Raw genomic sequence first — 72,089 nt, 5'->3', positions numbered from 1 at the left:
TTGTTCCGGAGAATGGAGTCTTAGTCATCTTGCCCATGAGGCATGGTTCGCAAGCATCAACTAATTCATAATCAAGTGATTCTAAAAGCCTATCAGAATGGAGTTTCTTCATGCGCTTTATACCAATATGACCTAAACGGCAGTGCCACAAATAAGTTGCACTATCATTATTAACTTTGCATCTTTTGGCTGCAATATTATGAATATGTGTATCACTACAATCGAGATTCAACAAAATTAGACCACTCATCAAGGGTGCATGACCATAAAAGATATTACTCATATAAATAGAACAACCATTATTCTCTGATTAAAATGAATAACCGTCTCGCATCAAACAAGATCCAGATATAATGTTCATGCTCAACGCTCGCACCAAATAACAGTTATTTAGGTCCAAAACTAATCCCGACGGTAGATGTAGAGGTAGCGTGACAACGACGATCACATCGCCTTTGGAACCATTTCCCACGCGCACCGTCACCTCATCCTTAGCCAATCTTCGTTTAATCCGTAGACCCTGTTTCGAGTTGCAAATATGAGCAACAGAACCAGTATCAAATACCCATGCGCTACTACAAGCATTAGTAAGGTACACATCAATAACATGTATATCAAATATACCTTTCACTTTGCCATCCTTCTTATCCGCCAAATAATTGGGGCAGTTCCGCTTCCAGTGACCAGTCCCTTTGCAATAGAAGCACTCGGTCTCAGGCTTAGGTCCAGACTTGAGTTTCTCCCCTTGAGCAGCAACTAGCCTGTTGTTCTTCTTGAAGTTCCCCTTCTTCCCTTTGTCCTTTTTCTAGAAACCGGTGATCTTGTTCACCATCAACACTTGATGCTCCTTCTTGATTTCTACCTCCCAGCCTTTAGCATTGCGAAGAGCTCGGGAATTGTCTTTTCCATCCCTTGCATATGATAGTTCATCACAAAGCCTTTATAGCTTGGTGGCAGTGATTGAAGAACTATGTCAATGATACTATCGTCAAGAAGATTAACTCCTAGCTGAGTCAAGTGGTTATGGTACCCAGACATTCTGAGTATGTGTTCACTGACAAAACTATTCTCCTCCATTTTGTAGCTATAGAACTTGTTGGAGACTTCATATCTCTCAACTAGGACATTTGCTTGAAATATTAACTTCAACTCCTGGAATATCTCATATGCTCCATGACGTTCAAAACGTCTTTGAAGTCTAGATTCTAAGCCGTAAAGCATGGCACACTGAACAATCGGGTAGTCATCAGCTTTGCTCTGCCAGACGTTCATAACGTCCGGAGTAGCTCCTGCAGCGGGTCTTGCACCTAGCGGTGCTTCCAGGATGTAATTCTTCTGTGCAGCAATGAGGATAATCCTCAAGTTATGGACCCAGTCCGTGTAGTTGCTACCATCATCTTTCAACTTAGCTTTCTCTAGGAACGCATTAAAATTCAAAGGAATGGTAGCACGGGCCATTGACCTATAACAACATAGACATGCAAAAACTATCAAGTACTAAGTTCATGATAAATTAAAGTTCAATTAATCATATTACTTAAGAACTCCCACTTAGATAGACATCCCTCTAGTCATCTAAATGATCACGTGATCCATATCAACTAAACCATGTCCGATCATCACATGAGATGAAGTAGTTTTCAATGGTGAACATCACTATGTTGATCATATCTACTATATGATTCATGTTCGACCTTTCGGTCTCAGCGTTCCGAGGCCATATCTGCATTTGCTATGCTCGTCAAGTTTAACCCAAGTATTCTGCACGTGCAAAACTGGCTTGCACCCATTGTATGTGAACGTAGAGCTTATCACACCCGATCATCACGTGGTGTGTCGGCACGACGAACTGTAGCAACGGTGCATACTCGGGGAGAACACTTATACCTTGAAATTTAGTGAGGGATCATCTTATAATGCTACCGCCGTACTAAGCAAAATAAGATGCATAAAGGATAAACATCACATGGAATCAAAATATGTGACATGATATGGCCATCATCTTGTGCCTTTGATCTCCATCTCCAAAGCACCATCATGATCTCCATCGTCACCGTCTTGACACCTTGATCTCCATCGTAGCATCATTGTCGTCTCGCTAATTATTGCTTCTACGACTATCGCTACCGCTTAGTGATAAAGTAAAACAATTACATGGCGATTGCATTTCATCCAATAAAGCGACAACCATAAGGCTCCTGCCAGTTGCCGATAACTTCTACAAAACATGATCATATCATACAACAATTTATATCTCATCATGTCTTGACCATATCACATCACAACATGCCCTACAAAAATAAGTTAGACATCCTCTGCTTTGTTGTTGCAAGTTTTACGTGGCTGCTAAGAACCGTTCTTACCTACGCATCAAAACCACAATGATTTTTTGTCAAGTGTGTTGTTTAACCTTCAACAAGGACCGGCCGTAGTCAAACTCGATTCAACTAAATTTGGAGAAATAGACACCCGCCAGCCACCTGTGTGCGAAGCACGTCGGTAGAAGCAGTCTCATGAACGCGGTCATGTAATGTCGGTCCAGGCCGCTTCATCCAACAATACCGCCGAATCAAAGTAAGACGTTGGTGGTAAGCAGTATGACTATTATCGCCCACAACTCATTGTGTTCTACTCGTGCATATATCATCTATGCATAGACCTGGCTCTGATACCACTGTTGGGGAATGTAGTAATTCAAAAAAATTCCTACGACCACGCAAGATCTATCTTGGAGAAGCATAGAAACAAGACGGGAGAGTGTGTCCACGTACCCTCGTAGACCAAAAGCGGAAGTGTTTAGTAATGTGGTTGATGTAGTCGAACGTCTTCATGATCCAACCGATCCAAGTACCGAACGTACGACACCTCCATGTTCAGCACACGTTTAGCATAATGACGTCCCTCGAGCTCTTGATCCAGTAGAGGGACGAGGGAGAGTTCCATCAGCACGACGGTGTGGCGACGGTGATGATGAAGTTACCGGCGCAGGGCTTTGCCTAAGCACTACGACGATATGACTGAGGTGTTAAACAATGGAGGGGGGCACTGGACATGGCTAAGAGATTTGTCTGTTGTGCTTTGGGGTGCCCCCTGCCCACGTATATAGAGGAGGGGGAGGATGAGGCCGGCCAAGGGGGAGGCGCGCCAAGGGGGGAGTCCTACTAGGAATCCAAACCTAGTAGGATTCGCCCCCCGTTCCTTCCAACGGAGAGGGGGAAAGGGGAAAGGACGGAGAGGGAGAAGGAAAGAGGGGGGCCGCCCCCTCCCCTTGTCCAATTTGGATTAGGGCACGGGGGGCGCGCCCCACCTATTGTGGCCTACCTCCTCTCCTCCACTATGGCCCATTAGGCCCAATAACTTTCCCGGGGGGTTCCAGTAGCCTCCCGGTACTGCGAAAAATCCCCGAACCTTATCGGGACCATTCCAGTGTCCGTATATAACCTTCTGATGTATCAATCTTTACCTCTCGACCATTTTGAGACTCCTCGTCATGTCTGTGATCTCATCCGGCACTCCGAACAAACTTCGGTCATCAAATCACATAACTCATAATACAAATCTTCATCGAATGTTAAGCGTGCAGACCCTACGGGTTCGAGAACTATGTAGACATGACCGAGACACATCTCCGGTCAATAACCAATAGCGGAACCTGGATGCTCATATTGGCTCCTACATATTCTACAAAGATCTTTATCGGTCAAACCACATAACAACATACGCAATTCCCTTTGTCATCGGTATGTTACTTGCCCGAGATTCGATTGTCGGTATCTTCATACCTAATTCAATCTCGTTACTGGCAAGTCTATTTACTCGTTCCGTAATGCATCATTAGTCACATTTCTTGCAAGGCTTATAGTGATGTGCATTACCGAGAGGGCCCAGAGATACCTCTCCGATACTCAGAGTGATAAATCGTAATAGTATGGTACCATGCATTGCCCTTTCTCACATCAAGATGTGGTGCAAACTTCGTAGGTGCATCCTAATCCCGTGATATGATACTCTCTATCACACATAAGCCTTATTATATCTTCCTCAAAATAGCCACCATACCTACCTATTATGGCTTTTCCATGGCATTACGAGATATATTGCCACGCAACTTCCATGCTTCCGTTTGATGACTTGAGCATTCATTGTCATATTGCTTTGCATGATCATATAGCTGACATACTAGTTGTGGCTCAGCCACCGTTCATCATTTTTTATACATGTTATGCTAGATCATTGCACATCCTAGTACATTGCCAGAGGCATTCATATAGAGTCATACTTTGTCATAGGTGTTGAGTTGTAATTGTTGTTTCTTTTGAGTTATAAGTAAATAGAAGTGTGATGATCATCATTATTCATTTTTAGAGCAGTGCCCCAGTGAGAAAAGGATGATGGAGACTATGATTCCCCCACAAGTCGGGATGAGACTCCGGACAATGAGAGAAAAAGAAAAAAAAGAAAAAAAAGAAAGAGAAAAAAGAAAAAAAGAGAGAGAAGGGGCATTGTTAGTATCCTTTACCACATTTGTGCTTCAAAATGCAATAAAATTTTACGGAGAATTATTTTGGAATATATGTGATTTTTGGGAGTTGGAATCACCGCAAACGGAGGCCCACACAGGGCACAAGACACCAGCCACCACCCCTGAGCCAGGCGCATGGTGGTGGGTTGTGCTCACCTCGTACATCGGTTGGAGCTCTACTTCGGGTGCAAGTAAGCTTATATCCGGAAAAAAATTGTGGTAAAATCTCAGTGCAATCAGAGTTACGGATCCCCTGGAATATAAGAAACAGTTTTCGGCCAGATCTGGGGAACGCGAAACAAAAGAGAACAGAGTGGGAGATCCAATCTCGGAGGGGCTCCCGCCCCTCCGCAGCCATAGGAGATCATGGACCAGAGGGGGAATTCTCCTCCCCATCTAGGGGGGAGGCCAAGGAAGAAGAAGAAGTAGGGGGACTCTCTCCCCCTCGCTCCCGGTGGCGCCGGAGTGCCGCCGGGGCAACGATCGAGACGGGGATCTACATCAACAATCTTGCTACCATCAATACCAACTCTCTCCCCCTCTATGCAGCGGTGTAACACCTCTTATCCCCGCTGTAATCTCTACTTAAACATGGTGCTGAACTCCATATATTATTTCCCAATGATCTATGGTTATCCTATGATGTTTGAGTAGATATGTTTTGTCCTGTGGGTTAATCGTGATCTTGGTTGGTATGATTGTATATTTTTATTTATGGTGCTGTCCTACGGTGCCCTCCGTTCTCGCGCAAATGTGAGGGCCCCCATTGTAGGGTGTTTCAATATGTTCACGGTTCGTTTATGGTGGGTTGCGAGAGTGACAGAAGCTTAAACCCGAGTAGGTGGGCTATGGTGTATGGGATAAAGAGGACTTGATACTTAATGCTATGGTTGGGTTTCACAACCTTAATGATCTTCAGTAGTTGCGGATGCTTGCTAGAGTTCCAGTCCTAAGTGCATATGATCCAAGTAGAGAAAGTATGTTAGCTCATGCCTCTCCCTCATGTAGAATTGCAAGAATGATTACCGGTACTTGTTATCGATTGCCTAGGGACAAATAACTTTCTTGTTGACACAAACCCTTTTTCGAAACACCTAACTTTTACTATCTTGCAAAGTACTTCTAGTTTTATTCTTGCAAAATAGTTCTAGCAACACTTCTATAAAATAGTTTCATACCTGTTCTAGGTAAAGCAAACGATAAAGTGTGCATAGAGTTGTATCGGTGGTCGATAGAACTTGAGGGAATATTTGTTATGCGTTTAGGTCCTCATTGGGTTTGACACTCTTATATATCGAATAAGGCTACAAACGATCCCCTATACTTGTGGGTTATCAAAGATACGCCGAACAAACCCCTCAAAGGATTGTTTTCCATAGTAGCAAGTGACAACAAATTTCAGCAAACTATAAAATTGTTTCCTTATCGAATTCCATTTACCAAAGGCGCTTCACTCCCCGACAACGGCGCCAGAAAATAGCCTTGATGACCCACAAGTATAGGGGATCAATTGTAGCTCTTTTCGATAAGTAAGAGTGTTGAACCCAACGAGTAGCAGAAGGAAATGACAAGTGGTTTTGACCAAGGTAATGTCTGCAAGTGCTGAAATTGTAAGTAGCAGGGTAGTTTGATAGCAATGTAATTTGTAACGAGCATGTAACGATAATTGTAGAAAAAGTGCAACAAGGTAGCCCAATCCTTTTGAGGCAAAGGACAGGCCAAAACGGTCTCTTATAATTAGCAAAGCGTTCTTGAGGGTACACGGGAATTTCAACTAGTCACTTTCATCATGTTGGTTTGATTTGTGTTCGCTACTTTGATAATTTGATATGTGGGTGGACCGGTGCTTAGGTGTTGTTCTTACTTGAACAAACCTCCTACTTATGATTAACCCTCCTGCAAGCATCCAGAACTACGAGAATAGTATTAATAATAAATTCTAACCATAGCATTAAACTTTTGGATCCAATCGGTCCCTTACGGAATAGTGCATAAACAGGGGTTTAAGCTTCTGTCACTCTCGCAATCCATCATCTAATTGCTACTCCAAATGCATTCCCTTAGGCCCAAATATGGTGAAGTGTCATGTAGTCGATGTTCACATGACACCGCTAAGGGAATCACAACATACATACTATCAAAATATCGAACACATATCAATTTCACATGATTACTTGCAACATGATTTCTCCCGTGACCTCAAGAACAAAAGTAACTATTCACAAGTGATAAACCTGCTCAAGATCAGAGGGGTATTAAATAGCATAATGGATTTTAACATATAATCTTCCACCAAATAAACCATATAGTAATCAACTACAAGATGTAATCAACACTACTAGTCACCCACAAGCACCAATCTATAGTTCCGGTAACAAGATTGAACACAAGAGATGAACTAGGGTTTGAGGTGAGATGGTGTTGTTGAAGATGTTTATGGAGATAGCCCTCCCCAAGATGGGAGAGTTGTTGGTGATGATGACGACGATATGATTTCCCCCTCCGGAAGGGAAGTTCTCCCGGCGGAATCGCTCCGTCGGAGGGAAAAAGTGGTCCTGCCCAAGTTCCGCCTCGAGACTTATATACCAGAAGATGGGCACCGGAGGTGGGCCTGGGTGAGCACAACCCACCAGGGCGCGCCTGCGCTCCCTAGCGCGCCCAGGTGGGTTGTGCCCACCTGGTGGGCCTCCTCTGGTACTTATTTTCTCCAATATTCATCATATATTCCATAAAAATTCTTCGTGAAGTTTCAGCTTGTTTGGAGTTGTGCAGAATAGGTAGCCTGACATAGCTTTTCCAGGTCCAGATTTCCAGCTGCCGGAATTATCCCTCTTTGTGTGTACCTTGCAAATTATGAGAGAAAAGGCATTAGAATTACTCCAAAAAGCATTATTATGCATAAAAACATCATAAATAACAGTAGGAAAACCTGATGCAAAATGGACGTATTAGGGGGTTATTAATCATACACTTTTATGTATTGGAAACTGTCAGCTATTAAGTTCACACACGGATTTTGCTGTCGAAATCGTGTGCCATTTAAACTATAGTACTCATAAATTCCGGCGACCGGCATGTGTACTGTTTCCATCGATCTAGATTCTGGCCACCAATAAATACTACCTTGCTCATGTCGTCCCGCCTACATTCTCATCTACATCCTCCCCTCGCTCGCCCTCTCCCTCTCTCTCAAATCTCTGTCATGGCGCCGCTGGTCTGCCCACGCACCGACGAGGAGTCGCCACCCCCCGAGGACACTTAGTCGAAGAGCAGCAATGAGGAGGACCCCTACGCGCCGCCGGACGTGGTTGCGTTCGACCCCCTAATGTTTACTACAAAAAAAAGACACATCCGTGACATTTTGGGATGAACAAATTTTTTTCTGTCATACTTATGACACTTCTATGACAAAACCCGGTATCATCATAGACGTGGTGGGCTCCTACTTCTATGACAAAAAATCATAACAGAAAATGGGCTTTTCATCCTGGGCGGGCCGGAGACGCAGCTGCATGACATTCTTTGGGCCGTCCATGACGGAAAAAACTGTGGTAGAAGCGAGGGCGAGGAAAATATCGGGGTGTTCCCGGTTACGGTGGGTGGTCGGGGCCGAGCGATGCGCGTTTCTCTCGTACACGCACGCGCGTGGGTGCGAGGCGTTGAGCTCTAACTGGACCCGAGCGAGGCGTTCGCCTACTAAACCTGAGTGATTGCACTGCAGGCTACGCGTTACTGAACCCGAGCGATCGATCGATGGCTGTTAACTGAACCCGATCGAGTGATTCCTTCGCTACTGCTGCTAATTGAAGCCGATCGATGCTGCCTCTGGATGAACAGTGAGTGTTGCTAGGGGGTTTGGATGAACAGTTCCCGGTGGGGGTGGATGAACAGGACCTCGTGTTGTTGCCTATGGATGAACAGGACCCCGATCGATCGAGCTGGTTGGGGCTGGATGAACAGGACCCCATGGAGGGCTGGATGAACAGGACCACCCCGTGGAGGGCTGGATGAACAGTAGATGGTGGAGGGCTGGATGAACAATAGCCCATGGAGGGGTGGCTGAACAGGAGCCCGTGGAGAGGGCTGATTGAACAGTAGCCGGTGGAGTACCGCGCGGTGGAGGCTGGATGAATAGGAGCCCGTGGATGAACAGTCATAGGTGGAGGCTGGAGGAGGTCGACGGTGGATGAACAGTAGCCAGTGGAGGCTGGAGGGGGTCGACGATGGAGATGAACAGTATCCCGTGGAGTCCCGTTTTGCGGTACGCCACACCCCTCCCGATGAATAGGACCCCCGTTTCGACCGTAGGAGGTCCGTGTCCTCCATTTTGCAGTACGCGAGACCCCTCCCGATGAACAGGATCCCGTTTCGACCATGGCCGGTCGAACACAAGGCCGTTTCCTCCATTCTGCGGTATGCCAGGCCTCATTTCCATCGGCTGTTCCATCCAAGCCCTCCTGATGAACACGACGACGCATTCCGTTCTGACCCAGCCGGTTGGCTCCCAATGAACACGACGACGACGTTGTTTCTCCGTTCCGGCCCAGCCATGTACACGAGCCCTGGGCGTACGTATGCGCGAGTAGGCGTTCGAGACCCCGCCCGTATGTATGTACGTGTCCGTATTTTATTTCTTGCACACTGGCCGCTGTACATACGTGTACATGCTACATGCGCGCCTCTACTATGACACGTGCGCGCTCTACATCGACCAGTATGTACGTACACGTTCGCGACCAGAATGACAATGCTACGTACGCTTCGACCAGGTGGGTCCCGACTGTCAGGCACTTCCTTGCGTGCGAAGATATAGCTGGTGGGTCCCAGCAGTCAGGGGGCGAATCGTTTTTTGGCCGGGACGCACTTCCTTGCGTGCGAAGATGTAGCTGCTGGGTCCAAGCAGCCAGGGGGAAATGGTTTTTTCGCGAAATACGGTGGCCCGTCCTGTGGGTCCCCAATGTCAGGTGCAGGAATAATTATTTTTTGCGTAATAAGGAGGCACTTCCTTGCGGCTGCCGTGGACCCAACTGTCAGCCTCTCTGAGGGAGTCCTGGATTAGGGGGTCTCCGGACAGCCGGACTATCTCCATTGGCCAGACTGTTAGACTATGAAGATACAAGATTGAAGACTTCGTCTCGTGTCCGGATGGGACTCTACTTGGCGTGGAAGGCAAGCTAGGCAATACGAATATGTATATCTCCTCCTTTGTAACCGACCTTGTGTAACCCTAATCCTCTCCGGTGTCTATATAAACTGAAGGGTTTTAGTTCGTAGGACAACAATCACAGCATACAATCATACCATAGGCTAGCTTCTAGGGTTTAGCCTCTCTGATCTCGTGGTAGATCCACTCTTGTACTACCCATATCATCAATATTAATCAAGCAGGAGATAGGGTTTTACCTCCATCAAGAGGGCCCGAACCTGGGTAAAACATCGTGTCCCCTGCCTCCTGTTACCATCCGGCCTAGACGCACAGTTCGGGACCCCCTACCCGAGATCCGCCGGTTTTGACACCAATATTGGTGCTTTCATTGAGAGTTCCTCTGTGTCGTCACCGTTGGGCTTGATGGCTCCTACTATCATCGATAGCGATGCGGTCCAGGGTGAGACTTTTCTCCCCGGACAGATCTTCGTATTCGGCGGCTTTGCACTGCGGGCCAATTCGCTTGGCCATCTGGAGCAGATTGAAAGCTACGCCCATGGCCATCAGGTCAGATTTGGAAGTTTGAACTACACGGCCTACATCCGCGGAGTCTTGATCTTCGACGGATTCGAGCCACAGCCGGGCGCGCCGCACTGTCGCGATGGGTATGACCTAGCTCTACCGCCGAACAGTACCCCAGAAGCCGCGCCCGCATCACCTCTGACCCTTAGTTCGGAGCCAACTGCGCCAATCGAGGACGGTGGTTAGACACCGCCTCAGGGGCTGCAGTCTCAACGGCGATCGAGCCAAACACCAGCATAATCCTCTGCGCAGCCCATGACTCCAAGGTGCCGGACTCTTTTTCTGACTCCGAACCGCCCGCGCCCCTGCCAATCGAATCCTATTGGGCGCCGATCATGGAATTCACCGCCGCGGATATCTTTCAGCACTCGCCCTTCGGCGACATTCTGAATTCACTAAGGTCTCTCTCTTTGTCAGGAGAGCCCTGGTCGGATTATGGCCAACATGATTGGGATGCGAACGACAAATAAATTCGACGCCCACCCACCACCCACTTAATAGCCCCTGTTGATGACTCAACCGACATGCTCGACTTCGATTCCGAAGACATCGACGGTATGGACGACGATGCGGGAGGCGAAGAGGAACCACCGCCCACAGGGCGCTGGACGTCCACTTCATCATATGACGTATACATGGTGGACACACCAAAAGAAGACGACGACGAGGAACGGAAGGATGCACCGAAGGCTTGTTCCCTCGAGAAGCAGTCAAAGCGGCGGCGCAAGCACCGCACCAAATCCCGCCTCGGCAGAAATAACGATCATACAGACCCAGCGTTGGAGCAGGGCGAACCACTGCCGGACCACAGAAATACGGAGAATCATACCGAACAAACCAATTATGTCAAAGATAATAGTCCGAACGACATAACGCCGGACAGGCACCCGGAGCAGCAGAATGCCCGTCAAAGGCTTGTTGCCACCGCGAGGAGTCTGAAAAAGCAGAAGCAAAGGCTCAAGGCTGCGGAAGACACACTCCAAATCAGATGGAGTAAAGTACTCAACACAGCAGCGAGGTACGGTGACAATCGCCCCACCAAGAGCTACCCAAAGCGGAAGTTGCTACCTGAATTCGATGAGGAGGCCTCAGACCCCCCACAACCAAAAATCAAAACAGCCACCTGGCCGGATAGACGACCTCACGGCCAACATCGAGCGGCAAACAACGCCACTCACAAGCCAATACGTGATCCACGCGAGGGCTCGCACCAAAAGGACGGCGCAACCAAATCCATCTATGGACCACGCAAGCGCGCCCTAGCATATGATGTAACACAACAAACATCCGAACAATGTGGTACACCCAGATACAGGGGTGCCGCACACCCCCTATGTTTCACCGACGAGGTGCTGGACCATGAATTTCCAGAGGGATTCAAACCCGTAAACATAGAGGCATACGACGGAACAACAGACCCTGGGGTCTGGATCGAGGACTATATCCTCCATATCCATATGGCTCGAGGAGATGATCTCCATGCCATCAAGTACTTACCCCTCAAGCTCAAAGGGCCAGCTCGTCACTGGCTCAAAAGCCTCCCTGAAAACTCCATTGGAAGTTGGGAAGAGCTCGAAGACGCTTTTCTGGCAAATTTTCAAGGTACTTATGTCCGACCTCCGGACGCGGACGATTTGAGTCATATAACACAACAGCCCGGAGAGTCAGCCCGAAAACTTTGTAACAGGTTTCTTACTAAAAAGAACCAAATTGTCGACTGTCCGGACGCCGAAGCCTTGGCAGCTTTTAAGCATGGCGTCCGTGATGAATGGCTCGCCAGACACCTCAGGCAAGAAAAGCCGAGAACAATGGCAGCATTAACAAGCCTCATGACCCGCGTTTGCGTGGGTGAAGACAGCTGGCTAGCCAGATGCAGCACCAGCGACCCCAGTACATCTGAAGTTAGAGATGGAAACGGGAAATCATAGTGCAACAGCAATAACAAACGCCGGAATAAAGAAGACAACACGAAGAGCACGATAGTAAACGCCGGATTCAAAAGCTCTCAGCCAGGTGAGCAAAAGCCGCCCTCTAAAGGCGCCAGAGACGAACTGTCCAGCCTAGACAAAATTCTGGACCAAATATGTCAGATCCATAGCACCCCTGGTAAACCCGCTAATCATACCCACAGAGAATGTTGGGTCTTCAAGCAGTCCGGCAAGCTCAACGCCGTACACAAGGGGGAGGATACACCAAGCGAAGACGAGGATGAGCCTCTCAAGCAAGACACTGGGGAACAAAAGAAATTTCCACCAGAAGTCAAAACAGTAAACGTGTTACACGTGATCAAGAGAAGAAACAAAACGGCACTCCCAGAAAAATATGCCCAAGGGCCTATCACCGCGGAGTCCTGCCACTGGTCGTCTCAACCGATCTCTTTCGTCCATCGTAATTACTCATCAAGTATCCGGCGTGCAGCATGGGCTGCCTTGGTATTAGACCCAATAATTGACGGATACCACTTCGCACAAGTCCTGATGGACGGTGACAGCAGTCTAAACCAGATATACCAGGACACAATCCGCGAAATGGGGATAGACCCAACAAAAATTTGCCAAAGCAATACTACCTTTAAAGGAGTAACGCCAGGCCCAGGGGCTCATTGCACGGGCTCCCTGCTACTAAAGGTTATATTCGGCTTCCCCGATAACTTCCGTAGCGAACATTTAACCTTCCACATCGCTCCGTTCCAAAGTGGCTATCAAGCACTACTCGGACGCGAAGCTTTCATTCGCTTTAACGCAATACCGCACTACGCTTCCCTCACACTCAAGATGCCCGGCCCACGTGGCATCATTACAGTGAACGAAAGTATTAAGCGATCTTTGCACGCCGAAGAGAGCGCGGCTGCCTTGGCAGCCGCACACTAAAAATGGTCTCACCAACCAAAGCATTTAACAGGTCATCAAGACCTCGGACACGGTTAGACGAGTCCGGCGCAGCTATATGTAATTCATACCGGATCAATGGTCACACCCCTATTACAAATACAAGGGGCTCAACGCGCGCAGACAAGTGGCAATTTTTACTTATCTTGAATTATACATGGTTTCTTTAAAAACTATCTTCTTGCACGACAACTTTTTCACCTAAGTTCCTCTCTTTTACAGATGATCATCGTGCTACACCCGTCCAGGATACGGCACAACAGAGACAAATGCGCAGACGTGCAGCAGGGACCCGCTCCAAGGATTCTTTTTAGATTAAGACCCTGCGTAAACCTTCTTTACTATCTCTTGTCGATACATATCCACCGAATTCTCAGCATAGTTGAGAAGGATGCTGACGTCTTGGCATGTGGCCACGTCAGAATAATGCACGTACCTGGACACAAGGGGCTTCTTACAAAGGGCACTATTTAGGCCCGGTTTATACCATAAAGACCGAATACCTTAGGGAGTGTTCGGCATCGCGAGTTTGGCCTTATATGCATCAGCTCCGAATCATTGTCTTTGGTCAAATGTTGGGTTTGCCCGGCTCCTGTGTTTTGGTGCGTTACGTTCCGCTTTATCGGCTAAGGTAACACCAGGAGAACTACTGCGATTGTTCCCTGGTTCATCCGGACGAGCACCTCAGTAGAGAAAGCTGAAAACTGACTGTCATGATATAGCGTGAGACTGGTCAACCACTCGATGACCTATCAGAATGTTAGAATTCCTCCGCCTTAATGAAGGGCCGTTTTCCGGCCAGGCATGTACGCACCCCGCGATCGGGAGAGTGCGGAGCCACCAGGGGCTATCTAGTAGCCCCACTGTCAAACTCCTATGGCTAAGTGAAAGTGTTAAAGCATTATAGTCGGGTTGCCTCGCTCGCTGCGCTATCACCTCCTTAATAGGACCAAGACGTTGGGTTAAGTGTGAACACGCATTTTTTGCGAGCACCTCCGCATTATATGCGTGAGGGTTGATGCCGATGGCTGCAATCTTTCAGGTTATACACATGTATACATAAACGGCCGCACAGGAGGCATCATACTACTTTCAGGCACAAGTATAAACATAGCCTTATAAAAACTTCATAAAAGCATTGTGTTTACAATGAGAATACATATCACTCAAACATAATATTCTTCAAGCACTGGCCCTCTATCAAACGAGCACCCTCGAGAACCTCCTCGAAATAATGCTCGGCAGCCACTCGGCCTATGGCCGAACCCTGCGCCGCAACAGTGGTAGCGTCCATCTCCACCCAGTATGCTTTAACACGGGAAAGGGCCATCCGCGAGCCTTCTATGCACGCCGACCTCTTCATCGCATTAATGCGCGTCACCGCACCAAGGAACTGCTGCACTAAGCTAAAATAGCTGTTCGGCTTTGGCTTTTCCGGCCATAGCTGATCCACAACAGACCTCATGGCGAGTCCGGACAACCTATTTAGTTCGGCCCATTTGGCTAACTGGTTAGTCAATGAAAGCGGACGCTCTGGAACGTGGAATTGCGACCAGAACATCTTGTCCACTTCACGATCTGTCTGACCTTGGAAGTACTTGGCCGCATCGGCAGCGCTCGCCGCCAAATCCATATACGCATCTGCCGAACTCCACAGCCGATCCAAAGGGGCATACTGTGGATCTCCGAACTTCCTCCGTAACATGAAGGGTTTCCCAGCCGCAATATCCCCGGCTTCCCGCAGTCCTCCTTCTTCGCTCTCATAGCAGAACGGGTGTCTTTGTTCGCCGCCGTGGCCTTCTCAAGGTCCGTTGCCTTCGCTCGGTTTTCCTTTTCAAGGACCCGGCAATGGTCGGTAGTGTCTTTTAATTCTACGGCCATCTTGGCCATCTTCTCTTGGCTCTCGCAATGTGCGGCCTTCTCGGCTTTCAACTCTTCGGCCGCCTTCAAAGCAGCCGCATTACTAATCCTCGCTTGTTCCTTGGCTCGGGCAAGTTCTGCCCGCAAGGTTTCCACGGTGGCAGCTCCATCTGCAGTCACAACATATTAAAGATACTGGCATCATGCTGCTCTTACTATGTGGCGTTCACCAGATAATAACACTTACCCTGTGCCTCGTCAAGCCTCTTGTTAACAAGCTCGATGTGGGCGTCTGCCGCATCCAGTTGCCGTTTTAATTTGGCAAACTCACTAGTCCGGCTAGCCACCGGAGCTTCCACCACTTGCACATAGGGGCAGTCTGGTTATTGCCTAGGAATATGATCCTCTGTTCGCCGCCGTTCTCGACGACAACCAGAGTCTCAGGGGCTACTATCTACACAGGGCACACCTAACATGTGCAGTACTCTCACATATTATCGCACATACCTCAAAGCCTGTCAGTAGACTCATAAAGGCTTCATGTAATCCGCTTTCGGCAGACGAGATTCTCTCCATCACCGTACTCATCAGCATACGGTGTTCTTCTGAGATGGCCGCTCGCCCCACCAACTCCCTCAGAACGTCCGACCGCACACCAGACGGTGCCGGACTCTTTTGTCTCCTCTCTTCAGGAGCCGAATGCTGGGGACTTCGGGGGTCTATGGGATTATCTTCTGGCCTCACCGGATTCGGAGAGGCCCTCCGTGACGACACTTCGGGGTCGCCCGCTTCTTGAGCGGAGGAGTCCGGGGGAGGTGTTTCGCTCTCCCTCATCTCTGGAAGAAGATCCCCCGAAGACGAGCTCATCTGAGAGGGGCTAAGGCCCGAACTGCAAGATATATGCGGTGGTTATTTTCTCAGAAAAAAGGATAGCATACCTTTACTATTAAAGTATTTTGGATCATATACGACTCGTTGGAGGGCTGATCCCCCCGCGGACTTTGTGCGACAAAAGCACCCCTCGAGGCAAGACCCTCTGTGGGAGACTTCTTCTCCCGTTTGGAGGCTTCGGCTTCCGGATCCTCGGAAGCAGTCCTTTTCCTCCCCCTGTTGTCCTCCTTCATGGAGACGTTCATTCCCTCGGTTGGAACGGGCAGCGATGGGGGCCCGCGTCCGCCCGTATTATCCCGTCGGTATCTTCCTTTGAGGGCTCCGGGCAAGGTGCGACCTCGAGCATCTTTTCCAATACCGGATTTTCCAAACCCTCAGGGAGGGGGGCCAAACACCGAATCATCTTCGCCTTTGTTAGCCAGTCCTGGTCAAAAAGCAAACTCTCAGAATAACTTCGTGAGGAATAAAAGGCGGTGTGTTTGGCCAGAGGATTTCTTACTTGTTCGGCGGCACAGTTACTGCTCAGGCCCACGTCCTCGGTAATATCCGGACACTCTACTTGAGGTCCGAAGAATGACTTGTACATCTCCTCGTGCATCAGGCCAAGGAAACTTTGAATGGCACGCGGTCCCTCTGGGTTGAACACCCATAAGCGAAGGGGCCGGCGTCTGCAAGGTTGGACTTGACGAACCAGCATAACTTGTATTACCATAGCCAAATTAAAATCTCCCTCGAAGAGATCTCGGATGCGGCTTTGCAGTATAGGCACGTCCTTGGCTGGACCCCAGCTCAGACCTCTGCTAATCCATGACAGCAGTTGTGGTGGGGGGCCCGGGCAGAAAGCGGGGGCAGCCACCCACTTGGCACTTCTAGGAGCCGTGACGTAAAACCACTCCCATTGCCATAATTTGGACACCTCTGGAAAGGAACCTTTCGGCCATGGAGCTCCTTCCATCTTGCCTATTGATGCACCTCCGCACGCTGCATGTTGCCCCTCGATCATCTTCGGCTTTACTTCAAAGGTCTTGAGCCACAGGCCGAAGTGAGGGGTAACGCGGAGGAAGTCCTCACACACGACAATAAATGTCGAGATGTGGAGAAAGGAGTCCGGAGCTAGATCATGGAAATCTAGCCCGTAATAGAACATCAAACCCCCGACGAAAGGATCCAGAGTGAGGCCTAGACCTCGGATGAAGTGGGAGACGAACACGACGTTCTCGTTGGGTTCAGGAGTAGGGACGATCTGCCCTCGAGTAGGCAGCCGATGCGAAACCTCGGCGGTCAGGTATCTGACCTCCCTCAACTTCTTAATGTCCTCTTCCGTAATGGAGGAGGGCATCCATCGGCCTTGAAGGCTGGATCCGAACATGATTGAAGATCCGGAGCACCTAACCTGGGCTTTAGGTGTTAGAGCTCGAGGCGGGGGAAGGGTTCGATTGAGCACGAGAGGGAAAAGGCGAAAACCTTGTCCCCTTATAAAGAGGGTGAATATCAAGCGTCCTCTCCGTAGCCGTTTGGGACTTGCCTATAATCTAGGAGTCCTAGACACGTTTGGGTTACCCACGACCGCATTAATGAGAATCCCGTAATTGGGGGAACACGATCTCCGCTTCGGCAAGACGTGTCAAGAAACCGCCTCGCGTTATGTGTGGAGCTGGTTAAAAGAAACGGTTCGAATAATCACCGGGCCATGACATAACGTCATGCTGCCAAAACAAGCTAGCAAATTAGATCTGCGAAAATATTATTCTCTCTATGGTGGAATGTGGAACTTATTTTGCAGGGTCGGACACTATCCTCATATTCAAATTCTTCTGCGGTATATTCGGAGAAGGAACCCGCCTTGCAATGCCGAAGACAATACTGCGCGCCGGACTCATCGTCATTGAAGCCTGGTTCAGGGGCTACTGAGGGAGTCCTGGATTAGGGGGTCTCCGGACAGCCAGACTATCTCCATTGGCCGGACTGTTAGACTATGAAGATACAAGATTGAAGACTTCGTCTCGTGTCCGGATGGGACTCTACTTGGCGTGGAAGGCAAGCTAGGCAATACGAATATGGATATCTCCTCCTTTGTAACCGACCTTGTGTAACCCTAACCCTCTCCGGTGTCTATATAAACCGAAGGGTTTTAGTTCGTAGGACAACAATCACAACATACAATCATACCATAGGCTAGCTTCTAGGGTTTAGCCTCTCTGATCTCGTGGTAGATCCACTCTTGTACTACCCATATCATCAATATTAATCAAGCAGGACGTAGGGTTTTACCTCCATCAAGAGGGCCCGAACCTGGGTAAAACATCGTGTCCCCTGCCTCCTGTTACCATCCGGCCTAGACGCACAGTTCGGGACCCCCTACCCGAGATCCGCCGATCTTCCTGGCTCCGAAGCCTGGTTCACCTACAGTACTCTTCCGATGGAAGTTGGTCGTTGACCACATTGACCACGCCGCGCCGAGAGCACCAAGGCGGTGGACGACGGCGAGGCCTAGGAAGGGGACGATGCAGAGCCAGGGAAGACGCGGCAGTGGATGCCCACGCGGAGAGGAGTACGAGGGTTCACTGGTTCGGCTGCGGTGTGAGGCTGACGTCACCGCAGAATAGCAGGGGGTGTGGGTGAGTAGAGAGATGGCCTGGCCAGTGGTGGGTATAGTAGGGGGTGGTGAGGCCTCCGCGGCATCATAGCCGACCATGAGAGGCAGGAGCACGCGGCACGACCGGCGCTGGTTTGGGCGGCTGGAGCAAGAAGACCAGAGGTTGAAGAAGCACTACGACTGTTGGATGGACATTGTATGGTCACTGGAACTAGAATCGTTCATATATTGACTAAGTTCACAAAGCCCTTCGTCCCTGTCAACTTAGTAGGCCCACAAGTCAGCCTCCCACTATGGTGGGTCCCAGCTGGCAGGGGGTATTCATTTTTTGTGCGCAATAAGAAGGCACTTCCTTGCACGCAAAGATATAGTTGGTGGGTCCGACCTGTCAGTGGAGGGAACGTTTTTTCACAAAATACAGAGGCCCTTCCAGTGGGTCCCAGATGTCAGGTGGAGGAATCATTATTTTGCGCGTAATAAGGAGGCATTTCCTTGTGTGCGGCCGTGGACCCAGCTGTCAGCCTCTCCACGTACAGTCCACTTCCGATGGATGTCGTTCGTTGACCACGCCACGCCGAGAGCACCAGGGCAGTGGACGATGACGAGGCCTACGAAGGGAACGACACGGAGACGGGGAAGACATGGCAGTGGTTGTCCATGTGGTGGAGAGTACGAGGGTTTACTGGTTCGGCTGGCGTCGCCGGAAAATAACAGGAGGTGTGGGTGAATAGAGGGATAGACAGGCCAGGGATGCGAGTATATGATGGGGCCGTGAGGCCTGCCTGGCAGCACAGCAGGCCACGGGAGGCGGGAGTAGGCGGTTCCGACTGCGCTGGTTTGGGCGGCTGGGGCAGGAAGATCAAAGACTGAAGAAGCACGATTGCCGTTAGATTGACATCTAACGGCCTCACGCTGGTAGAGTGGATTGTTGACTAAGTTTGTTTTTTGAGAAACCTTGTGTACGCATGAACTTAGTAGGCCCACAAGTCAGCCTCCAAATCTGTGGCAGACAACATAGAGCCCATTTGCTATTTTTTAATAATTTGCAGCCCATTTGCTAATTCTTAAGTAATTTATTATAGCCCATTTTCTGCCCAGGACCACGGTCAAAAAGTTCAACCTTATTTTGCATATTTCGGTGGAGTCCAAACTTTTGTAATCCCAAAATGATAAACATTTTTTAACAACTTATTGATTTGCCAAAAACTCATTTTGTTTTTGTAAGCAAATAAGACGTGGCACAATTGAGTTGGTTTAAGGGAAAACCGGTGGTAAAAAAATCAGCGTTGGGAGGGAAAACAACAACAACAATAAGGATGTAAATATGAAAAGGGAATTTTATGTATTTTCAATATAATGATACGTGTATATGAACTAGTAAAACTATAAGTAGAGATTAGAAAACGGATGTAGGACATGCGTTTCAAGAGGAAAATAGAACAGGGTTGTGTGTTTGATTCAGTAAAAAAACTGCATGTGGATGTTGTGAGACAAAATATAACTAACGCTGGCGGGCCAGAGGCCAGTAGATACCTGCTGGATCTTTGTGCCCCGTTGTCGTCATGGGCTGGGCCTGTTGAAAACAAAACCAAGCCTGGGCAGTCTACAACCCAGTTGAAACTTGCTCGACCTAAAAAAACAATATACGTGCTCAATAAACGAGAGAATTCTGCAAGTACAGACTGATAACTGGGATGCAGCAGTGATATTGTTTTTTCATCGTGATAATAAGTGCATGCACTTGTTTCGAAAAATTTGGAGAACTGGGAATTCGAACTGCAGGTGCTTATTCTACCCATTAAATAAAAATCAGGTGCCTGAAAATTCATTTCGAAACAAATGTGTAACATCCCAAATTTTCAATTTGGAATGTTATACATTAGATCATCACTGCATATCATATTTTAATTGCTTTTGGCCTGATCCAGAAATTCTACGCAACTCAAGGACCCACGGAGAGAGTTGGGGGTTTCGTTATTTTCATATTTGAGTTTTCTCAAATTTTGAAGATAGGATCATTTGATTTTATTTATTTTATCTTCAATTATTTCCATTATAGAAATATGAGAGAGGGAATAAAATGACTTTCCCAAAATAAAGAAATATCGAGGATTTAATAAAAAAATCAAATAAGATTTTATTTCGGAGTTTTGGCTAGTTTTATTTGAATTTAGGAAAAAATGCACATTTTTCAAAACTGCATTTCAGGGCCAAGAAAATGTTCATGTCGTTCTAAATATTTTATTTAGGCGGTGAAAATTTATTTTGGCATTTTTAGAATTTTATTTTATTTTCTAGAATTTTTCTCAGTTTCGGCGGAATTGTTTTTAAAAAAACTGTTCGCGCGCCCGACTGGGCCGAAGGCCCATCCGAGCCGGGCCAAGCCCGCGCCGCCGGCGTCTCCTGCACCGGCTCGGGACCGGAGTCCCGAGCGAAGCCGCCGCCGCCCGAGTCCGGGAGGAGCACACCTCCTGAGACGGCCCCTTCCCCAAGCCACCTCGCCCCCCTCTCATAAATACCCGCCGCCGCCACCTCACCCCGCCACCTCGCCCTGCCCCTCCTCCCGCAGCCGCCGCTCGCCGCTGCAGCCGCCGCTCGCCGCCACCGCCGACGCCCACGCCGCCCGCCGCCGACGCCGCCCCGCCCTGCCGGAGCCGCGAGCCGCCGGAGTCCGACGAGGTAGCCGCGCCGTTCGCCGCCGGTTTTCCGGAGAAAACCGATCCGATTTTTCCTTAAAAACACTTGGTTTTTTTTATTTTTTTAGATCGGTTTTATCGGTTCTTTTATCTAGCGAGCATTCGCTCGTTCGTTCGTTTTAACGGACGAGTTCACCGTTTAGTTTCAGATAACGAACTTTCGTTCGTTAATCTGTTCGTCAGTTTTTCTTTTTCTCGTATTTTCCGTGATTATTTTTGATCGTGATTTTTGATCCGATTTTCGTTTTAGTTTAACTTTTCGCTCGTTTATCGGAATCAGGCGATTCAAGCGCCTAGAGTTTTGTCTGGAAACCCTCTTTCCGTTTAACCAACTCAAACAAGTTTTTGCTTTTGTAAAATTTGACTTAGGTCTAGATTAGTAATTGAAGCTTGTTTTCTTTCGACGTTTGACTTTCGTTGCTTCATTCGATTTGTTTCTTTTGCAAACCGGAGTTCTTAAGTTGAACCTTCTGGTTAGATCTCTTATTTGAGTTTTACCTGTGCATTAGATGAGTACTTATAGTATGCTTGTTTGTTTGTTTGCGATTGAGTACCCGGAGTGCGCCGCTTGCTACTTCGAATCTCTAGGTTTCGCGGATCATCAGCAAGGCAAGTAACACTTTGATCATACCTTTTACTACCCAGTTTTATTGCATTAGATCAACCCTCAAGCCATTGCATGAATAGGATCTGATTTAATATGTGGGTTTTGGGAAGTAGATGAGGTATTACCTATTACCTATTTTATTATCAAACCCTGGGAGTTACTTCTACGTTTGCTTATGCCATGCTATGCTTGTAGACGTGGATTGGGTTTGAGTGTATCCATGACAGATGTGAGAATGTTAATTAATGGTTCAACTTAAGGTGGCAACTTTAACACACATCTGGGTGGATTGAGGCACCTGGGTATTCTAGCGATTGCCTGTTGTTTTTCTTTATGGACCGCCACCCAGGCTCCAAGGGATCATGAGATTATTCATACTAGAAACTTCCGTGTGCAGCCACAAGCTACTATGGGCTCTAGCATAGTTGATTAAGTCGTGCGAACTCTTACAGTGGTAGACTAGCAGATGTAGGGGAAAGTAGGTGTAACGGTCTACCCGATCGTAAGGTGCTAGCACTTCTGTAAGACTATGTCTCGGTCATCCGTTTCTCAAACACCATGTAGTGCGAGAATCCCAACGGAGGAGATCAAGTCATGTGGGGAAAAGTGCACAAACCTCTACAGAGTGTATAAACTAATCATGGTTAGCCGTGTCCCCGGTTATGGACGTCTTGAGTATCTAGTACTTGGATTATCATGTGAATGTCATCATGTGACTTTAATTAATTTTGTTGGGTTTTAATGATGATGTTTAGTTGGGATTGAGAGGGTGTCTATGCTCTCAATGTTTAACAACCACCATGATAGTTAAATAAAATTTATTCCTTTGCAGTAGGGAAAAACTGGCTTTACACAAAACTGTAACCATAGAGCTTTCCACCAGCCATATATGCATGTAGTATAGCCTATTTCTGTTCACTACTCTCTATGTGTTACTTTGCTAGCATATTCCATGTGCTGACCCGTTTTTGGGCTGCAATGTTCATGTTGCAGACTTTTCAGACGACGAGTAAGGAGCCTTAGGTCGTGGTTCTATACTCAGTGATGCCGTTGGAGTTGATGGACTCACTTATCTTCCAAGCCTTCCGTTGTTATCGTTATTAGATGGCCTTAAGCCATATTATTTTGTAATAAGTTCCCTTTTGAGACATTCGATGTAATAAGTGTGTGATTGCTACTCTGTTATAAATCCTTCAAGTACTATGCGTGTCAGCATTACTGATCCAGGGATGACACTGATGCATAGAGATCGGACCGTTTGAGGTCTGGTCGCTACAAGATGGTATCAGAGCACACGCTGACTGTAGGACACGGCCACTAAGATAAAGACCTAGATCACTATTCTCTTCTCATTTCTGACTTCTCATCTTTTCTACTCTTTTAGGATGGTGGATGCAAGGAACAAGTTCACACAACCGGATGAAGATACACCCTTTGGACGCCACCTGAAGGAAGTCACTAAGTACCTGAACATCGGAGTACCAAGCTTCACCGGGACCTACAACGCCACTTTACTCAAAGAGGAGCACTGGATGATACAAGTTCAAGTCCTAGGAAGGACGTTCGCGCCAGTCACCGAGCCCCTAGAGTTTTCCTTTGATGCACCAACCTAGAGTCTAGGAAAGAGCATGGCAGCCCACATCTCCATGGGACGTATTGGAGAAGTTTACCGCAATGATCTCAAGGATACTATCTACCAGATTTGTGGGCTCCGAGATGAGCAATGGGAGATGATCAGCACCAGGAAGGATAGATCAATCGCAGCTTTTATCAGGAGTTAAACCAGCACATTCGACGTCAGGAGAACCAGATGTGCGCAGGAATGATAGATCTGAAGAAGGCGATGACAAGAATCACGGAGCTAGAGGAAGAACTCAAGGCTACACGTGAAGATTATGAGGGGGAAATCGTCGTACTAGTGGAGAAGAATGACGACCTGATTAAGAAGATTGGAATATTCATGGGAGACCCCACACTAGTAGAAGAAGATAAAGAACCCAAGGAGATTCGCCTGGAAGACTACATCATCATCGACGACACCGACTCTGACCTGAGCGATGATGACTATGAAGATGAAGCTGGAGCAGATATCATGGAGTCTGCAACCGAGGAATATTTCTAGTAGACCACCACATCAGTAGTAGTATTACACCATGTAAATAGAGCAGTCCGAGCACTTTTGCGATAGTTAGACTGATTGTATGACTTGATTGATGGATTGGGTGAAACGTTTGTGTTTGTCTCATGTGCATATGGGTAGTGTTTTCTCATTAGACCTCATTATATTCTAATCTCTCCCCTCTAAACCCATCAGATGCCTCCGAGACGTGACAATGGATTTGCATTTCCACCGGAGCTCACTCAGTTGATCTAGCAGCAGGATGCGTTGATGCATTTGCTAGTCCAGAATCAGAATCAGGGGAACGACAACAACAACCCACCACCACCACCACCTGTTGATCACTTAACCCGTTTCCTTAGACTGAATCCGCCGGTGTTCTCTAGTAGCACTGAGCCTATTGTAGCAGATGGTTGGCTCCGCAAGATTGGAAGGGAGTTAACCACTACAGGATGTACTGACGCTGACTAGGTGCGTTTTGCCGCACATCAGTTGGATGGACCAGCAGCATCATGGTGGGAGAATTACACTATCACCTACCCTATAGCCACGGTGACATGGGACCAATTTTAGCAGGCTTTCCGTACAGCCCATGTTTCAGCAGGAGCTATAGCCATGAAGAAGCGTGAGTTTCGCAACCTACGCCAAGGAGGATGGACAGTTGGCCAATACGTGGATGACTTTAGTAAGTTAGCACATTATGCCCCGGATGACGTTGCTACGGATGCAGCTAAGCAGGAAAAGTTTCTGGAAGGACTGAATGATGAGTTGAGTATGCAGTTGATGGTAGCAACTTTCAACAACTACCAGGAGTTGGTAGATCGTGCTCTTATGATTGAAGGGAAGCATCAACAGATTGAAAACCGCAAGAGGAAGTATGGACAAGGGAAATACAATTCAGGAGCTCAGCAGAAGCCACGTTTTACCCTGAAAACGGGAGGACATTTTCAGCATACCCATGGAGGAGGGAGTTCCCATAATTATAATGGCCACAAGAATGGTAATGGGAATGGGAGGAGCAATGGTCAAAATCGTACCAACCCATCAACCCCAGCCAAGAGAGACCTAAGCCAAGTCACTTGTTATAAGTGTCAGAAGACCAGACATTATGCCAATGAATGTCCTGAAGCCATGAATGGAAATGGCAATGGAAGCTCTGGGAAGAAGCCGAACCCTTTCAACAGGGGACAGGTGAACCACGTTAACGTGGAGGAGGTTGAAGCCCAGCCAGATACAGTAATAGATAAGTTTTTGGTTAAGTCATTTACTGCAATCGTTCTTTTTGATACTAGTGCATCGCATTCATACATACCAAGGGGATTCGTGGATAAGTATAAACTGCCCACCAAGGTTCTTAGAACACCTATGTTAGTAAGCTCACTAGGAGCGGAGTATATGGCCAGTAAAGGATGTTTTCAAGTGCCATTGAGTATAGGTAGGCATGTGTTTCCCTCGGATTTAATCATTTTGGAATCACAAGGTTTGGATGTAATTCTGGGTATGGATTGGCTATCGATGTATGGAGGAAACATCGATTATGCCAGTAAGTAGATTTTGCTTACCACCCCAGAGGGAAGAAGGATCAAGTATGTATCATGTCATGTGCCGAATAGGACTCACATAAATTCCTTATCAGGAGTTGTACAGGAGGAGGTACTGGTGGTAAAGGATTTTCCGGATGTATTTCCAGAAGAGTTTGCAGGCATGCCACCGGATAGAGACATTGAGTTTTTGATTGAGCTTTTGCCAGGCACAGGACCAATATCTAAGAGACCGTATAGAATGCCTGCAAAGGATTTGGAGGAGATTAAGAAGCAGATTAAGGAGTTACTGGATAAGGGATATATTCGCCCAAGTTCGTCACCTTGGGGATCACCAGTACTTCTAGTGGAAAAGAAGGATGGATCGTTAAGGATGGTTGTTGATTATCGAGGATTGAATGAGGTGACGATCAAGAATAAGTACCCACTGCCGATGATAAATGATTTGTTTGACCAATTGCAAGGAGCTAAGGTATTTTCCAAGATCGATTTGCGATCAGGATACCACCAGTTGAAGATTCGAGAGCAGGACATACCTAAGACAACTTTTACCACAAGGTATGGGCTGTATGAGTGTACCGTTATGTCATTTTTGCCCTGACTAACACACATGCTTACTTTATGAACATGATGAACAAAGTGTTTATGGAGTTTTTGGATAAGTTCGTTGTAGTGTTCATTGATGATATACAGGTTTACTCGAAGAATGAAGAAGAACATAAAGAACATTTGCGTTTGGTACTTGGTAAGCTCAGAAAACATCAGTTATACGCCAAGTTCAGCAAATGTGAGTTTTGGTTGAAGGAAGTGGGATTCCTCGGACATGTTATATACGTAGAAGGAATAGCCGTAGATCCCACAAAGGTTGTCACTGTGACAAATTGGGAAGCCCCAACAATAGTTGGAGAGATCCGGAGTTTTCTTGGACTCGCAGGATACTATCGGAGGTTCATTGAAAATTTCTCGAAAATTGCAAAACCTATGACGGAGTTGTTGAAGAACGATACAAAGTTCAAATGGACTGAAGAATGTGAGGCCAGTTTCCAGGAGTTGAAGAAACGTTTGGTTACATCGCCAGTGTTCATTCTGCCAGATTAGTGCAAGGATTATGAAGTATATTGCGACGCTTCACGTCGAGGACCTGGAGCAATGCTTATGCAGGAGGGAAGAGTTGTTTCATATGCCTCACGAAAGCTTAAGCCCCATGAATTGAATTATGCTACACACGACTTGGAGTTAGCAGTCGTAGTGCACGCATTAAAGACGTGGAGACATTTTCTCATCGGAAACCATTGTCAGGTGTACACGGATCACAAAAGTTTGAAATACATCTTCACGCAGAAGGAGTTGAATCTCAGGCAAAGGAGATGGTTGGAGCTCATCAAGGATTATGATATGAGATTACATTATCATCCCGGAAAGGCTAACGTAGTAGCTGACGCATTGAGCCACAAGAGCCATGTCAACACACTAATGACCGGAGAGTTACCAAAGGAGTTAGCCGAGGATCTTCGTGAGCTATGTTTGGAGATAGTTCCGAGAGGCTCTGTAGTAACATTGGAGATTTAGTCTACTCTGATGGATAAGATCAGAGAAGCTCAGAAGACCGACAAGGAGATTGCCACCATAAAGGAGAAGATGAGCAAGAGAAAGTTAAAGGATTTTGTGAGGATGAACACGATACCTTATGGTTTCAGGACCGCATTTATGTGCCTAATGACCCGGAGATCAGGAAGCTAATTCTGCAAGAGGCCCATGATTCGCCGTACTCGATTCACCCAGGAAATACCAAGATGTATTTGGATTTGAAAGACACTTTCTGATGGACCGGAATGAAGAAGGATATTGTAGAGTATGTAGCAGTTTGTGATGTATGTCAGAGAGTAAAGGCAGAGTATCAGAAGCCAGCAGGATTGTTACAGCCATTGTCGATACCCGAATGGAAGTGGGATAAGCTAGGCATGGATTTTATCACGGGATTACCCAGGACCCGTTCTGGCTATGACTCGATATGGGTTGTAGTCGATCGCTTGACGAAGGTAGCTCATTTCATCCCAGTGAAGACCACTTACACCAGTGCTAAGTTGGCAAAGATATATATATATATGACCAGGATCGTATGTCTGCATGGAGTTCTGAGGAGCATTGTATCAGATAGAGGAACTCGGTTTACCTCAAAGTTCTGGAATCAGTTGCATGAAACTTTGGTTACCAGACTAGAGTTCAGTACAGCTTTTCATCCGCAGACCGATGGACAGACCGAGAGAGTCAATTAGATTTTGGAGGATATGCTGAGAGCTTGTGCGTTAGATTATGGATCTAGTTGGGATGACAACTTGCCATATGCGGAGTTCTCTTACAACAACAGTTATCAATCCAGTTTGAAGATGGCCCCTTTTGAAGCCTTGTACGGAAGAAGGTGCAGAACACCATTGTCGTGGGACGAAGTTGGAGACCGCCAGTTATTTGGACCAGATTTGATTAAGGAGTCTGAACAGAAGGTGAAATTGATTCGCGATAGGCTCAAGGTAGCCCAGTCCAGGCAGAAGAGCTATGCAGATTCTAAACGCAAGGAGATAGTTTACGAAGCCGGAGATAGAGTTTATCTTCGTGTATCTCCACTTCGAGGAGTTAAGCGCTTTGGAGTTAAGGGAAAGTTAGCGCCATGTTTTGTGGGACCATACAGAGTTTTGGAACGCATGGGAGAAGTTGCTTATAAATTAGAATTACTTGAGGGATTGTCGGGAATTCACGACGTGTTCCACGTTTCCCAGTTGAAGAAGTGCCATGGCGAAATGGCGGATATACCGCTGAGAGATACAGTGCCGCTGGAAGCGATTCAGTTGGATAGTGATTTGACCTATGAGGAGAAACCAGTCAAGATTCTCGAGTATGCCAGCCAAGTCACCCGCAGCAAGGTTTTCAAGTTTTGCAAAGTTCAGCGGAGCCACCACACCGAGGATGAAGCCACCTGGGAGCGAGAGGAAGATCTGCTGAAGGACCACCCTCACCTATTTTCTAGTCAACCCGAATCTCGAGGGCGAGATTCGTCTTAAGGGGGGTAGATTTGTAACATCCCAAATTTTCAGTTTGGAATGTTATACATTAGATCATCACTGCATATCATATTTTAATTGCTTTTGGCCTAATCCAGAAATTCTACGCAACTCAAGGACCCACGGAGAGAGTTGGGGGTTTCGTTATTTTCATATTTGAGTTTTCTCAAATAGGATCATTTGATTTTATTTATTTATCTTCAATTATTTCCATTATAGAAATATGAGAGAGGGAATAAAATGACTTTCCCAAAATAAAGAAATGTCAAGGATTTAATAAAAAATCAAATAAGATTTTATTTTAGAGTTTTGGCTAGTTTTATTTGAATTTAGGAAAAATTGCACGTTTTTGAAAACTGCATTTCAGGGCCAAGAAAATGTTCATCTCGTTCTAAATATTTTATTTAGGCGGTGAAAATTTATTTTGGCATTTTTAGAATTTTATTTTATTTTCTATAATTTTTCTCAGTTTGGGCGGAATTGTTTTAAAAAAAACTGTTCGCGCGCCCGACTGGGCCGAAGGCTCGGCCGAGCCGGGCCAAGCCCGCGCCGCCGCCGCCTCCCGCACCGGATCGGGACCGGAGTCCCGAGCGAAGCCGCCGCCGCCCGAGTCCGGGAGGAGCACGTCTCCCGAGACGGCCCCTTCCCCAAGCCACCTCGCCCCCCCCCTCTCATAAATACCCGCCGCCGCCACCTCACCCCGCCGCTCGCCGCCGCAGCCGCCGCTCGCCGCCGCTTGCCGCGCCGCTCGCCACCTACGCCGCCGCCGACGCCACCCCGCGCCGCCGGAGTCCGACGAGGTACCGATCCGATTTTTCCTTGAAAACCCTAGGTTTTTTATTTTTTAGATCGGTTTTATCGGTTCTTTTATCTAGCGAGCGTTCGCTCGTTCGTTCGTTTTAACGGACGAGTTCACCTTTTAGTTTCAGATAACGAACGTTCGTTCGTTAATCTATTCATCAGTTTTTCTTTTTCTCGGATTTTCCGCGATTATTTCTGATCGCGATTTCTGATCCGATTTTCGTTTTAGTTTAACTTTTCGCTCGTTTATCGAAATCAGGCGATTCAAGCGCCTAGATTTTCGTCTCGAAACCCTCTTTTCATTTAACCAACTCAAACAAGTTTTTGCTTCTGTAAAATTTAACTTAGGTCTAGATTAGTAATCGAAGCTTGTTTTCTTTCGCCGTTTGACTTTCGTTGTTTCGTTTGATTTTTTTTCTTTTGCAAACCGGAGTTCTTAAGTTGAACCTTCTGGTTAGATCTCTTATTTGAGTTTTACCTGTGCATTAGATGATTACTTATAGTATGCTTGTTTGTTTGTTTGTTTGCGATAGAGTACCCGGAGTGCGCCGCTTGCTACTTCGAATCTCTAGGTTTCGCGGATCATCAGCAGGGCAAGTAACACTTTGATCATACCTTTTACTACCCAGTTTTATTGCATTAGATCAACCCTCAAGCCATTGCATGAATAGGATCTGATTTAATATGTGGGTTCTGGGAAGTAGATGAGGTAGTACCTATTACCTGTTTTATTATCAAACCCTGGGAGTTACTTCTACGTTTGCTTATGCCATGCTATGCTTGTAGACGTGGATTGGGTTTGAGTGTATCCATGACAGATGTGAGAATATTAATTAATGGTTCAACTTAAGGTGGCAACTTTAACACACATCTGGGTGGATTGAGGCACCTGGGTATTCCAGCGATTGCCTGTTGTTTTTCTTTATGGACCGCCACCCAGGCTCCAAGGGATCATGAGATTATTCATACTAGAAACTATCTTGTCCAGCCACAAGCTACTATGGGCTCTAGCATAGTTGATTAAGTCATGCAAACTCATACAGTGGTAGACTAGAAGATGTAGGGGGAAGTAGGTGTAACGGTCTACCCGATCGTAATGTGCTAGCGCTTCTGAAAGACTATGTCTCGGTCATCCGTTTCTCAAACACCATGGAGTGCGAGAATCCCAACGGAGGAGATCGAGTCATGTGGGGAAAAGTGCACAAACCTCTGCAGAGTGTATAAACTAATCATGGTTAGCCGTGTCCCCGGTTATGGACGTCTTGAGTATCTAGTACTTGGATTATCATGCATCATGTGACTTTAATTAATTTTGTTGGGTTTTAATGATGATGTTTAATTGGGATTGAGAGGGTGTCTACGCTCTCAATGTTTAACAACCACCATGATAGTTAAATAAAATTTATTCCTTTGTAGTAGGGAAAACTGGCTTTACGCAAAACTGTAACCATAGAGCTTTCCACCAGCCATATATGCATGTAGTATAGCCTATTTCTGTTCACTACTCTCTATGTGTTACTTTGCTAGCATATTCCATGTGCTGACCCGTTTTTGGGCTGCAATGTTCATGTTGCAGACTTTTCAGACGACGAGTAAGGAGCCTTAGGTCGTGGTTCTATACTCAGTGATGCCGTTGGAGTTGATGGACTCACTTATCTTCCAAGCCTTCTGCTGTTATCGTTATTAGATGGCCTTAAGCCATATTATTTTGTAATAAGTTCTCTTTTGAGACATTCGATGTAATAAGTCTATGATTGCTACTCTGTTATAAATCCTTCAAGTACTGTGCGTGTCAGCATTACTGATCCATTGATGACACTGATGCACAGAGATCGAACCATTTGAGGTCTGGTCGCTACAAAATGATTCAGCTTTATATCCACGTCGACCCTCGGCATGATGGTTGGAAGCTGATGTCTACTACAAAACCTTCTTCTTGTAAACCTTCTTCTTGTAGACGTTGTTGGGCCTCCAAGTGCAGAGGTTTGTAGGACAGTAGCAAATTTCCCTCAAGTGGATGACCTAAGGTTTATCAATCCGTAGGAGGCGTAGGATGAAGATGGTCTCTCTCAAGCAACCCTGCAACCAAATAACAAAGAGTCTCTTGTGTCCCCAACACACCCAATACAATGGTAAATTGTATAGGTGCACTAGTTCGGCGAAGAGATGGTGATACAAGTGGTATATGGATAGGTAGATAATAGTTTTTGTAATCTGAAAATATAAAAACAGCAAGGTAACTAATGATAAAAGTGAGCGTAAACGGTATTGCAATGCGTTGAAACAAGGCCTAGGGTTCATACTTTCGCTAGTGTAAGTTCCCTCAACAATAATAACATAATTGGATCACATAACTATCCCTCAACATGCAACAAAGAGTCACTCCAAAGTCACTAATAGCGGAGAACAAACGAAGAGATTATGGTAGGGTACGAAACCACCTCAAAGTTATTCTTTCCAATCAATCCGTTGGGCTATTCCTATAAGTGTCACAAACAGCCCTAGAGTTCGTACTAGAATAACACCTTAAGACACAAATCAACCAAAACCCTAATGTCACCTAGATACTCCAATGTCACCTCAAGTATCCGTGGGTATGATTATACGATATGCATCACAATCTCAGATTCATCTATTCAACCAACACATAGAACCTCAAAGAGTGCCCCAAAGTTTCTACCGGAGAATCACGACGAAAACGTGTGCCAACCCCTATGCATAGGTTCATGGGCGGAACCCGCAAGTTGATCACCAAAACATACATCAAGTGAATCACGTGGTATCCCATTGTCATCACAGATACGCACGGCAAGACATACATCAAGTGTTCTCAAATCTTTAAAGACTCAATCCGATAAGATAACTTCAAAGGGGAAACTCAATCCATTACAAGAGAGTAGAGGGGGAAGAAACATCATAGGATCCAAACTATAATAGCAAAGCTCGCGATACATCAAGATCGTATCACCTCAAGAACACGAGAGAGAGAGAGAGAGAGAGATCAAACACATAGCTACTGGTACATACCCTCAGCCCCGAGGGAGAACTACTCCCTCCTCGTCATGGAGAGCACCGGGATGATGAAGATGGCCACCGGAGAGGGATTGCCCCTCCGGCGGTCGGCACGGGTCTAGATTGGTTTTCGGTGGTATGGAGGCTTCTGGCGATGGAACTCCCGATCTATTGTGCTCCCGGTGTTTTTAGGGTATATGGAGATATATAGGCGGAAGAAGTACGTCGGGGGAGCCACGAGGGGCCCACGAGGGTGGAGGCGCCCAGGTGGGTGGGCGCCCCCCCCATCTCATGGCCTCCTCGAAGCTTCACTTACGTGCGCTTCACTTACGTGCACTTCAAGTGTTCTGGGCTTCTTTCCTTCCAAAAAAGGGTTCCGTGAAGTTTCAGGTCAATTGGACTCCGCTTGGTTTTCCTTTTCTTCGAAACCCTAAAACTAGGTAAAAACAGAAACTGGCACTGGGCTCTGGGTTAATAGGTTAGTCCCAAAAAATGATATAAAAGTGTATAATATAGCCAGAATCATCCAAAACAGTAGATAATATAGCATGGAGCAATCAAAAATTATAGATACGTTGGAGACGTATTAGAAGAAAATGCCAAGTTCATACCAAAACATCGTTAACAACAATACCAACTTGCGGACGACAAGGTAGTACAAGTACCAATACCAAACTAACTTATAATCTTTTTACTCCTGGACCTAGTGTTCGTCTGGTAGAAAATCTTGCAGAGGACCAGTTCCCGCTCCTTCTCTTGCTCTAGGTCCCCGAGGTGGTACTGGTGCATCACCCAGTTGGTCCTTTGCTGGTCGAAGTTCTTGTTGGTGTGCAGCACCAGAACCTTTTTGCTGTCCGTCTACCGGCCGTTAACCATCACCGGCAAGGTATTGTCGGTGTTGTGCCACATCGCGTGCATGCCACCCTCCGACTGTATCTTGCGACGCATCCACGTGCCCCTTTTGAACGCCCTGGAATTGCGCTGGAAGAAATGCTTGCTTAGGCCACTCAGTGTGATACCTGCAGTATTGTCGGATACAGGTTTTAGTGTACGTAGTTGGCATTTTCATAACATCTTTGGCATGTTGCAGTCACTTGTTTCACTTTTTATTAACTGTCAAATTTTAATTGCTTCACCAGGTCTGCGTCTAAAAAGAAAAATAGAGCTATAAACAAAGGAATATGTTTGTGCAAGTAGACGGCCGATCGGTGTCTTACCTGGAAGTTTCTCAGGATGGGTGTAGCATATGCCATGCTCCCTGTCGATGGTTGGTATGAACAAATCGATGAGAGGGTAAGATCTCACGCTGTCAGCAGTCACTTTGGCCTCAAGGTGCTCAATCAGCTCCTGGTCCGTGGGATCGAACTTGACGCCAGCCGGCAGCACCGGCCAATCCTTCTTCGACTTGCATCGGTTAATTCCAGTTATATGGTACTCAATGTATGATCAATCAACTGGTTTAAGTGAATGATGAAAGATTTCGACGGATAAGTGGTACTCCAAATCTGAAGTCCAGAATACCCGAACACGCCGCCGGGATTCTTGTGTCACCTCACGCGCAGTGTGTTGTCACGTCAATTCAATGTGTGGACATGATGAATAATTTGACCGACGTATACTAGTGCTGCTACTATACTACTTACTAGTCGTATTTAGTGTCACATTTTAACCGTAGGTTTAACTAACAAGTACGCACTTGAAGCCTAATTGATATATATATACACTACACAGCATCTCCATCATCATTATCAGTACATCCTGCGCAGGTGAGTTAGGATGCACTTGATCCCAGAAAGGTATCTATCCTTCAAACCAGAGGAGTGCTTCAAACTAACAACAATACATAATATCCAACAAAAGAGGGTCGTGCTACAGCAGCAGAATACATGGCTCAGTCTAGATATCAGTACGAATCAAGTTGTGCATATTTGCTGTTGGCATGAACCACATCGCCGCATGTCGGGTTTGCAAAAGCCATCCATCGCATGGAAGCTTGATGCCTTTCACACACTAAAGATTATCTAGCAACAAGCTGTGTCAACGAATCTCTGGATATGGTGATTCATGAAACCCATGGTATGATGTGTAAACACAGTCCCCCCTAGAGAATGGAAGTTGAATAGCACGGTAATCATCGCCGGTGATATGATCGATGATTGGTTGTATGATCGGATAATTGAGCCTGAGGAACATGGAGTGGTTACCAAGGCTGTAAACCCGCCTCCAGTTGAATACACATGGCCCAACGGAGCTGGGATCTTTCTCGAACACGAAGCAGCCATAGCCATCAATGTCACGAACGCCCCAGGCATTGTACTGCATGTGGTTTGATGTAATCCTTTGGTCAATTTTGTACGTGCGAATGAGCATTGCTACCTCTTGAGCACTTGCGTTGGTTTTCCCTTGAAGAGGAAAGGGTGATGCAGCAAAGTAGCATAAGTATTTCCCTCAGTTTTTGAGAACCAAGGTATCAATCTAGTAGGAGGCCACGCACGAGTCCCTCGCACCTACACAAACAAATAAATCCTCGCAACCAAAGCGATAAGGGGTTGTCAATCCCTACACGGTCACTTACGAGAGTCAGATCTGATAGATATGATAAGATAATATTTTTGGTATTTTTATGATAAAGATGCAGAGTAAAATAAAAGGCAATAAAAATAACTAAGTATTGGAAGATTAATATGATGGAAAATAGACCCAGGGGCCATAGGTTTCACTAGTGGCTTCTCTCAAGAGCACAAGTATTCACGGTGGGTAAACAAATTACTTTTGAGCAATTGACAGAATTGAGCATAGTTATGAGAATATCTAGGTATGATCATGTATATAGGCATCACGTCCGAGACAAGTAGACCGACTCTTGCCTGCATCTACTACTATTACTCCACACATCGACCGCTATCCAGCATGCATCTAGAGTATTAAGTTCAAGAGAACAGAGTAACACTTTAAGTAAGATGACATGATGTAGAGGGATAAACTCATGCAATATGAAATAAACCCCATCTTGTTATCCTCGATGGCAACAATACAATACGTGCCTTGTTGCCCCTACTGTCACTGGGAAAGGACACCGCAAGATTGAACCCAGAGCTAAGCACTTCTCCCATTGCAAGAAAGATCAATCTAGTAGGCCAAACCAAACTGATAATTCGAAGAGACTTGCAAAGATAACCAATCATACATAAAAGAATTCAGAGAAGATTCAAATATTGTTCATAGATAAACTTGATCATAAACCCACAATTCGTCGGTCTCAACAAACACACCGCAAAAAGAAGAAGATTACATCGAATAGATCTCCACAAGAGAGGGGGAGAACTTTGTATTGAGATCCAAAAAGAGAGAATAAGCCATCTAGCTAATAACTAAGGACCCGTAGGTCTGAAGTAAACTACTCACACTTCATCGGAGAGGCTATGGTGTTGATGTAGAAGCCCTCCGTGATCGATGCCCCCTCCGGCGGAGCTCCGGAAAAGGCCCCAAGATGGGATCTCGTGGATGCAGAAAGTTACAACGGTGGAATTAGGGTTTTGGTTCCGTATCTGGTAGTTTGGGGGTACGTAGGTATATATAGGAGGAAGGAGTACGCCGGTGGAGCAACAGGGGGCCCGCGAGGATGGAGGGCGCGCCTGGGGGGTAGGTGTGCCCCCCTACCTCATGCCTTCCTCGTTGATTGCTTGACGTAGGGTCCAAGTCCCTTGGATCATGTTCGTTCCGAAAATCACGTTCCCGAAGGTTTCATTCCGTTTGGACTCTGTTTGATATTCTTTTTCTGCGAAACCCTAAAATAGGCAAAAAAAACAACAATTTTGGGTTGGGCCTCTGATTAATAGGTTAGTCCCAAAAATAATATAAAAGTGTATAATAAAGCCCAATAATGTCCAAAACAGAATATAATATAGCATGGAACAATCAAAAATTATAGATACGTTGGAGACGTATCAAGCATCCCCAAGCTTAATTCCTGCTCGTCCTCGAGTAGGTAAATGATAAAAACAGAATTTTTGATGTGGAATGCTACTTGGCATAATTTCAATGTAATTCTTCTTAATTGTGGTATGAATATTCAGATCCGAAAGATTCAAGACAAAAGTTCAATGTTGACATAGAAACAATAATACTTCAAGCATACTAACTAAGCAATTATGTCTCTTCAAAATAACATCGCCAAAGAAAGTTATCCCTACAAAATCATATAGTCTGGCTATGCTCTATCTTCACCACACAAAGTATTGAAATCATGCACAACCCCGATGACAAGCCAAGCAATTGTTTCATACTTTTAGTGTTCTCAAACTTTTTCAATCTTCACGCAATACATGAGCGTGAGCCATGGACATAGCACTTTAGGTAGAATAGAATGGTGGTTGTGGAGGAGACAAAAAAGGGGAAGATAGTCTCACATCAACTAGGCGTATCAACGGGCTATGGAGATGCCCATCAATAGATATCAATGTGAGTGAGTAGGGATTGCCATGCAACGGATGCACTAGAGCTATAAGTATATGAAAGCTCAAAAGGAACTAAGTGGGTGTGCATCCAACTCACTTGCTCACGAAGACCTATATCATTTTGAGGAAGCCCATCATTGGAATATACAAGCCAAGTTCTATAATGAAAAATTCCCACTAGTATATGAAAGTGATAACATAGGAGACTCTCTATTATGAAGATCATGGTGCTACTTTGAAGCACAAGTGTGGTAAAATGATAGTAGCATTGTCCCTTCTCTCTTTTTCTCTCATTTTTTTATTTGGGCCTTTTCTCTTTTTTTATGGCCTCCTTCTTTTTTTGTCCGAAGTCTCATCCCGACTTGTGGGGGAATCATAGTCTCCATCATCCTTTCCTCTCTGGGACAATGCTCTAAAAATGATGATCATCACACTTTTATTTACTTACAACTCAACAATTACAACTCGATACTTAGAACAAAATATGACTCTATGTGAATGCCTCCGGTGGTGTACCAGGATATGCAATGAATCAAGAGTGACATGTATGAAAGAATTATGAAGGTGGCTTTGCCACAAATACAATGTCAACTACATGATCATGCAAAGCAATATGACAATGATGGAGCGTGTCATAGTACACGAAACGGTGGAAAGTTGCATGGCAATATATCTCGGAATGGCTATGGAAATGCCATGATAGGTAGGTATGGTGGCTATTTTGAGGAAGGTATATGGTGGGTGTATGATACCGGCGAAAGGTGCGCGGTATTAGAGAGGCTAGCAATGGTGGAAGGAAGAAAAGTGCGTATGATCCATGGACTCAACCTTAGTCATAAAGAACTCATATATTTATTGCAAAAATCTACAAGTTATCAAAGAAAAGTATTACGCGCATGCTCCTAGGGGGATAGATTGGTAGGAAAAGACCATCGCTCGTCCCCGACCGCCACTCATAAGGAAGACAATCAATAAATAATTCATGCTCCGACTTCATCACATAACGGTTCACCATACGTGCATGATACGGGAATCACAAACTTTAACACAAGTATTTCTCAAATTCACAACTAATCAACTAGCATGACTCTAATATTACCATCTCCATATCTCAAAACAATTATCAAGTATCAAACTTCTCATAGTATTCAACACACTCATAAGAAAATTTTATTAATCTTGAATGCCTAACATAATTAAAGAAAATTACCATGCTGTTTTGTAGGACTCTCAAAATAATCTAAGTGAAGCATGAGAGATAAATAGTTTCTATAAAACAAATCCACCGACGTGCTCTAAAAGATATAAGTGAAGCACAAGAGCAAAAACTATATAACTCAAAAGATATAAGTGAAGCACATAGAGTATTCTAACAATTTCCGAATCATGTGTGTATCTCTCAAAAGGTGTGTACAGCAAGGATGATTGTGGAAAACTAACAAATAAAGACTCAAATAATACAAGACGCTCCAAGCAAAACACATATCATGTGGTAAATAAAAATATAGCTCCAAGTAAAGTTACCGATGGAAGTAGACAAAAGAGGGGATGCCTTCCGGGGCATCCCCAAGCTTTGGCTTTTAGGTGTACTTAGATTATCTTGGGGGTGCCATGGGAATCCCCAAGATTATGCTATTTCCACTCCTTGTTCCATAATCCATCAAATCTTTCACCCAAAACTTGAAAACTTCACAACACAAAACTTAAAGTAGAAAATCTCGTGAGCTCCATTAGCGAAAGAAAAGAAAACACCACTTAAAGGTACTGTAATGAACTCATTATTTATTTATATTGGTGTTAAACCTACTATATTCCAACTTCTCTATGGTTTATAAACTATTTTACTAGCCATAGATTCATCAAAATAAGCAAACAACACACGAAAAACAGAACAGTATGTAGTAATATGTAGCTAACGCAATATCTGGAACCCCAAAAATTCTAAAATAAATTTCTGGACATGAGGAATTTATCTATTAATCATCTTCAAAAAGAATTAACTAAATATCACTTTCCAAATAAAAATGGCAGCAATTCTTGTGAGCGCTAAAGTTTCTGTTTTTTACAGCAAGATTAAAAAGACTTTCCCCAAATCTTCCCAACGGTTCTACTTGGCACAAACACTAATTAAACACAAAAAACACAACCAAAACAGAGGCTAGATAAATTATTTATTACTAAACAGTAGCAAAAAGAAAGGAATAAAAATAAGATTGGGTTGCCTCCCAACAAGCGCTATCGTTTAACGCCCCTAGCTAGGCATAAAAAGCAAGGATAGATCTAGGTATTGCCATCTTTGGTAGGCAATACATAAGTGGCTCTCATAATAGATTCATAATGTAATTTAATTTTCTTTCTAGGTAAGTGTTCCATGCCTTTCCTTAACGGGAATTGGTATCTAATATTCCCTTCCTTCATATCAATAATTGCACCAATCGTTCTAAGGAAAGGTCTACCAAGAATAATAGGACATGAAGGATTGCAATCTATGTCAAGAACAGTAAAATCTACGGGCACATAATTCCTATTTGCAACAATAAGAACATCATTAATTCTTCTCATATGTTTCTTAATAGTGGAATCTGCAAGGTGCAAGTTTAAAGAGCAATCATCAAAATCACGGAAACCTAGCAAATCACACAAAGTCTTTGCAATCGTGGAAACACTAGCACCCAAATCACACAAAGCATAGCATTCATGATCTTTAATTTTAATTTTAATAGTAGGTTCCCACTCATCATAAATTTTTCTAGGGATAGAAACTTCCAACTCAAGTTTTTCTTCATAAGATTGCATCAAAGCATCAACGATATGTTTAGTAAAAGCTTTATTTTGACTATAAGCATGAGGAGAATTTGGCACGGATTGCAACAAGGAAATAAAATCTATCAAAGAGCAATTATCATAATTAAATTCCTTGAAATCCAAAATAGTGGGTTTATTAAAATTTAAAGTTTTGACTTCTTCAATCCCACTTTTAACAATTTTAGCATCAAGATCTAAAGAATCTGAATTCTTGGAACGCCGTCTAGGTAAAGGTGGATCATATTCAGTCCCATCATTATCAAGATTCATATTGCAAAACAAAGATTTAATAGGGGACACATCAATAACTTTTAGATCTTCATCTTTATTATCATGGAAACTAGAAGAACACGCTTTTATAAAGCAATCTTTCTTAGCACGCATCCTAGATGTTCTTTATTTGCACTCATCAATGGAAATTCTCATGGCTTTGAGAGACTCATTGATATCATGCTTAGGAGGAATAGATCTAAGTTTCAAAGAATCAACATCAAGAGAAATTCTATCAACGTTCCTAGCCAAATCATCAATCTTAAGCAATTTTTCTTCAATCAAAGCTTTGAAATTCTTTTGCGAAGTAATAAATTCTTTAATATTAGATTCAAAATCAGAGGGCATCTTATTATAATTTCCATAATAATTGTTGTAGGAATTACCATAATTATTAGAGGAATTACTAGGATACGACCTAGGATTAAAGTTTCCTCTATACGCGTTGTTACCAAAATTATTCCTACCAACAAAATTCACATCCAAAGATTCATTATTATTCTAAATCAAAGTAGACAAAGGCATATCATTAGGATTAGAAGGAACACTTTTATTAGCAAATAATTTCATAAGTTCATCCATCTTTCCACTCAAAACATTAATTTCTTCTATCGCATGCACTTTCTTATTAGTAGATCTTTCAGTGTGCCATTGAGAATAATTAACCATAATATTATCTAGGAGTTTAGTAGCTTATCCTAAAGTGATTTCCATAAAAGTGCCTCCCACGGCCGAATCTAAAAGATTTCTAGAAGCAAAATTCAATCCGGCATAAAAATTTTGTATAATCATCCACGAATTCAAGCCATGTGTAGGGCAATTACGTATCATTAATTTCATCCTCTCCCAGCTTGTGCAACATGTTCATGATCAAGTTGCTTAAAATTCATAATATCGTTTCTAAGAGAGATGATCTTAGCGGGAGGAAAATACTTAGAGATAAAAGCATCTTTGCACTTATTCCACGAATCAATACTATTTTTAGGCAAAGACAAAAATGAAGCTTTAACACGATCTCTAAGCGAAAAAGGAAATAGCTTCAATTTAACAAAATCATTATCCACATATTTCTTCTTTTGCATATCACATAAATCAATGAAGCTATGCAGATGGGTAGCGACATCTTCACTAGGAAGGCCGGCGAATTGATCTTTCATGACAAGATTCAACAAAGCAGCATTGATTTCACAAGATTCAGTATCGGTAAGGTGAGCAATTGGAGTGCTAAGGAAATCATTGTTGTTGGTGTTGGTAAAGTCACACAATTTAGTATTATCTTGAGCCATCGTGACAAGCAAGCAATCCAACACACGAGCAAACAAGAGACGGGCAAAAATAGTCAAATAGAGAAAGAGAGGGAGGATGGAGAGAGAGGGCGAATAAAATGGCAAGGGTGAAGTGGGTGAGAGGGAAACGAGAGGCAAATGTCTAATAATGTAATGCGGGAGATAAGGGTTTGTGATGGGTACTTGGTATGTCTTGACTTTTGCGTAGACCTCCCCGGCAACGGCGACAGAAATCGCTCGTTGTCGGGAGTCCAAATCTTGACTTGACCTTGCGTAAGCCTCCCCGGCAACGACCCAGAAATCCTTCTTGCTACCTCTTGAGCACTTGCGTTGGTTTTCCCTTGAAGAGGAAAGGGTGATGCAGAAAAGAGCGTAAGTATTTCCCTCAGTTTTTGAGAACCAAGGTATCAATCCAGTAGGAGGCCACACACGAGTCCCTCGCACCTACACAAACAAATAAATCCTCGCAACCAATGCGATAAGGGGTTGTCAATCCCTACACGGTCACTTACGGGAGTGAGATCTGATAGATATGATAAGATAATATTTTTGGTATTTTTATGATAAAGATGCAAAGTAAAATAAAAGGCAATAAAAATAACTAAGTATTGGAAGATTAATATGATGGAAAATAGACCCAGGGGCCATATGTTTCACTAGTGGCTTCTCTCAAGAGCATAAGTATTCACGGTGGGTAAACAAATTACTGTTGAGCAATTGACAGAATTGAGCATAGTTATGAGAATATCTAGGTATGATCATGTATATATGCATCACGTTCAAGACAAGTAGACCAACTCCTGCCTGCATCTACTACTATTACTCCACACATCGACCGCTATCCAGCATGCATCTAGAGTATTAAGTTCAAGAGAACAGAGTAACGCTTTAAGCAAGATGACATGATCTAGAGGGATAAACTCATGTAATATGAAATAAACCCCATCTTGTTATCCTCGATGGAAACAATACAATACGTGCCTTGCTGCCCCTACTATCACTGGGAAAGGACGCCGCAAGATTGAACCCAAAGCTAAGCACTTATCCCATTGCAAGAAAGATCAATCTAGTAGGCCAAACCAAACTGATAATTCGAAGAGACTTGCAAAGATAACCAATCATACATAAAAGAATTCAGAGAAGATTCAAATATTGTTCATAGATAAACTTGATCATAAACCCACAATTCATCGGTCTCAACAAACACACCGCAAAAAGAAGATTACATCTAATAGATCTTCACAAGAGAGGGGGAGAACTTTGTATTGAGATCCAAAAAGAGAGAACAAGCCATCTAGCTAATAACTATGGACCTGTAGGTCTGAAGTAAACTACTCACACTTCATCGGAGAGGCTATGGTGTTGATGTAGAAGCCCTCCGTGATCGATGCCCCCTCCGCCGGAGCTCCGGAAAAGGCCCCAAGATGGGATCTCGTGGATACAGAAAGTTACGGTGGTGGAATTAGGGTTTTGGCTCCGTATTTGGTAGTTTGGGGGTACGTAGGTATATATAGGAGGAAGGAGTACGTCGGTGGAGCAACAGGGGGCCCACGAGGGTGGAGGGCGCGTCTGGGGGGATAGGCGCGCCCCTACCTCATGCCTTTCTTGTTGATTGCTTGACGTAGGGTCCAAGTCCCTTGGATCATGTTCGTTCCAAAAATCACGTTCCCGAAGGTTTCATTCCGTTTGGACTCCGTTTGATATTCTTTTTCTGCGAAACCCTAAAATAGGCAAAAAAACAGCAATTCTGGGTTGGGCCTCCGGTTAATAGGTTAGTCCCAAAAATAATATAAAAGTGTATAATAAAGCCCAATAATGTCCAAAATAGAATATAATATAGCATGGAACAATCAAAAATTATAGATACGTTGGAGACGTATCAAGCATCAAATGACCGTTGTTAGCTGAACGAGCGATAAACCACCACCCATCGGCTGGTATGATTCCAGGTCCTGGAATCATGAAGGCCAGCGCATTTGCGTCTGCTGCAACAATTAAAATTGGAGACCAAAAGGAAAAAAATAAACAATCATGTTCAGAGTATGTGTGGAATTAAGATTATTATAACAGTGATACATATCATAGACAGAGAATTGCAATGTCGTGGTCATAATCATACCCCAAGTTAAAAAAAATAAGCTAATGGCTTTAATATTCTAGCAATATGTCATGGTTCAAACATCATGTAACAATGAGAGGAAAACAGCTATGACAGAGCCTACTCATATTCTACCATAGCACTTACTACTACTGTTCTCATATGAACTCTAAGCAATAACATGCGTTGTTATAAAAATCTTGGAAATGAGAGTAACATATAGCAATCATGATGTTATGCTCATAATATCTATTCTAACAATCATTAGATGCCAATTGTTCTCATATCAACTCTAACAATAACATGTGTGGTCATAAAAATCTAGGAAATGAGAGGAACATATAGCAATGATGTGGTTATAGACATACTATCTATTCTAAATTTGTAACAATGAACAGGCAGTCGTATTCATAAGGTAAAGATGAGGTGAGATAAAACAATTACACGACGATAGATTCCACCAGTATAGGCAGCCAATCTGTGCGTTGACCGCGTAAACGATGCCATCGTGCACTATAGCATCAGACAGAAATGTTGCCTCAACAGGATTGACGATGAGCCATAACCATGTATGGCGATTGGATTCCAGATAGACTAATCCCATGTTGTACAACGCAATGAGACTATAATCCATGTAGTCTTCTGATGGTGTGGGCACTTCGCAAATTACAACTTTCAGCAAACAGAGGTCGAGCCAAAAGCTTGACACGTCTCGTGCGTAGTAGGCAGGAGTGTCCGGTGGGCCGCAAGGCTCGACCGCGGCGGTATCCAATGATGGAAGGGTGATCTCTCGCCGGGTGTAGATATCCAGTTGGCCTTCATGTCCGCCCAGTAGTGGCCGCGCATGAAGGACATGTGGACGGGTAGTGGTAGCATGTCGAGGGGCACCACGGCAACCTCCATAGGATCGTCAAGTCGGTGTCTGGGCCATCTGCGAGGATCGTTCATCAGCAAGCAGGGTGTCTTGAAAAGAGCCGGCCGGTTGCAGACGAGTAGACGGTAAAAAGACACCGAGCATGCGGCCAGACGAACGGTGTTGAGTAGGTCCATATGATTACAGATCTTCTCCAAGAGAACATTGGGGAGGGAATTCCAATCGCGGCTCTGCGTGTCAGTCGGTTCTACCATTGGGGTTTTTGGTGCCTACGAGCTAGCGAGGAAGTGGATTCTGGCAGGCGAGCGAAGAAGCTTCTCCTCGTGTGGCTGAGTAGTGAGTGGGGGGATATGGTACGCGCGATCTACCAAGGAAGATAGCGCGGGCGGGCGAGCAGTGAGCGGGGGGGATGGTGTGCGACCGACGATGGGGAAGAGAGGAGGAAGAAGAAGAGAGGAGGAAGAAGAGTGGAAGACGGGGAAGAAAGTGCATTAAATCTCAATTCTACTACTACCAGGATATACCGTCCTTCGAAGTGTAAATAGTTACACCGATGACATGTGGGTCTACCACTAGAGGGCCCATATGTCAGTTAATGGAGGACAGAAGCGTGCTCTACTGGCAAACATGATGGCAGTAATGGGTAAGGCTGATTTAGTAACACCAACACGCTGGTTCAGCTTATTAATTAAGTGTCCTATCTGCTGCAGAGTGTATTGTCACTTCACTGTGAAGACTAGTTGAATAGTTCTCTTTGACCGATATGGGGAATAATGGATCGCGAAGACTTCCTTTCTACATTATCCCTATGCCTCTACGCTCACTTCACTCATTTTGCTCCGTACGTAGTCGCTTGTTGAAATCTAGAAAGACAAATACTCCGTATTTGGGAACAGAGGGAGGATTTTACTCCGTATTTGGGAACAGAGGGAGTATCACCATATGGAGGGAACAGAGGAAGCTTGAAATATGAACATGTCAATGGGAGGGAGTAAGCCCCATGCATGCATGCATGCAACATGCAACACTCACACGTACACATGGACACACGCAACACTCACGCACCCATGCGGCACACAGCACACGATGCAACACACACGCTCACGCTCAAGTGCTCAACCTACTTCCTACGTCCGTGAAAGATTGTACATTTAGAGATTTACACATTGACCAGGGCATAATTAATGCCCAAAAGTAGCAGACTTATGTCTACATGCGACCATTGAGAGAAGAAGATTAAATGAAGGTCGTTGCATGCTGTAATTAAGGATAGACATGTAGCCTATACCTAGAGCACAAGTTGGTGCATTAGTCAATCAATATCGATTTATATTAAAGGCTAAATGCATTGGAAGTGTATATTAAAGGCTAAAGCCGACGTACACTCTTTGTTGGAAGACCGAGGGAGTACACGTGCATGCACTCACATACAGAGCCAGGGTGGTTCGCGCGCAAGGGTTGGACTCCTGTCGCGCCTGTGTAAAGTTTTGTTTAACTGATTTCTTTACTCTACCAATTGACAGGTGGGACCCAGAAACCAGGTGACGGTTTAACCAGTCAACAAAGTGCCACGTCGACTATGTGGCCGGTCAGTAGGGTGCAATACGGTGCTCTATGATGAGCTAGTGATCGTATAATCACCACAAAACTATATATATAGTGACCGTAAAGAGCGTATTGTTACATACGTTGACCGCCAGTGTATTTTTCTCATTTCAAATTAAGCCATATTAACCGGAAAGGACGCAGTATGGACTAGTACTAGTACTGCTTTGATGTGTCCCGTCAACTCGCCGAATGAGGAGAAGCTTTCTTACTACGCCTCTCCCTCGCCCACGCGCGCGGTGGTTCGTAGGACGAGGAGAGGGTTTTGACTAAAGCGCCCTCTCCCTCTCCATCTCCCTCGCGGTGGACGTGCAATAGTTCAATCGGTATCAGATTGCCAGAAGCATATTGTACTGTAGTATCATCATTGTTGGACCTTCCGAAGAGGCGAAGAGCCAAGTGCAAGGTTCACACGAGTACGAACTGTTGAACCTCCCAAAGAGGCAAAGAGACAAGTGCAAGGTTTTATAGGAGTTGTCACCCTAGTAGGAGTGTACTACAACCACGTCACGTATATCCAAAGTTGTGCCACCTTTTTTTTCTCAAAGAGCATGTTGGAGCCCGTGCAATAACCACGCAAGTTGCACGTACACATAACACATTTACTAGTAATAAATTCTAAAGGACAAATGCCAGTATGCCACACAAGTTCATATCCAATTCATGTGATAAATTTGTGAACGACTAGTCTACATATATTCACAACGCTACCGTACACAATTTACTGTACTCCACTTACACGTTATAGATGGGCTACATGTCCTCCTCCGGGTTCCAGTCCCAGGTGTTCTTCATGGATGGCACGATCCATAGTGGTGGGCAACGGGAATCATTGTCGCAGCTTTCTAGTCCGGTTCCACACGATGGAGACTCATCCAAGCTGAAGCGGCATAAATTAGGGATAGCGTGTCCCAGCATGTCGTTCATCCAGCGGTGCGCGCTGAAGACACAACCATGCTTCATGAATGGCAGGCCTTCCATGTCATGCACGGAAGATGGCGTCCGCTCCACAATGGGGTAGCTGTCCCCAATGAAAAGCGAGTACTCTCCAAGAGTGTTCCTCGGCACCCACGTGGCATCACGGGGGTCGCACTCGGCACCGTTCATCTGGTACACGCGGCATCTCAGATCTGGACACATGGTGACGTACATAGTCAAGGTCCATGCATAATAATGTTGTGCTCAAATATGGCAGTCAGTAATACTGTGCAGCAAATAGTACTACTCCGTTATAGAGGAAGTAAAATAACCGGCTTATTATATATAGTCACTCTTGGCTACATGGATGAGATAGTAAGACATGGAAAAACAAAAATGGTGGCAGCTAGTGGGTTCAAGTCTTCAAGGGCCTAGCTAGCTATACGCGTCCTCCAAGGTAAAAAGTACTCCTACTAGTACATAAGTAGAGTACTAGTACAACAATGAAAGAGAAGGCGAGAGGGTTAAAAAATGGAATACCTAGGTAGATGGTGACGGTCCGATCGTGGTAGATTGTGTGACCATGTTGCACATCAGTGGTACCATGGGTAACGACTGCTAAGATAGTTGATCCCAATATGCCAAAGTCAGTACAAGATTCCAGGTTCGACCGAATCACGTATGCAAATGCACATCCAGGATCGGCGATCTTATTTTGATCGCGGGATGACTGGTCCCTGCAAAATAATGGAGTACCGTTAGGGATGCAAATGATGGTTTGTGCATTCCGTTTATAATCTCTCGTAACGTAGGAGGGCAACCAGATGAAACAAGTCCCCTGGCTTGTCACCGTGAAGATGCGGCCTAGATGGCGCACAGCATCTTCGAACGTGTAGGGGTACAAATCTACCGCCGCCAACATGCGCCAGCCTCTGCCGTTACTGCCTCTTGCATTGATGGCAATCCTTATGTCGAACACCGCGATGAGATAGTAATCGTCATAGCCGCGCCGCTTTGTCGGCGGGTCCGCAATTGCTATCTTCTTCAATCTCATGTAGGCACCATCATACGTATTCAAGCCCAGCCAGTCCGGAAGGCCGAACCCAATGGTGGAGAAGGGGTCTACCCGAACAGCCGCACTGCTGTGGATGTTGTGCAAAATGATGGTGGTATCCGGCCGAAGGTATGCAAGCGAATCTTCGTTGGCACCGACCCAGACCTATATATAAGACGGTGGGTGATACGTCCATTTTGCATCATGTTCTTATATCAATATTTATTGCATTATGGGCTGTTATTACACATTATGTCACAATACTTATGCCTATTCTCTCTTATGTTACAAGGTTTACATAAAGAGGGAGAATGCCGGCAGCTGGGATTTTGGGCTGGAAAAGGAGCAAATATTAGAGACCTATTCTGCACAGCTCCAAAAGTACAGAAACTTCACGGAAGACGTTTTCAGAATATATAAAAAATACTCAGTGGAAGAGATTCACCAGGGGGGCACACCCTGCCCACGAGGGTGGGGGCGCGCCCACCCCCTGGGCGTGCCCCCCTACCCCGTGGACCCCCTTGTGGCCCTCTGGTGGCCATATTCTGCTATATGAAGTCTTTCGATGGGAAAAAATAAGAAGCCATCTTCTCGGGCGAAACTCCGCCGCCACGAGGCGGAACCTTGGCGGAATCAATCTAGGGCTCCAGCAGAGCTGTTCTGCTGGGGAAACTTCCCTCCGGGAGGGGGAAATCATCGCCATCATCATCACCAACGCTCCTCTCGTCGGGAGAGGGCAATCTCCATCAACATCTTCATCAGCACCATCTCATCTCAAAACCCTACTTCATCTCTTGTATCCAATTCTTGTCCCCAAGTCCGGGATTGGTGCTAGTAGGTTGCTAGTAGTGTTAAATTACTCCTTGTAGTTGATGCTAGTTGGTTTAATTGGTGGAAGATCATATGTTCAGATCCTATATGCATATTAATATCCCTCTGATTATGAACATGTTTATGCTTTGTGAGTAGTTACGTTTGTTCCTGAGGACATGGGAGAAGTCTTTCTATTAGTAGTCATGTGAATTTGGTATTCGTTCGATATTTTGATGAGATGTATGTTGTCTCTCCTCTAGTGGTGTTATGTGAACGTCGACTACATGAAACTTCACCATTATTTGGGCCTAGAGGAAGGCATTGGGAAGTAATAAGTAGATGATGGATTGCTAGAGTGACAGAAGCTTAAACCCTAGTTTATGCGTTGCTTCGTAAGGGGTTGATTTGGATCCATATGTTTCATGCTATGGTTAGGTTTACCTTAATACTTTTGTTGTAGTTGTTGATGCTTGCAATAGAGGTTAATCATAAGTGGGATGCTTGTCCAAGTAAGGACAGTACCCAAGCACCGGTCCACCCACATACAAAATTATCAAAGTACCGAACGCGAATCATATGAACGTTATGAAAACTAGCTTGACGATATTCCCATGTGTCCTCGGGAGCGCTTTTCTCTATATAAGAGTTTGTCCAGGCTTGTCCTTTGCTACAAAAAGGATTGGGCCACCTTGCTGCACTTTATTTACTTTTGTTACTTGTTGCTCGTTACAAATTATCCTATCACAAAACTATCTGTTACCACTTATTTCAGTACTTGCAGAGAATACCTTGCTGGAAACCGCTTATCATTTCCTTCTGCTCCTCGTTGGGTTCGACACTCTTACTTATCGAAAGGACTACGATAGATCCCCTATACTTGTGGGTCATCAGTGGGCAGCGGAGAAATTACAGGATGGAAATGGAATAACTAAGTACTACATGATCAAAGTCCATTATTGATCTGCTCATCGGACAAAATCCGACTACCTCTCAATGTCGGCAACTCTAGTGGAGTCAACGTGCAACCATGGCCAGGGAGCGGTGGACTGTTCGAAGGATTGTCCCATAGAAGAACCTTCTCCTCGAGGACGCATGGAAGACCAACAAGCATGGCCTTTTCCCAAGCCTTTTTAAGCACCGTCTTGAAAAAGTTGGTGCAGGAAGCACCGAGTCTTGCGGCGGTGAGGACGTCGGAGCGGCGTGCGATTTCTCCCAGAGGATCATCGTCCAAGGTCTCCCAGCCCTGACGAGGAGGAGAACCACCTGGCGAATCCATGGGAGCAGCGACGAACTGCCTTCTCTTCGGGGGGAGGGGAACTGGCGAGGAGGAGAGAAGAGCGTAGTAACCGCAGGGCCTTGTCCCTTCCAACTGTAGATTGTTCCTTAGCAAAGGGGTGAGGCTATTATTTACTACTAGTACTAGCATTATGGGACGTTATGGGATTGCATTATATTGTAAATAATAGCACGAGTAAGAAATTTTTGGCACTAGCTAGTAGTTTTTGGCGTGGATTAAGAAATTTTGGGTATGTTTTTGCTATTTTTTGTACACGCCAACTAGTGTCAACAAACGTCTTACATTATGTGACGAAGGAGTACGTACTCGTACTGTAGCAGTACTAGTACTACCTTCTCAACTAGTAGTGCGATGTACTGTACTTCTAGTATAGTGCACCAGTTTTGAACTCTTGAATCTCAGGGCCAAGGAGCTAGGGTTGGAAGTGGAGGGTACTACATACTGTTCTCTAGAACCATCGTTGTACTATCAATGCAGGGAAAGTACACCTGCGTAGTGGCCTAGTGGGTACTCTCGGTGCTCTATTCAGCCAGTCCTCTCACGTAGCTGGCCTACTCAGCCGCTCCTCTCACGCACACACTAGTAGCCTGTTTATCAGCGACGGTTACTGCGGGGGCAGAACATTTGAGTTATTTGATGCAGCGAGACTAGGCTTTTCGCTTCCATTTCAAACTTTGTTAGTAGTTCCTTCTTTATGAATGAGATGAAGCAAAGCTTTTGCCTCCGTTTCAAAAACATGTCAAGAGGAATTTCTTTATAGTAGATCCGATAATGGAGTGAAGTCCATGCGTGCAACGCCACAAGCTACACAGTAGTAGTAGAGCACTTTATGTAAAGAGCCATATTGCATAGTTCCCAATGCCCCGCCAAGCTTTTCCGGCTCCTCGGGCTTAATTGGGAGGCGCTAGTTTAAATATGCTACTAGCTGATGAGGAAGCTGCAAGCGAGGTGCGGCTAGGGTGAGCACGCGAGCCACGGGATGCTGGGGAGTGAAGGAAAACCCGTTCACGTGGCTAGGCTATCCAGTGCACCCAGATTGTGGTGTCGCACGTCCGTTTGACTTCAAAACTCAAACTACCCATGTAAAATATTGGATCGCAGTGAAGTTACTATTTAAAAAAAAGGCCGTCGTGCGTTCGGCGAGGATCGAACCCACAAAACGAGGTATACACTCCCGCGACCACTAGTAGTACTCGTTCGAGTACAACGCAACCTAGAATCGCCTTTTGTCGCTAGTAGTACATTGTTCCTTACAAGAAACCCCTAATAATGCAAGAAACCACTAATAATGCCAAGAAACTACTACTCTACACAGTGTCGTTATAGGCACGTTTCAACCCATGGCCCTGTTTGGATACATTTGTTATCAATATAACCCTGCCATCCAAACACCACTTTGGTTAGAGTTAGTTCAGGGTTAGAATCTAACTCTAACCTCTGACTTAGAGTATCCAAATAGGGCCCATGTCGCCCATTAAGTCAACGCCTTCTATTCGACCGGGTGTTATGACTTGTGGGACCTACATGTCAGTCTGCACAAAAATCCCCGAGTGACCTCCTACCTCCGGCCCGTCCACCTAGTCATCCTCGGCATGGGACGCAGGCACGCAGCTACTACCGCCGGCAGAAGATGAGGTCAAAACCGCCGGCGATGCGGAGCCCATCTTGCGGCAGCCCGGATGCCAGCTCTGTCCGGCGCTCGCGGCTGCTAGCTAGCCAGATAGCTCTGTCCAGCCGCTTGTCTGCAAGGTTTGCTAGCAAGATTGGCATGGCGGCGCGGCGGTTTGCTCGCACGCGCCGCGCTAAGGCCAGCCATCTGGCTCGAGCGAAGGCCAGCGCGACGGCTTGCTCGCTCGTGAGTCACGCTCGGGCCAGCCTGCCAACCCGTGCGGAGGCCAGTGCGGCATCCGGCCCGTTCGGCGGAGCGGCGTCCAACTCACTCATCACCGGCGCCACCGACGAACACGCATCAGTACTGTTTGAATAATGTTCAGGAAAAATAATGATTTCAGGGGAAATAATAGGATAGAAGGTCAGATGTGGGTCCCTCGTGTCAACGGTCAAACAAAATGTGTTGGTTTAAGCTACCTCGTCGGCACGGACGTGTGGTTCAACCCTGTCATAAATGGGTTTAAACCAACTTAATCGGTACCCCCTCTATCCCATAATATAAGATGTTTTTGCAAGCTAAACTACTAGCTTGCAAAAACATCTTATATTATGGGACAGAGGGAGTACTAGGTAGTAGTTTTTGGCGTGGATTAAGAAATTTTGGGTATGTTTTTGCTATTTTTTGTACAATAGATTCTTCCTAGGGCTGGTTGAAAGTGGTAGTTTTTTGTTAAATACTCTACATATTGTAAGTAGGAGTGAAATTTAAGATTTGGAACCCAATAAGCAAGGCTAGTTACATAGTGCATATGTGTACATGATTGAAAGTAAATATCAACCATGAGTGACTAATATCTTGATGGAAAACTCGAAACTATGGAATACTAGGAAAAAATTGCATGGTTGGAAATACTAGCAATGTTCATGTGCGTTGCAAAGAATCATAATTAGAATAATACTTATTTTCAAACTTGATACAAAACACTCTAATTTTGGTATACATATATCACTAGAGATATATTATGTTTCAATTAGAATATATTCCTTGGGATGTTTTGGTGAGGTCAGGGAGGAATGTGGTTGGTTTTAAGATACTAATTATGGGTTTTTCTACAAATTGGTAGACAAGTGGGATGTTGGTGAGAAAAGGCAACAACTTACCTCACAGTCGTTAGATGTAGATCTAATGGTCACAAACGACGGATGGCAGACACACCATCATCACCAACTTAGTCTTCTGTAGGAGTACTAGCAAGATTCGTGCATTGCACGGAACATCAAGATGCATTTTTTTATAAAACATTTGTTGTGATTGACCCATGTGGGAGTAATCCCATGTGTAAAAACTAATGATATCTCGAGAAATAGGAGATAAGGTGAAGAGGAGTGGGGCGTGGTGGTGATTGGTGGTCGGACTGAGCGGAGGCATGGGGATTGACGACGTCGGCAGCGACCACCAGGCCAGTTTGTTCCAGAGGTTTCCTTTCTTAATTGCTCAACAATGAGGTTGTTGGAGATAAGGATGAATGAGGGAAGGCCTTGTCTGCAAATGTGGAGAGGGGTGCGGGTATCTATTAGTTTAATTTCCATCCGTCAGATATAGATCAGATGGTCTATATTGCAAGATGGCACGCATACCATCATCACCAACTCAGTTTTTATAAGAGAAGAAATATAAGTATGGAGATACAAATGTATTATCGATACTTGTTTCCGTAAACTAGCATCTACATTCTATTCAACGCCTCAGCATGTGAGGCCTTAGCGCAATGACTTCTCGACTGTGTAAAACAAAGGTTTTCCCGTCGCTGATAAGGAGGGGGGTGACGGCGGTGCACTTTTTGGCTTGCTCTAGTCCTAGTAATCATACTAGGTGGTCTAAGCACGTGTAGATTTATTCTTTTTCACGTCTCATGTTCGCCGTACTGCCACGACTGTTGATGAATAGACGGTAAGTTATTCACGGGGAAACCCTTGTTGAGCATGTTTGTGAGAGAGAGAGAGTGAGAGAGAGAGAGAAAGAGAGAGAGAGAGGGAGGGAGAGAGAGAGTGTGTGTGTGATATGTCTAGAGACTGAGGCAATGATAACAAATTATTTGTGTCTATGTGTGTGGAGGATAGAGAGAGACATGTACATGGGGCTTTGTGTTGTGTAACATGGAGACACATATACATAATTAGAGAGTGAGTTTGTGAGATACACATGTGGACAAGGGGAGAGATGAGGATCCAGATTAATGGGTGTTTGTGTGTGTCTGTATGTGTTTGTGCGTGCGTTTGTGTGTGAGAGGGAGTGTGTGTATGTGGAGTAGAGAGACCACTAATGATGTAAACCTAGTATAAGGGAAGGGGGAATGGTGTGACATGTGTAGTAGCAGGATAGCATGGGTGCGGGCGGGGGAGCAGACTATTTGGAAGAGACATGGAGTGTGTGTGGGAGAGGGGTGTGAGAGCGAGCGAGAGAGAGAGAGAGAGCTAGCAATGGAGAGAGAGAGAGAGAGAGAGAGGAAGAGAGGGGGCGTTTGTGTCCATAAATGGCGTATAGATAGGGAGACAATGCTGATGTTGTTTGAAATTGGCCTATGTATGGAGACGCAAGGGAAGCGAGTCATCGTGTGTGTGATAGGGACTTCATGAGAGATCTAGAATAGATGGTGTAGAGAACAATGTGCGAGATCGAGAACGATGATACATTAGGGAGCTATGGAAAGAGTCACGACATATATGTATACAAGGAGGAGCTGGGGCGGGTCCGCATGTGGGAGAGATAGAAATAGGAGAGTAATGCACAAGGGGACAAAGTGTGCTTGTTTGCAGCGGGGGTGGTGTGTGAGGTGAGTGTGCGAGAACCACATAACTAGGGAGATAGACGTTTGGGGGCGACGTTTTGTGTGTATGGGAAAGATACACTCTACATAGTGCGTGTGCTTGGGAAAGAGAGATGTCGGGAGACCTAGCTAGAGAGTGGGGGAAGAGATGTGTGCATGCCCAAGAGACAAAGTGATAGAGACCTATATTGGGGTCCGGACTTTAGAAGAGAGAGGGGTGTTAATGTGCTCGTGTGTTGGTGTTTGGGGGAGAGAAGGACTTCTCTGTGTGTGTGGGGGGGGGTGGGCGATGAGGGGGGTGGCTTCAGATAAAGAGTGAAGTGTCTATATTTGAGGGACTTTAGCGTAATTGAGATATACATGGTCAGTAGTGTGTGCACTCATGGTTGATCAATTTATTTCACAGTTTGGACTATGAGATAACGTTACTTTTGAACATGCGTGATATACCTTGATGTACCAGAATTACAAACCTAAGATTGGAATTTTGGAATTCGACTCCATCATTAGCGTTTGTAATTCATTTAAACGGAGGTACATTTTTTAAGCTGGGATTTTGTGATTTCAAATTCATATATCAAACCTAGAGATATACACATACAGGCATCTTCAAACTTTATAATCATCCACTTTATTCATACACATACACATTTTTGGTTTTGTCATCATATTTAGGATAAACACATTTGGAATTTCATTTGAATTGGACCGTATGATGGTATTTGCTTGTAGTAGCTCAATGATCCATATTTGAATTGACTAGACAATCTAATTTTCGAGTTGGGGACATTGATTTTCAAAACTTGCACTTTTTTTGCGTGCAAAACAAACAAATTCTCAGCCATGATATCATAGTCGGTCGTACAAGAGCAGAATATAATTTCAGGCGCCAAAAGCTTTCAAACTTCCCTCTCACATCGAAATATCTCGCGCCCAAAAGTTTAGCCCTGCGATATTCCTGTTTTACCCCAGCCACATGAACGGAAAAGGGCTACTTTGGTAACTCCATTGTTTTCCCCTCTTTGCCCCCAACATTCTTCCCCAGAGCCCCTCCCCTTCCCCTCCCCGAGCCCCCAACCACGGCAAGCCGCCGAATCTAGTCCTCCGCCGCAGCGGTGGACCTCACACCCCGACGGATCTACCTTCTGCACCTTGGAACCCCCAACTACCAACTCACCACTTCACCGGAGCCGCTTCAGCAACTGGCTTGTCCACTGCTCCAGATCTCCTTGACCACCATCATGGTCCACCACACCGGATCTGCTTAACCGGCGCCCTCGTCCACCATAGTGTAGGCCCTTCACTGACTCCCTCGTCCGTCCCTTTGCTGGCCCTTCATACAAGCCCTCGTCCGCCGCAACAGACCCGCCTCACCGAAAGCACTGTACAACGCGCCCGCCGAAGCCTTCGTCCACTGCACTGGACCCGCTCCACGGACGCCATATTCAACTCCACCGGCCCTGCTTTACCGACGCTGCAGCCTCATCAGGTTATTTTGATTTGTACTCCTTTGGTTTTTCTCTTTATCGTGCAACTGTTCACTTACCACAGATGAGCTTTCTTGTATGTCAACAGGCGCCACAACTGTAGCACCGGAGCCGCTTCAGCGACGGCGACAGCCGGCCCAAACTCAACCGCAACACGAGCACCATCGACGATCCTTAGCTATGAAGTATGCCAACAATACCCATACGCCGCCAAGAATCAGGTACTATTATCCAACGGCCGGCGCCTACTTCACTTTCTTAGCATAAGCACAACACCTTTGAATTTCTTCAGGAAATCATTCAGTTTTTCATGAGACGCGTTATTCGGCTTGCACCTGTAGGGCCATACTTCTAGCAGTGAACATGTTACATGTGCTAAATTACATACCAGTGCACATATAGTTAATATGCTTTAGTTTTGTCCTAAGTATTACTATACTTCCTAGATATCACTGCCTACTATTTTACTTCTTGCATGCCATATTTGTGATAATGGTGTTGTTCTGATGCCACATGTTGGTTCCATCAGATGCTTCATGTTCTCTATGCTTAATTACACATCAGCAAACTAGCATGTGGTTCCGCTGGTTTTTGTTCGTTTTACCCTACATTTTATGATGCTAGCTATTACATCACTGCTCCGAGCCTTTGTTCATTACTTTTTTGTGTGTTCTTGATCTTCCCAAGTTACATGACTAATTTGATGCTTCTATTAATTATGGAGCTGCCAACCCCATCAAGCAAAATATTTGTTCTTTTGGGGTTGGCACCTCGAACAAGCATAAAAATAGAGGGAAGCAGATATATTGTCGTGTATGCACACACCCTTCTTTCATTAGTTTAGATGAACCATTGATGATCAATTCGAACCAGTGCATGTGATTAAAATTAATTTTACCTAAATAGAGGATGCAGAATAAACTACAACAAGTAGATTTGCAACCACGGGATGCTAACGATATCTTCAAAGAACATTCCAACAACAGCGAGGCTTCACAGCAACATATGGTAAGCCAGTGTGTTTTAGTACATGTGAAATGTAATACGTGTGGGCTGCTTTCTTGGCTTGTGCCCTCAACCTGTAATCCTACAGAATAACAAATAGTTCAGTTTTCTGCTTTGCTGTATTGCTTGATTCGGATGCTTGTTTGTTACTTGTTACGCTATACTTGAGTTGGCCAATATGTCAGCAGTGCCTACTGTACTATCATAAAGAAATGCATGCCTAGTTCATTTGAGTCCTTAACTTTTCCTCTGAACTTCATCACGAGACTATCTTCGTAGTTTATATGAGGCCACACTGTTAAGTGCTTTCTCAGATTATTTCAACTACTTAGATGCCTTGGCAACTTAAATATAGCGGTGGTACACTCCCTTTCAACTAGGGATGTCAACTGGGTCCCGTTTAATCCCGATTAAAGTCCACTAGTGGTATGATAGTTCAAAAGTTTTTTTGTTTTTTGAGGAAAATGAACCAGGGAGCTAGCAAAAACTAACTAGATGGGACTGGCGAATGTCGTTTATTTGCCACTTACATCCCTAGTGTCGGTGTACAAAAAGAGGGGTACACTTTTTGTACCCCTATAACTGTGCATGGGCAGTCTGAGCCGCGGACACCACCACACCAAGCAAGGCAAGGGAGGTGAGCCAGGGTAAGACCGAAGCTCAAGAGAACTAGAACGACGCCAAGGCCAGGACCACGAAGAGCAAAGGGGACGAAGCAGACTCCCCCGGCAAGATCCTTGCCGGGAGACAGTTCTAGCAGCCCCGGCAAGACCCTTGCCGCGGCGACTCGTCCCGCGCCTACGGAGTGAGTCACCCTTGAGTCCACTGCCCCCAAAGGGCAAGGATTCGGGAGACATCCCCGTGGCGGCATGCAGATCTTCGTGAAGACATTCAAGATCAGACACTACACTAAGGAGACGACAACCCTTGGCGGGATCCCAGCCGAGGAAGACCACAAGGCCCCCGGCAAGCACCTTGCTGGGGATGACAGCAGGCGCCTCGGCAAGACCCTTGTCGGGGCCCCGGCAAGGCCCTTTCCGAGGACACCCGCAGGGCCACCATCAGGCCTACGCCAACTAAACCTCCACCACTGCATGCATGCAGCTGCCGACCCAACCAGCTGGGCGGGCACCTGCGTGGCGGCATGCAGATCTTCGTGAAGACCCACCACTGCACCACCTCAGTTGCCTGCCTACCTGCGTGGCATCTCAGGCATCGCTGGCCAGGGCGCGTGTCAACACAAGAAGGAGCGGTAACGGACGAGACAGGTCTCTCCCCCGTCCCCGATAAAGCAAGGACACCTAAGCAAGACGCATTAAATGCGCCCTGTCATGTAATGCGAGGGATAACCTCGCATCACTGTACCCTTCCACCTCCTGTGTGCCACTGTGGCAACCCCTTTTTTCTATAAAAGGAGGCCCGAGGCGACCAGGAGAAGGATTCGGCTTTTTGGAGCTCCTCATGCCCCATAGCTAGCTCAAGAACACATATATACAGTCCACCAAAGCAGGAGTAGGGTTTTACGCATCCTTGCGGCCCGAACCTGGATAAACGAAATGTGTGCTACCTGTTAGATCCGCTCTTCCCACGACCCCGCGCCCCGCTAACCGTAGTAGGGATTCTTGTGATCCCATAGGTGCCGTTCCTCAACACCGACATCTTTGGCGCGCCAGGTACGGGGCGCAGTTGCGAGAATCGGCTTTAGCAGTTAGTTCGGCGCTTCTTCATCATCATGGCGCCCAAGAACAAGACGACGGTGGCGGTTGGCCAGTCAGAAGCGGGACAGCCCGTCCCAACACGGGCGAGCAGCGGACCAGTCGCAGAGAGGACCCGGGGCGCTGCTCGCGAACACCAACACCATCTCAGCAGCCGGAGTTTGGGAGGCGGCGATGTTTGTGCGCCTGGTAACGGGACACACGTCGCCAAATCCAAAGGCGGAGCCAAGTCCTTCGCGGGTGGAGTAGGGCCTTCCAAGCTCATCGCCGCCCCGCCCGAAGGCGACGCGAGGGCCTCCAAGACTCCCACGCCGGCGTCAACGGCGCGCTCCTCCCAGGAAGCGCGTGATGAACGGCATAATCACGCCGAAGATCCCGGGCGTCGCCACGGGAAGAGCCCCGAGTGCCACTCCCGGGACGTAGAAGACCTGCCCACTCGCCGAGGCGCTGGTGAAAACGGCATGCGACCGTGGGGTCGTGATAGAGCTCCTTCTGACATGGTCAGAAGTCGAAGCGCATCGCGATCCGTGCAGGTTTCGCTGTCACCGACACCAGCAGAGGCCCTGGCGCGCGTGCAGTTGCTCCTCGACTTTCCTCCCGCCACAGGGAAACTCGACGAATGGAAAGCAACTATCCGAAGCCTCGTTGCGGTGGCCAACAAAGACGAACCAAGTCCGGTGGGGCCCCTGGGTCGACGCTCCGATGGAGTCCCGCGGACAAGTGGCAGAAAAGCCGGTGGCGCCGTGACCACGATGCATTCACCTCTTCCCCATCCGGTACCGCGGATGCCGGCTCGTCGTGACGTCGCGGGCGACGCCATCTCCATAGCGACGTCCGACCCGCGGACCCACTGTGATCAGCGTCAAGTTCTTTGGGAACAAGCCCAAGAAGATGCTCGAACCACTATCAAGCGCCGGCGCGGAGCGCGCCACCAGTCAGACTGGCGAGCAGGGCCTGTTGTGAACCACCCGGCCCCGGAGAGCCCTGGAGGCCTACCTTACGAGATAGGCTGTCCGGCTTTTACCCGTGAGCTACGGCAGTTCCAGTGGTCCACTCACCGCACCTTCAAACCTGACGTTGGCGAAAAGTACGGCGGCAAGACTCACCCGTCTGAGTTCCTCAGCATCTACACCATCATGATGCAAGCTGCCGGATCCCGCGACGATAAGGTGCTTGCGAATTACTTTCCATTGGCTCTTAAACCCAACGCCATGTCGTGGTTGATGCACTTTCCGGTAGACTCTATTTCCTCCTGGTCGGATTTGTGCCATGAGTTTGTGGGCACCTTTACTGGAGGTCACCAAGCCCATGGCCAAGCAAGCGACCTACATGTCATTCCCCAGAAGGGAGGCGAGAGTCTGCGCAAGTATATACAGAGGTTCAGCTGGGTACAGTACAATATCCCTAATGTTCACCCTGCCGCCATCATCAGCGCGTTCCATCAGAACGTGCGTAACCGCAAGATGCGCGAAGAACTGGAAATGAACAAGGTGAAAGATGTGGCAGAGCTCTATGTTCTTGCTGACAAATGTGCCCGAGCTGAAGAGGGAAGGAAGTACCCCGGCGAAGATGCCGGCGTGGAAACCGACTCCTCAGATGAGGATACTGCCGCCCCGGCGAAGAAAGGCCGGTGCCGCAACAGGAAACGCAAAGGTAAAGCTGTGCTTGTCGTCGAGGGATCTGGCGACTCCAGCTCCGCCAAGAAAACCAGGGCAGATGACCCCGGCAAGGAAATTGCTGGATGTGTCGCCTGCCGGGCCTTGGCGGCTGCCGAGAAGCCAGGAAACTCCGACAAGCAATACTGCAAGATCCATCGCACCAAAGGCCATGATCTCCAGAACTGCCGACAGGTTGAGCTCCTTGCTGAGAAGCAGAGGGCTAAATATGAGAGGCGGGACAAGGAGAAAGGCCAGGACGATGTTGAGGGGTCCGGCAAGAAGCGTGATGGCCAGGCGGGCCGTCGCGGCAAGGATAAACAGCGGGAGAGGCCCGCCCGGGGCCGTGACAAAAAGCCAGAAGACGATGATCACGAAGAGGATGATGAGTCTGGTGACAAAGGGTTTCAGAAAGCTACAGAGGACATGTGTGTCGATGGCGGTGCCTCGCTGCATACCTCTCACCGCCAGCTTAAACAGTGGGCGCGTGAGATTACAGCGGCGGAACCGTCATTTGATGCCCAAAGGCCGCTGAAGTGGTCCAGCACACCTATCATTTTTGACACTGAGTATCACCCTGATCACACTACTGCAGTCGGGTGCTTGCCATTGTTGGTTTCACCAACAATACGCAACCTCAAGGTGACAAAGATGCTAGTCGATGGCGGGGCCGGTCTGAACTTAATCTCACCTGCCGTGATCGAGAAATTGCAGATTTCTGACGGAGACCTCGAAGAGACGAGCACGTTTCAGGGGGTCAACCCGGGAAGAAGTCAACCAAAGGGGAAGGTCACGCTGCCCATGACCTTTGGAAGTGATCTAAACTACAGGATAGAAAGGATCGTCTTCGATGTTGCCAAGATCCCCTTGCCCTACAACGGGATCCTTGGCCGCCCAGCGCTGGCCAAGTTCATGGCGGCGTCACATTACGCCTACAACACCCTGAAGATGCCAGGACCTGTGACGATCATCACCATCCCCTCCGATAAGAAGGATGCGCTAATTTGCGCTGACCAACTCTACCAACAAGCAGTTGCAGCAGCCGCCACTCCTAAGGCGCTTGCTCCTGCCGCTGGAGCCCCGGGAAAAAGAAGAAGACCGGTGAGACCTCAGGCACCCACTCCGGCAAGCGCACCTCTTCGGAGTGTAGCGCTCCCGTCGAGGACGTGCTAGAGAGCTCCGCCGACAGAAACAAGAAGTCCAGGGCCACACCGCCGGGAACCAAGAAGGTTTCTGTCAAGGAGGACGGCACGGGAGGAGCTTTTACCATAAGCTCCACCCGACAAATAGGAAGACGCGCTCGTCACCTTCCTGCAGGCGAATGTCGATGTGTTTGCCTGGCAAGCATCCGACATCCCCGGCGTTCCCAGGAAGGTGATTGAGCACCACCTTGTTGTCTGTCCTCATGCGCGGCCCGTCAAACAGAAGGTCAGAAAGCAAGCTTTGGAACGACAAGAGTTCATCACAGAGGAGATCCGGAAACTGGAAGCAGCAGGTTTGGTAAGAGGAGTGCTCCATCCAACGTGGTTGGCCAATCCGGTGGTAGTGCGCAAGGCAAATGGGAAGTGGAGGCTGTGTATTGATTACACGGATATTAATAAGGCTTGTCCCAAAGACCCCTTCCCGTTGCCGCGCATCGACCAGATTGTTGACTCCACAGCTGGGTGTGATCTGTTGTCATTCCTCGATGCCTACTCCGGCTACCACTAGATCTTCATGACAAGGGAAGATGAAGAGAAAACGGCATTCATCACCCCATGTGGTACGTATTGCTTTATACGGATGCCTTTCGGGTTGAAGAGTGTTGGATCAACGTTTGTAAGGGCGGTCCAGATTGGTTTTGAACCCCAGCTCCATAGAAATATGGAAGCTTATATGGATGATATAGTGGTCAAAACCAAGAACAGGGCAACCCTCATATTAGATTTACAAGAAACATTTGCAAACCTACGCAAGATCAATCTCAAGCTGAACCCTGAGAAGTGCGTCTTCGGCATCCCGTCCGGCAAGCTTCTCGGGTTCTTTGTGTCACAGCGTGGGATAGAGGCCAATCCAGACAAGATCAAAGCTATAGAGCGGATTGAAGCGCCCAAGCGAGTCAAGGATGTGCGTCGGCTTGCTGGTTGCGTTGCCGCCATGAGCAGGTTCATTTCCAAGTCCGCCGAGCGCGCCCTTCCCTTTTTCAAGATTTTGAAAAAGGCGGGCCCGATGGAGTGGACACCATAAGCCGAAGAAGCATTGCAAGATTTTAAGAGGTACCTCTCCTCCGCGCCCATACTAGTTGCGCCTAGGCCACAGGAACCGTTGATGCTGTACCTAGCGGCAACGAACCAAGTGGTCAGCGCCGCACTAGTGGCGCAGAGAGAAATTGATGATGAGGTAATAGAAGTGACGAAGCCCGATGCCACCGATGCCGAGACGACGCAGCCGGTTGGAGTGCCGCCAAGGAAGAAGATGATGCAGCACTCGGTCTACTTTGTTAGCTCCCTTCTGCAGGGGGCTAGATCAAGGTACTCCGGTGTGCAGAAACTAATCTTCGGCCTTCTTATGGCCTCGAGGAAGCTGCGTCACTACTTCCAAGTGCACGAAATCACTGTCATCACTCGCCTCCCTCTGCAACGGATATTGCACAATCCGGATGCAACGGGAAGGATCATAGAGTGGGCACTGGAACTGTCCAGCTTTGGCCTCAAGTTTGAGAGTACCTCGATGATTCAAAGCCGAGTCCTGGCGGAGTTCGTTGCAGAATGGACCGCGACGCCTGACGAAGAAACCCAAGAGACTGCTCTCCCTGGCAAGGAGGCAAGTTGCGACTGGATCATGTACTTTGATGGAGCTTTCTCCTTACAAGGCGCCGGGGCTGGCGTACTGCTTGTCGCGCCCACCGGAGAGCACCTCAAGTACGTGATCCAGATGCACTTCCCCAGGGAGGTGTCAACAAACAATACGGCTGAGTACGAAGGGCTGCTTGCCGGTCTTAGGATCGCGGCGGACCTCGGAATCAAGAAACTCGTCGTCAGAGGTGACTCGCAACTTGTCGTCAAGCAAGTCAACAAGGATTACCAGAGCCCGTTGATGAAGGCCTACATCGATGAAGTGAGAAAGCTGGAAGAGCGTTTTGACGGTATACAGGCAGAATACGTTCCCCGAGCGGAGAATGATATCGCCGATTACCTATCAAAATGCGCTGCCCTCAAGCTACCTGTGGAACCAGGTACCTTTGTGCTTCAGCTAACTCAGCCATCCGTTGATCCATCAACAGAGCAAAACAAGAGGAGGAAATCAGGGCCCGGCAAGTACTTTCCCGCCGAGCTCCCCGGAGTCGCCGGCAAGGATGTTGCCGGAGATACTGAGCCCGCCACGGGACGGCTAGCTCCGGCGGAGAATCAAGCTCTTGCCGTCGAGACAGCCGCTCCTGTGGCGGAGGAAACGCCTTTAGTCCTCGGCGTCGAGCCCCAGGCTCTAGCATGGGCACAGCATACCGTCTGATTCCTCCAAACAGGGGAACTTCCTGAGGAGCAGGAAGAAGCGGAAAAAGTAGCCCGTCGCTCTACTATGTACCAGTCCGTCGATGACGTCCTGTACAGAAAGAGGCCGAACGGCGTGAAATTGAAGTGTATCCCTCGAGAGGAAGGACTGGGGCTGTTGGCGGAGATACATGGAGGCATATGTGGATCCCACATCGGGTCAAGGGCCCTTGCCGGCAAAGCGTTTCGGCAAGGCTTCTTCTGGCCCACCGCCCTCCAGGATGCGACGACACTAGTCACCAGGTGTGAAGCATGTCAGTTCCATTCAAAGAAGCTTCATCAGCCAGCTCAAGCCCTTCAAACCATTCCTCTCTCCTGGCCCTTCTCGGTCTGGGGGCTCGACATACTCGGCCCTTTCCCCCACCCTGTCGGGGGCTTTGAGTACTTGTACGTCGCAATCAACAAGTTCACAAAGTGGCCAGAGGTGGAAGCAGTGAGGAAGGTCACAGCTCAGTCAGCCATCAAATTCTTCAAGGGACTAGTGTGCCGGTTTGGTGTACCCAATAGGGTCATCACTGACAACGGTACACAGTTCACAAGCCGCACCTTCATGCAATATACCCAAGACCTCAGCAGCAAATTCTGTTTCGCTTCCGTTGCTCACCCACGAAGCAATGGTCAAGCTGAGAGGGAAAACGCTGAAGTGCTACGAGGCTTAAGGACAAAGACCTTTGACAGGCTGCGCAAGAGTGGAAGGCGCTGGATTGATGAATTGCCAGCGGTTCTTTGGTCAATCAGAACGACACCAAATTGAGCCACCGGCCAGACACCCTTTGCCCTGGTATACGGGGCAGAGGAAGTTCTCCCCACTGAACTCATATACGGGTCACCTCGAGTACTCGCTTATGATGAGCTTGAGCAAGAGCAAGTGCGCCAAGATGACGCAATGCTCCTTGAGGAAGATCGTCTTCGGGCGGCTGTGAGAGCAGCGCGCTACCAGCAAGCCTTGCGCCGCTACCATAGCCGCAAGGTTCATGCCCGAAGCTTTGAGGAAGGCGACCTTGTTCTTCGGCACGTTCAATCGGCCAAAAATTCCAACAAGTTGACGCCAAAGTGGGAAGGCCCTTATCGGGTAATACGAGCCACCGGGCCCGACGCAGTCCGCCTGGAGACCGAAGATGCCGTTCCGGTGAGTAACTCCTGGAACATTGAGCATCTTCGCAAGTTTTACCCGTGAGGCGCGGCTTGCAGGGCCCCCGGGCAAGCCACCTTTTGTACGAGCATTGCCAATGACGCATGTAACCCTTTGTACAAAGCCAGGCGTAGACCCTGAGCATAAGTAAATGAAGCACTGGCGCCCTAAGTTATAGCATGCATGCTAGGTCGAGTCTCGTCCTTGGTTAGGGTTGATAGTGCTTAGCGGCGACTAACCCCTAGCTTAGAGGTCGAATGTGTGTCTCTTTGTCTTTCTTTTGTCTTCTTTGGTTCACAGGAAACACAGATATCCGTGCCGAACCACTTGGGGAGGAAAGAAAGAGGAACAGACCAGCATCTAGCCTCCGGCAAGCCAGTATTGCCGGGGGTTGCAAGAGCAAAGATTCACCCACAGCGAACCAGGGTTGCTGGGGACTACAGCTTCAGATAAGTTCTTCATCCCTTATCATGCATTCCATTATGGACTGAGGTATGTGAAACCTCATTTTCCCCTAAGCTACCGTGCCCCCATAACTCTAGGCCCTAGGGCTCGTTCCTGGGGCCAAGTTTGGTCGTAGTCGCGGCAGCGAAAGGATGAAACAAGGAGCCTGAACCCGCCTCATCCCTGCCTCCGCCAAAGGCGTGAGGAAGGTCGAGCGAAGTGGGGAGACGGCAAGGGTTGTTGCCGGGCAAAGAAATGTTTATCTTGAAGATATCAAGGATTTACTCCTTGTCATGGGTTCCACCCGCAAACAAATGACCCGGCAACCATCCCTTTTTGATTAAAAACATTCCACTCAGGTACAGTCCATAGGGAATGAAAAACATGAATGATGGGATTACAAGTTTTAAATTCAACTAAGGCCCGAAGGCTTACAAACTAAAAAGAGATAAAGTACCAGTAATCCCTTTCTTGTCCCTCTCCTCAGGAGGCAGGTCAAGGAGGCGAAAAGGGCAAAAGGAGTGCCTAGGCGAGCTACGAGTGGCAGAAGACACCAAGAGAACATCTTGGTGGCCGTCCAAAGGCTGGATGGTGATGGCGGCGCCGGAAGCAGAGCTCGAAGATGAGGCGGCAGGACGTCAGCACGCGTCGAAGGCGTCGGTGCCCGCGTACTCCGACTTGATGGCCTTGCCGCCCGCCCTCTTCCTCTTCCGCAGCCTCCCAACGCCAGCCGCCCAAGGAGACGACCCCGAGAAGTTCAGGGAGCCGGCGACGCGGATGATGGGGTCGCCGGTGCCGCACGGGGCGGCACTCGACACCTAATCGGACCCGTCATCCTACCGCCTACTACCCTCGTCGTCGCTGCCGCTATCCTCCTTGTCACTCCCGCCCGAGGAGGAGTCTTCGCTATCAGAAGAGCTCTCCACGCAGCACCTTGCACGGGTCCCAAAGCACCCGAAGACCTTGACGGAGAGAAGGCCACCCTCCATCAGCTTAAAATGGAGAGTGAGCCCCTCCGTCAAGCGGTGGATATGCGCAAACGTCTTCCATCCCCGACAAAGATACATCACGTGAGGGGCAGGGAAGTCGACACGGGCCCGCGTGCCACTGATCCCGCAGCCCCTCATGTGCAGCCACAACGACTCCGGCGGATCCAGCTCCATCTCCCGCGCAAACGGAGTCGGGAGACGAAGGCGACGGCGCGGCGGCCGGCGCAGCCTGACAAAGAACTCACAAGGGTCGTCCACAACGTGGCCCTCCACTGGAGGAGGAGCTGCTGGCGGAGGCGAGGCCGGCGCGCCACCCCTTCATCCTCTTCCCCGAGCGCCCCGGCCTCGCCCCCTCCCCCTTCCCCTCGCGGCTGGCTCTGCCACCGCAGGCGCAGGAGAAGGAGGGACGCGTTGTCGAGCGGCGACCCTCGCCGCCACTGTTGAAGGACCGGGGTTCCCTCTCTCCATGGCGGATGGAAGGGGGGAGCGGAAGCTGAAGGAAGAAGAAGATGAGAGAATGCGGGACAGCATCCCCCCCCCTCCCGCTCTTTATAAAGGATCGGGGTTGGGGCTTGGACGCCCCGCTTGGCCAATCAAGACACGGGAGGCGCAGGGAGCCAGGGCCGACCCGCTACCCCAACCAGCGACGGCCCGGTTTCCCGCCTCCACCATTTGCCACCCCAAGCGCATGGGAGACACGTGGCGGACGTGCAGAACCGAGGGGACAGGTGAGGCGACCTCTCCCCACCCCTTGATCGTGGGGGGGTGGACGCCTCGAGGACCGCGCCTCGGTCCCATTCAGTAAATGGGCCGCGCCTCCACGCCTCCCTCCGTTTATGGGGAAGGCGCGAACCGCCCCCTTTACTACGACGTGACGCATGCCTGCGGGAACCAACCCCACGCATGCCACCCATGTCACACGCGCCTCCCCATGCCGCGCCACGCGCAGGAATCGTGGGAAGCGCAGCGCGCCAAGAATCCTACCATGGTAAAAACCGCCCCGCCTGCCCATGCACCATTTTTGGGCCTAGCCCAAACAACGCGTTGCGCTTATGTGTGGACCAGGCCCGGGGGCTCCACCCTGATCACCCCGGCCTCGCCCACGGCCTTGCCCCCTCCCCCTTCCCCTCGCGGCTGGCTCTGCCACCGTAGGCGCAGGAGAAGGAGAGACGCGTTGTCGAGCGGCGACCCTCGCCGCCACTGTTGAAGGACCGGGGTTCCCTCTCTCCATGACGGATGGAAGGGGGGAGCGGAAGCTGAAGGAAGAAGAAGATGAGAGAATGTGGGACGCCATCCCCCCTCCCGCTCTTTATAAAGGATCGGGGTTGGGGCTTGGCCGCCCCGCTTGGACAATCAAGACACGGGAGGCACAGGGAGCCAGGGCCGACCCGCTGCCCCAACCAGCGACGGCCCGGTTTCCTGCCTCCACCGTTTGCCACCCCAAGCACATGGGAGACACGTGGCGGACATGCAGAACCGAGGGGACAGGTGAGGCGACCTCTCCCCACCCTGTGATCGTGGGGGGGTGGACGCCTCGAGGATCGCGCCTCGGTCCCATTCAGTAAATGGGCCGTGCCTCCACGCCTCCCTCCGTTTATGGGGAAGGCGCGAACCGCCCCCTTTACTACGACGTGACGCATGCCTGCGGGAACCAACCCCACGCATGCCGCCCACATCACACGCGCCTCCCCACGCCGCACCACACGCAGGAATCGTGGGAAGCGCAGCGCGCAAAGAATCCTACCACGGTAAAAACCGCCCCGCCTGCCCGTGCAGCGTTTTTGGGCCTAGCCCAAACAACGTGTTGCGCTTATGTGTGGACCAGGCCCGGGGGCTCCTGTCGGTGTACAAAAAGAGGGGTACACTTTTTGTACCCCTATAACTGTGCATGGGCAGTCTGAGCCGCGGACACCACCACACCAAGCAAGGCAAGGGAGGTGAGCCAGGGTAAGACCGAAGCTCAAGAGAACTAGAACGACGCCAAGGCCAAGACAACGAAGAGAAAAGGGGATGAAGCGGACTCCCTCGGCAAGATCCTTGCCGGGAGACAGTTCTAGCAACCCCGGCAAGACCCTTGCTGCGGCGACTCGTCCCGCGCCTACGGAGCGAGTCACCCTTGAGTCCACTGCCCCCAAAGGGCAAGGATTCGGGAGACATCCCCGTGGCAGCATGCAGATCTTCGTGAAGACATTCAAGATCAGATACTACACTAAGGAGACGACAACCCTTGGCGGGATCCCAGCCGAGGAAGACCACAAGGCCCCCGGCAAGCACCTTGCCGGGGATGACAGCAGGCGCCTCGACAAGACCCTTGTCGGGGCCCCGGCAAGGCCCTTGCTGAGGACACCCGCAGGGCCACCATCAGGCCTATGCCGAATAAACCTCCACCACCGCATGCATGCAGCTGCCAACCCAACCAGCTGGGCAGGCACCTGCATGGCAGCATGCAGATCTTCTGAAGACCCACCACTGCGCCACCTCGGCTGCCTGCCTACCTGCATGGCATCTCAGGCATCGCTGGCTAGGGCGCGTGTCGACACAAGAAGGAGCGGCGACGGATGAGACAGGTCTCTCCCCCGTCCCCGATAAAGCAAGGACACCTAAGCAAGACGCATTAAATGCGCCTTGTCATGTAATGCGAAGGATAACCTCGCATCACTGTACCCTTTCCACCTCCCGTGTGCCACTGTGGAAACCCCTTTTTCTATAAAAGGAGGCCCGAGGCGACCAGGAGAAGGATTCGGCTTTTTGGAGCTCCTCACGCCCCATAGCTCCTCAAGAACACATATATACAGTCCACCAAAGCAGGAGTAGGGTTTTACGCATCCTTGCGGCCCGAACCTGGATAAACGAACTGTGTGCTACCTGTTAGATCCGCTCTTCCCACGACCCCGCGCCCCGCTAACCGTAGTAGGGATTCTTGTGATCCCATAGGTGTCGTTCCTCAACACCGACACCTAGTTTCATCTTACCATTTTAATTTCTTTTCGGCTGATGCTGCTTCGAACCATTTAAATATAGCTTGCCATGCTCGGCAATAATTCATATGTCGTTTACCATGTAAGCTTACTGCCTGGATCATGCGATAACTATCTCTTACTTATGTCCAGCAGAAACCTTTCAGGATGCTGTTCACACTAGGACACAATGTACAACCCCAGAATCTATTTGTGGAAGCAGTGCACCATCCATGTTACCAGATGGTAGCACTTCAGAGGCAACACCGCCAGAGAGCAGTCTGAGCACATATATTATAGTTCTTGAGGCTCTACTAGAGGCAGAAAGAGATAGTGTGGCTTCCATGAATGAGGTAATCTCAATCTTGAAGCTGAAAATTATGCAATTAGCTGCAAGCATTATGCAAGCAACCCAAGAATTGGAGGAAGTAAGAATGTTGCATTTGAAGACGAAGGAGGTCCTGCTGCTTCTGCTATCTAAAGCCCAGGGTAATCCCAGATCTTCTTTAGATAGTAGTTGAAATTGTCATTAGATTATTGTAATGTGTTGTAATTATCTGAATTTTTGAGGCGAGGTAATTCTCAGTACTTGTATGATTGACATAAGGTGAACTGTTTTTCGTGTGAGCATATTGTATTGGATGAAATAATTGTTTGACTCAAAGTGTATCCAACCTACTAAATTCGAAGATCACAGCATTTCTAAATCATAATCATATATAAAGGTGGAATAAATCTTTGTTGTGGTTTTGAAGAAATAAATAATAAAACGTAGAATTATCTGTGGATATTCATAATCGACTAAAAATTGGATTTGGATTTAGTTGCCAAGGCCCAGGGCAAACGTGAATGCTAATTCTCCCAAGTTTTGAATGAAGCGGCTAAACACCCACTATCATTTGTGGGCTGCCCAAAGCAAGTGTTTGCGAGATGGAAATTACTATCTACCCCTGACACTTGACATCCTTATCGACCGGATTTACACTGTTGTTGATAGGGGTAGACTAGTAACTTCAATCAGACGTGACATGACAGCCTCTGAGCCCATTCAGACACGGTGGGCGCCAAACGTGGGCGGCAAAACACATTTGATTCAAGCTCGTCCGAAAGACATGTGTCTCTCCCTCCATTTCCCCATTCATCCACGGTGGGCGGCAAAACAAACTCTCCTCGTCTGAAATCAATGTAGGCTAATATTTTAAATAGGGGTAGATGTGTAACTTCCCTCAGACGTGACACAACCGCCCTACCTGTCAGCCCCGTTCATACACCATGGGTGCCAACCGTGGGCGGCAAAACACCCTCTCCTCGCCTGAAATTGTTACCGGCAAATATTTGGGAGATGCGAGATTACCGTCCTATCCCCAACCGACGTGATGTCCGAAATTTTAAACAGAGGAAAAGTTCGTAACTTTCCCACATTTCAGACAAGCGCGTCCCAAAGTTTGAGATCCCCCCTCCCCCTCCATTTCCCCATTCATACACCATTGACGCCACGACAACCTCCCCACTGTGGCCAGCCTCCTCCGTCCGCCACCCCATCCTCCACCTTGCCGGAGCCGCTACCCCTACCCCGTCGTCCACTGCAAGAGATGGACATCTCTCATCCATGGCGCCGGACCAGGATCCTTTCATCGCGTCGTCTCGCTTCATCGGCGTCGCCGTCCACCTTGCCGTTGCCGCTCCTACGACTGCCTCATCCACGGCAACAGGATTTATCCCCCGACCCGGTCGTCTGCCATCTAAAGTCTTCTTCCCCGCCGCCGACAGCCATCGCCCCCGCAGCACCCTCAACGTATCAGCAGGGGCCTACACGGCGTCGCAAGAGAGGTGGTACTCTTCCATATGTGCTTAAGTTATTGATCTCACCCGGAAAATAGATCTTAAATTGTTTACTGTACTTTTCTTGTCCGTAACAAATCGTAGTGGCTAGTTGAATGCAAACATTGGTTGCGAAGTAGCTTTGTACGGTTCGCACCTTCAGATCCGCCATGTCACGGTAACTATACTCGTAAAGCTTATGGTTTCCCCCCTTTATATTCACTACCATCATCGTAGGTGCTTCACTGCTTCATGTCGTGCTAGCACTGCTCCTCAAGACCTCAACCCATCAAGCGAAACAACATGCCACTCATAATTCCAAAGCTTACGTGTTGAAATACGAATCTGATATGATGCTCATATTACTAAACATAGAACATTTAATTGGTCACCCAATGTTCCTATATTCGTTTTGAAAAGCATGTGCACCACCCACTAGTCCAGGTAGTTCTATTTTCCTGATTTTACTCTTGATGCTTAGGGTTTTCCCCTTTTATCTACTCTACTATGATGTGTGTAGGTGCTTTATGTCATACTAGCATTACTCCACCCTTCAAACTAAACAACACAACACTCAAAATTCCAAAGCTTAGTTGTTCAAATATGATTGTGATATGATACTGATATTAGTTAACATGACACATTTAATTGGTTAGCTAATGGTCCCACTTGAGTTTCCAAATGCATGTCGCGACATATAGAGAGACAGCAGAATTGCATTTCTTTGTCACTTCTTGATTGTACTTTCTTGTCCATACCAAATCTTAGTTGTTATTTCAAAGCAAACATCGGTTGCTAACTACCCTTTGTGCGGTTTGCAGCTTCAGATCTGCCATCCCACTACCACGGTCAACAATATACTCATCATGCTTACGGTTTCCCCATTTTATGATGACCACGATCAGCCTACGTGGTTCGTGTCGTAATAGCACTACTCCACCCATCGAGTTAAACAAGCTTAGTTGTACAAATTCAAATATGATATTATGCTAATATTAGTAAAACTGAGAGATGTTTAATTGGTCAGCTAAATGTTCCTACTTTAGTTTCGAAATGCATGTGAGCCACATATGGAGACACCGGAAGGAATAGTATTTCTCTGTGCGCTCTGGTTCATCATGGGT

The sequence above is a fragment of the Triticum urartu genome, chromosome 2 (assembly GCF_003073215.2).
Source record: "Triticum urartu cultivar G1812 chromosome 2, Tu2.1, whole genome shotgun sequence".
Classification (NCBI taxonomy): Eukaryota; Viridiplantae; Streptophyta; class Magnoliopsida; order Poales; family Poaceae; genus Triticum; species Triticum urartu.
This window is presented reverse-complemented; position numbering follows the sequence as displayed.